Source organism: Hibiscus syriacus, unplaced genomic scaffold, assembly GCF_006381635.1.
Source record: "Hibiscus syriacus cultivar Baekdansim isolate YM2019G1 unplaced genomic scaffold, ASM638163v2 tig00109919_pilon, whole genome shotgun sequence".
Taxonomy (NCBI): Eukaryota; Viridiplantae; Streptophyta; class Magnoliopsida; order Malvales; family Malvaceae; genus Hibiscus; species Hibiscus syriacus.
Genome location: NW_024062527.1, coordinates 303,772 through 375,860, shown reverse-complemented (window position 1 = coordinate 375,860; position 72,089 = coordinate 303,772). Strand labels below are relative to the sequence as shown.

Sequence of the window (72,089 nt, the reverse complement as noted above, 5' to 3'; positions counted from 1 at the left end):
AATAATCGATGTTATTCTTTAAAAACTAAACTCACCTTCTACTGCATTTAAGATGGAGAGATTGAATGGAGAAAAGATTCGAAATCTGTTCTCGTAGAGGAGATTTGATCGAGTAGAAATTGAAAGGGGAAATGTGATTAGGGTTTTAGTTTGATTTGCAGTTGGGGATACTTGGGTTTGGGGGAAATATCGTTTGAAGCGTATATGTATGCTAAACGCGCGTATAATTTTTTTAAAACCTGGACATTTATTTTTGGTTTATTAGCATAATGTTAGACATACTTATCGAGTAACATGTCTGGCCTGGTGGCAAGGGCCATCCCATTTCACGCCTTTGCCCCAGGTTCAAACCCCATCCACCGCGTTATGAGCCTTTCATCCCTTCTACGTATCACTTTCTTACTGGTTCACATTTTTTATTTATATTTTATTAAAAAATCAGACGTGTAAATTTCACGTCAGCAAAAAAATAATGACATGGAAATGCCACATCACCATCGATGGCCACATGTGCATGCCACGTCAGATGGACCCATTGACCGTCAGTTGACTGACGGATTCCATCCAACGGGGGGACTTATGCCTCATAAACAAACATTGTGGGTAGAACTGCTCCAAAAAAATGATTTGGGCACAAATGCATATAGTGCCAAACGTTAGGGGCATTTGTTTGCACTAAATAAAAATAATAAGATTTGTCCTTACTTAATTATTGATAACAGATTCAAACATCGGTGATAATAATTTAAAAGATGATGGTGAGTGTTGACATCTTTTTTATTGTTATTATTATTGTTTCATTTTATTTACAAGTCAAATTACAACAAGCTTAGCAGCAAACCAGGCCCAAACAAAGACGAACCGGTCCAAGGACCCAAAACCTAAACCTAACTCTAAACCTATAATGAAACCTAATCCTAGCTTTTGTTACCACAATCTGATGCCACCATCGCCACTGTCAAAGTTGCCCTTGACCTGAGTAAAGTTGGAAAACACAGAGAAAATGATGGTTGGCTAAATCAAAACCTCTATATAATATGTAAAAACATAAAATGAGGAGGATTCGAACAGAAAAGAACTAAAACAAAAACATTCGAAAAAGAAGAAAAAATTAGATAGATCTCGAACAATCAAAAAAAAAAAGAAAAAAACTTATATGTCATTCGAACAACCCGAAAAAAAACAAAGATGGAGGACTTATCCTCTTCTTCGGTCGCCGAAGAAGCCCGAACTTTACCGAAAACCCAAGCTATCTGAAGGTAAATCTTTATATCTAAGCGTTTTGGTGAGTTTTCAGCAGTTGAGGGGTTGATTTTCGGGTTTAGGGGAGAAAGAGAGTCGTTTAGGGCTTCTTAACTCAAACATCAATCATCGTAGATAACCGATGAAGGTGGTGACGCTCAGTGGTCGGAGGAATAAGGCTTGTGGTTTCATAAAAAAAGAAATAAAATGAGATGATGAAGAGATGATAGAAAAAGGCAAGCTAAAAAAATATAGGTGAGAATGTGAGGGAGACGGTTGGGGAATGACCAAATGAGGGTTAAGTTAATATTTTTTTTATAATGTGGTATTTAAAGATTGCCCAAAATAATGTAGTTTTAGAGTTAAGGCAACAGGTTTAGGTTTTAGGGGTTAATTGTGTAAGGACTTCGCCTACTCTAAGATTAATCCATTTTAGTTCTCAAATTGTAGCATTTTGAGTTTTTAATTTTGTCCTTTAGTTTTTCACACATTTTATTTTAGTACATGATGCTTGTTTATTTATCTTCACATTGTATGTACATTTGATATGTAATTTTGAGAACTTTCGTTTTAGTCTTGCTTACATTTATGTGTTTAATGTCATCAACAGTCCCTATATTCTTTTATCTCTGCATATTGATATTTGTTTTTTTTCATGCTTGCTAATAAATCCCTTATGTTACTATTTTTTTCTTTGGTCCTTATATTTTTATTTATCTTTATTTAGCCCTTATATTTTCATATGTGTATATATTTTATAGTTTTAAGTAATATTTTAATATATGGTTATAAAAATTTAATATTAAATATATGATATAATATTATATGTAGACTATATATTTTATTAAGGATGACATTCTTATTTTATTATTATATATATATATATATATATATATATATATATATATATATATGATATTTGTATGTATCTTTTCAATGTTTTTGACATTTATAACATCTTTGATTGTTTTACTATCTATGAAAGACCTCCAAAAACCCGGGGTGCCATTCTCAGGGTTATTCAAATAAAATAATTTTAACATTATTATATGTTGTATATTAAGTTAATTAGATACATATTTTATTCTTTTTAACATAAATATTATTTTTATTGGATATATTATTTTTAAAATATATATATATATTTACATAATTATTTTAATGTACAAACATTCTTTTTATTTATTTCATATATTTATTTATTTATTTATTTATCTTCGTTTAGTTATGTTATTTACTTATACTTGTTTAGTTTGACTATATTTTATTGATATTTCATTTATCTTTTATATGTCATTTATTATGATTATTACATTCATAAACCACACATTTGTTTTCTCGTTTTCTAAAATAATCAAAGGCAATGTTTGTCTTACGTCGTGGGTTAACAAAATTACGTCCAACATAACTAGATTTCAATTTATTTTAATTCACGTAGTAAGGGGACATCCTTCTCAAATAAAACTGAGTGAATTAAATCATCTTTATCGAATCAAGTATTTTATAAATAAATTCACTCTTTTCAAAATTCATTGAAATAAAAAGGATCGTAATTCAAACTTAAAATTCAACTTTTTAAAATTTCACTACTTAGACGACATATAATTGAGGGTACCAATTTTGGGCACTGTGGGGGTGTTCACCCTTCCCCATACGTAATCGACTCCCGAATGCTTAAAATTGAATTTTTAGTAATACACATACCAAATTTGTCTTTTAAATGAATTTTTTAATTCGTTAAAAAGGTATTTTTTGGTATTCAACCTACCTAACCCAAAGGTCGATGGCGACTCCAAATTTCAAAATTAAACCAAAATCCAAAATTTTCAAATAGAGTCATAATTATTTTAATATTAATTATTAAAAAAAATGGTTATGACAACTTGGCGATTCTGTTGGGGACAATTAAAGAGTCAAGCCTTATTTTATTATATATTGTTCGAGTGGTTGGAATTTTATAAATATGAACCTTAACTTGAATTATGATCCTTTTAATTTCAATTTTCATACTCATGCATCATTTTTACTCTTGTAAATAATTGTATTGATGTTTGATTTCATTGTTTTCAAACTTGTTAAAATTTTTGAAAATAAGTCTTGATTTTTATTTATGTTAAAAGGTTTGTGAGTTGATCCTCACACACATTTTCATGTCATAAGCTATGTACCCGAGCTTTGTTCTGTTAAGTGGTAGTGAGTCGCTAGTTCCTTTGTGAGTAGCCCTCCGTGCAAGCTAATGAATCACTCTTGGAGTACATGCCCTTATTATCTCCATGAGAAGCCCTCTGTGCAGACATAAGGAATATGCTTCCTCAAATTAAACTCGATTCACGTAAGTTTGTAATGGATGAGGATTTAAGGTTTGGCATCCCAAGGGGGAACCGACAACAAGGACAATTTGAGTACCCTTATTCCCTAGAACCGAAACCATGCATATAGTGATGCTACCGTAGGTAGAGCCATGTCGAAATTATGTCTGATAGTAGTCACCCTAATAGGTGTACACAAAGGAGGAATGACTATGCATATTTAATCTTTGCTACATAGAATAATTTTCTTTCCGAACGAGAGCGTGTGAACTAGATACCATGCAGTTAGGATTATTTTGTGAAATAAAGCATATCGGGTAGAATGCATACTAGGGTAGGATCGCTATTTGTATGCTCTGGTAGATACCATGATGGGGTAGATGTTATATTCATCTCCAAATAACATTTTTATCTCTATCGATTATTTTACATGTACTAATTCAATTTTCTCATTTCTTTTCGTCATTTTTAACCATTTTTGCATTGCATAATCATCATAGCATACCATGAAGGTGTTGATCAACAAATGACTCTCTAATTGGAAAATTTTCATAAATAGAGGAAAAGTGTATCAATCAAATAGTCGCATACACAAACATGCACTGTTAGACAATGGAAGCTTAGATAAAAAAATAAGTTATCTTGAAGGTCATGCATCAAATTTGATTGATAGAAAAACATCCAAGAATTTAGAGATAATCACTTGATCATCCACCTTCAGTCATCAAGGCCCAAAGCACAACTCTGATATTGCAGGGGAATAAAGAGCATAATTGAATGAAGCTTTTACATAAGTCTAGGAAGTTATAGAGCACTTGAGGGACTGAGTCACCAAGGACGAAGCCCCAAGGTAAAGCACTGACCTACTTTTAATCAAGCGTACAAGCAAAAACATGTATGTGAAAATGGATTATCTTGAATAATGAAGACTTATGACTCTAATGAAACTTGTTCAAAGATATTTATTTTTAAGATCAATACTTTTTTTTACATTGCATTCGCAATTGCATCTATGCATTTTATATACGCATTAAGCATTTTTTCATACATTATTCTTGAAAACACAGGAATAACTTGTGGAAAATTCGGTGATAGAAACTCTAAAAGAATTGAAGCCCTCCCAGTCGTTCCTAATAAGAGGTATAAACCATGAATGAGATATTAGCACGTGTTACGAGAATCAAGGAACTCCAATAACAACTTATCAAGCCTCAACAAGAGATGATCATTGAAGCGAAGAAGTTTCATGATAAGGCAAGAGATCAAATGTCCAAATTGATGAACATGTTGACTATAGTGATATGTGACGAGAGGTCATTAGAGGATCCTATTTTGTAAGAAGAGGCAAAGGATTTGAATGAGGATTTGAGCGATGGTGGTAAAAGTTAAAGTGGTATTAGCTGGTGAAAATAAGACTATTGAGGTGCGAAATAGCTTAAGTTAGTGTCAAAAACCAGATGCATTCTTAAAAGACATTGATAAAGTGATTATGAGTGATAAGACAACAAATGATGAGAATTTTCTTATGAGAGATGAGTCTCACTCAAAAAAGGAGGAATAGAGGAAGTTCAAATGCTAGTTAAGAAAATTTAAAAGAATAAAAGGATGAAACCACCACTCGTCCCCATCCCTTGGTCATACTCAAATTTGTTTCCTTTTCTCTTCAAGACTCGTCTTTTAGCACATATTCCATCGAGAGTAGATAATTATGGCCAGTCAAGTGAGCAAAATGTTGATGATCCGTGTGAATTTCACTATGGTTTTGCAAGCCATTCCATAGAGCATTGTTAGGCCTTAAGAATAAAGATTCAAAGTCTTATCACGGAAGGGTTGTTGTGCTTTGAAAATGGAAGACCTAAACTCCTTAGAAACTCGAAACTTACCAATGAGCCTAAGGAGATAGAGAACCAATGACAAACACATGCATTCAAATACTTTGATAAGCCACAAACTGTTATTCAAGATCCAAAACTTCGAGATCAATCTTTAAAATCTCCTTTATTCAAATCTCCCCTTTACCAGGTTCTCTGATGGATAATAAGGAAAATATGAAATCTGAAAAGTCTTTATTTGATCTTTCTTCGTTACTGTGCAGTAAGGCATATTCTAAGTTATTTGAAGCTTAGTTGATTGTGTTCTTCCATATTAAACCTTTGAGGCTCTCATATCCAATGTGGTATAATACAGAAGCTTTTTGTGAGTATCGTGCTGGAGCTCGGGGCACTCTATTGAAAGGTGTAATAAATTTAAACAACAAGTAAAAGGCCTTCTATAACATGGAGTTATAAAGCTTGATTCCAACAATCTATCCATTTTAGTTAAAGAGTTGGAAAAAATACCAAGTTGAAGCTGAAATAATCAATTCAAATGAAGAGCAAACAAAGAAAGAAATAAAAAAGGAAAAAAAAGAATAGGGATGAAGTCGAAAGTAGAATTAATAAAGCAAGGTCAACATATTCGAATTTCAAGATGTCTCAAATGATGAAAGGAGATGAAACAAAAATGATAGAAGGTATTCACAAGAAGATTGAAGTAGAGGTAACCCAAGATTGGTCGTAAAAGATGTCTTGGACAAATGTGCCACTTAAAGTTTTCCAAGTTCCTATTTCAAACTTGTTGCCTCATTTAATAAAAGGTCAAAACCTCTCCCCAAGGCCTTTAAAAGTAATGACTAACTCATCTACTAATGGTTATGACCCATATGGTATTTATGATTTTCACATAGGGCATGGAGGCATACGATTGAAAAATGAATATCGTTGATGGAGAAAATAAAGAAGCCCATCGATAATGGAGTTTTGACACAAAGATTGATCAAGAAATGGAGAGCAAGAGAGACATTAAAGGAAAATATCTCATTTATAATTAAATCAAGCACTTAGATGTCTGCTGAATAATGAGGCATTCCGATGTGAATCTAGATGAAACTGTTGCATCAACCACGAAGCTTTGTTGCACTTGCATGAAAAGTCATATTATATTGTCTGAATTTGTTTTTCTTTCTTTTTTCTCTGTTTAAGAGTTTCTAAGTCATCAGACTTTTTCGAACATGTTAAATAAAATGTTACCTTCTAAGGTTATGAGCAATGAGCAAATTATAATCTTGAAATTCTTTAAATGTCAATTGAATTAAATGCTCTCTTAAGAATCAAAGTTATGGCCTCTTGGCAAGTGGCAAGATTGATCTCTCATAAAACAAAGACCCTTGAAACACCCCAACATTATACCCTTCTCTTGCAGGGGCTGAGATAGCCTTCTCCTATCATGAAAAGATGATCAAAAGGGCTTGTCATTCAAGTATGTATAAGAGCGAACAAAATGGGGCATATTGCATATGAGGTTGTAAAGTTGATTAGTTTCTACTTTTATTGAGGACGTTCAGTGATGATTCTAATATTCACAAATGAAATAGTGGAGTAGATGAATCTAGTTTAGGTAAGTTGTTTTGGAATTGAACTCTAAAGATGATATTCTCTAACCTTCAACAACACTCAAACTATAACAGGTTCTTCTCGATGAGCTTAAGAAATTGAATTTGTATACCCAAGAGGTTGATCTAATTATATATAATTATATATATACAATAAAGTTGGGTTATTCCGCTAAAACAATTGGTTATAGAGTTAACTCAAAAACCTTGGCTTTATGAATATATTGCATTCAAACCATGACATTGATCAGATACCTGACAATTCAGTTTTGCTCTACTATGGTTGTCAAGTCAAAGACTTTGTGATTAGATGAATCCTTAGCTAGCCAAATAAAGGCAAAGAAAAACTATACATATACATACAATAGAGCTGAGCCGAACAAAGGAAAATTAAATTTAATTAAATAAAGAGTTTCGATGAAAATAAACTAAGGGAATTGAGGAACATATGTTATAGTCAATTTCACACAAGCACTAAAAAATTATTTTTAGATGATATTTCTGCACTACTCTGCTAGAGGAGTCTATGAAACTTGAACAAATGGAAGATTTTAGAAAATTGAAATAAAAGTGTTCTAAAAGGTCTAGCAATGAGTATACTAGTTGCATCATTTTGTCCGCGTCTAATTAAAATGTCAAGCAGCGAAAAAGGGTGTTCACATGGACAGATACAAAGAATGCAGCTCAATGACAGAAACCATAGAATTTAGGAAGCCAACCCGCCAACTCTTAACACTTGTCAAAGAGTCATAACTTTAAAAGATTAAAAAAGTAGTTAATTATTTGATATCTGATGAACTATTATTTTATAATTTGTCTCAATTGTGAACCTAAAGTAAGGGGAGACATTTTTCAAAAACTTCATCAAACTTTTTTCAAAATTCTTCACCAATCATTATTTAAAAAATTTCGTTATTTAAAATTTTTTCATAAAGCATTTTTAAAACTTTTTAATAAAGCTTTTTCACCTTTTGAAAAACAAAAAGAGGAAAAAAACATCTTTAAACAATATAACCTTTCTGGAATCGATCTTGGCAATTGATAAATGTCTTTCAAACATAAAAGCTCAATATCAGAACTGGGCAAGAAAATTCAAAAATTTGGGCCAAAATTTGTTGGGGGAAGAAGAACCAGTTGACACAAGTCAAGAATTATAAGGGATACCCCATATATGATCTCAATCAATCGAATCATTTGAGCTTCGTAAAAGACTTGGTTCTCTGATCAAGTAAAAAATGAGAAATTAAAGACAACAGTAAGCAAGTTGGTTACCTCGACTAAGCACCAAATAGTACAGGGACTTGGCCACCAATGCCAAATAGTATAGGGACTTGGCCACTCATGTTAAATAGTATCAGAACCAAGGCCATCAAAGTAGACAATAGAGGAAATTTCATCTAGTAGGATTTAAGATTGTTCACCAAAAAGTGATGAAGTCTTAGTTCCCAAATTGAATCAAGAAAACATGCATCAGCACATACATACATAACTTTACATTTTTTCATCAAGCATTCATCATTGCATACAACAATAAACTTGAAACTCCTTCTCATGAGGATGCTTTTATAATTTCTCTTAAAATTTTATCTTACATAAGACCATTTTCAACCGCACATGACGAAAATTTTGAAATCTCATCATATGATTTCAAATTGACATTCTTGAAAACATTCAAAATAGTTGTATTCATACATTCACATTTTTTTACAAGTCTTTCAAGTTAGAAATGATCAATGGCAACTAGAACTCCTCAACGCGAAAGATCACTGTCATCATAAACAATCAGATCTCTTTAACACGAAATAGCAGTGTCATTTTAAAAATCAAAATATCTACGGACAATCAGATTTTCCTCAATGGGAATGAGAAATATTGTCTTCGTATGCACATTTATTTAAATGTGGTTAGTCGTCCTCATCACAAAGGAATGACATAGTCAACCAAACAACGATTTAGTATATCAATCATCTTTCAATCATGACTAGACCTACTCAATACGAAGGAGCAATGCCATTGTCAGATTTGACATCGTGCAAATCACCCAGAAGTGACCAAATCTCCTCATCGTATAGGAAGTATCATTTACAAAATCAAGTTACTTCCGGATAGTTAGACTTTCTCAACTCGAAAGAATAGTGTTGTCTTTAGATGTAATCACCCAAATACGGTTAGACGTCGTCAACATGAAGGAACAATGTCATCCACTAACTAGACCTCCTCTACATGAAAGAGAAATGTCATCTTAAGCGATCAGATTCTATTCAACGTGAACAAGCAGTGTCATTTCCAACATCAAATTATCTCCAAGCAATCAGATTTCCACAACAAGAAGAAAAAGTGTTATCTTCAGATGCACAGTTACCCAAATACGACTAGACGTCCTCAAGATGAAGGAACAATGCCGTCCACTGACTAGACCTCATCAACATGAATGAGCAATGTCAACACCAGATTCGACATTAAGCAAATCACCCCAAAGGAAGCCAGATTTTTTTCAATGTGAAAGAGCATTGTCATTTCCAACATTAAATTATCTCTAGGCAATCATATTTCCTTAACAAGAAGGAGTAATATTGTCTTCAGATGCATTGTCATTCAAATGCGGCTAATCGTCCTCATCATGAAGGAACAATACCGTCAAGAAACATCTATTGTATTCTTTGAGATTGCTTCTCTTGAAGCAAAATTTCATGTTGCTTATCACAGTTTTCCTTGAAACACAAACTTAAACAAATTTTGCCTCACTCAAGGTAGTTTTATCTTAAAAGCAAAAATTTGATCTCACATGAGATAATTTCTTATGAAACTAATTTTGTCTTGCTCGAGATAATTTCCTTTGGAACCCAAAGCATCGACATCGTTTCTCTTGAAACAAGTTTTGTCTTGTTTGAAATTTCTTTCTCTTGAAAGGACATCTTCTTACATCATAAATTTCAATTATTTTGAAATTCTTTCCTTTGGAACAAAACTTTGTAAAATCTCTCTTGAGATAAATATCATTTTCAGTCTCGCTTGAGACAATAACAATATTTCAAAACAAAATATGCAACCAAACGAAATATGTTGTTTGGTCCTCTTTGCCCTATTCGTGTCTTCACACTAATGGGCAAAGAGGGACAACTATTGACATCATTTTTCATCCCATTATCATCATCATCATCATCATTATTATAATTATTATTATTATTATTATTATTATTATTATTATTATTATTATTATTATTATTATTATTATTATTATTATTATTATTGTTGTTGTTGTTGTTGTTGTTGTTGTTGTTGTTTTATTTTATTTAGAATACAAATTAAACTAAGCCCAATAGTAAATCGGGCCCAAACAAAGACCAACAGGCCCAAGGACCCAAAACCTAAACCTAACCCTAAACCTCAAATAAAACCTAACCCTAACTTCTATCGTCGTCGCCTGACATCGTCCCTGCCACAGTCAGATCCGTCCTTGACCTGAGTAAAGCCGGGAAACATAGAGAAAATTATGGTTGGTTCAATCAAAACCTCTATATAATACGTAAAAACAAAAAAGAGGAGGATTCGAACGAAAAAAACAAAACCAAAAAATATTTGAAAAATAAAAAAAGAGAGGGAGCTCGAACGAACAAAAAATAAGAAGAGGAAATCAGTTTGGAAAAAAAGAACAAAAACGTAGAAGCCATTCAAACAACCCAAAATAAAAAAAAACAATAAAGAGGGAGAAGGATTATCCTCTTCGCGGGGTCACCGGAGAAGCTCGAACGTCACTAGAAACCCAAGCTATCCGAAGGTAAATAAATATTAGATCTAAGAATTTTGGTGAGTTTAAGGATTGAGGGGTTGATTTTCAAGTTTTGGGGAGAAATAGGTTGTTTAAGGCTTCTTACTCAAGCGTCGCCACCGTAGACGACTAATGAAGGTTGGCGTGCTCGGCGGTCGAAAGAACGAGACTTGTGGTTTCATAAAAAAAGAAACAAAATTAGAGAGGAAGAGAATAGAGAAAAGGCCGAAAAAAAAGTAGAGGTAAGGCAACCAAGTTTGGGTTTTAGAGATTATTGTGTAAGGGCTTCGCCTACTCTAAGATTAATCCATTTAGTTCTAAAATCGTGGCATTTTGAGTTTTTAATTTTGTCCTTTAATTTTTTACACATTTATTTTAGTACATGATGCTTGTCTATTTATCTCTACATTGTTTGTACATTTGACATGCAATTTTGAGAACTTTCGTTTTTAGTCTTGCTTATATTTATGTGTTTAATGTCATCACCAGTCCCTATATTCTTTGATCTTCGCATGTTGATATTTGTTTTTTTTTCATGCTTGCTAATAAATTCCTTATGTTACTATTTTTTTTGTTTTGGTCCTACATTTTTATTTACCTTTATTTAGCCCTTATATTTTTATATGTGTATTTTATAGTTTTAAGTAATATTTTAATATTGGTTATAAAATTTAATATTAAATATGATAATATTACATGTAGACTATATATTTTATTAAGGATGACTTTCTTATTTTATTTTATTATATATATAAATATATATATAAATGTTTTAGACATTTATAATATCTTTGATTGTTTGACTAAGTTATGGAAGACCTCTAAAAATCTAGAGTGCCCTTCTAAGGTTGTTCGAATAAATAATTTTACATTATTATTTGTTTTTATTAAGTTATTAGATACATATTTTATTCTTTTGAACTAAAATATTCTTTTTATTGGATATACTTTTTTAAATGTATATATATAAATATATATATATAAATATATATATATAAATATATATATATACATAATATTTTAATGTACAAACATTCCTTTTATTTATTTCATGTATTTATTTATTTATCTTCATTTATTATTTATTTATTTATCCTTGTTTAGTTTTATTATATTTTATCGATATTTCATTTATCTTTTATATCTCATTTATTACTGTTACATTCATAAATCACACATTTGTTTTCTCGTTTCTTAAAATATCAAAGACATGTTTGTCTTAACGTCGTGGGTTATCGAAATTACGTCCAACATGACTGGATTTCAATTTTCGTTAATTCAATTAGTAAGAAGATATCCTTATCAAATAAACTGAGTGAATTAAATCACCTTTATCGAGTCAAATATTTTATAAATAATTCACTCTTTTCAAAATTCATTGAAATAAAAGGATTGTAATTCAAACTTAAAATTCAAATTTGTAAAATTCCACCACTTAGACGTCATAATCGAGGATACCAATTTTAGGCGCTGTGAGGGTGCTTACCTTACGTCATTTGTAATCGATTCCCGATCCTTAAAATTGAATTTATGGTATACCAGACCAAATTTATCCTTTAAATGATTTTTCTAATTCATTAAAAATACATTTTAGGTATTCGACCTACTTAACTCAAAGATTAATGACGACTCCAAATTTCAAAACTAAACCGAAATCCAAATTTTTAAATAAAGTCATAATTATTTTAATATTAATTATTTATAATAAAATGATTATGACAGTCAGGAAAGGGGTGAGAGCTGAAAAAAATAATAGACGAGTTGAGAAAATAATTTTTGAAAAAAGAAATCAAGAAGATTTTTTTACCGAATTTTTTTTCTTAAACGGTAATTATAATTACATTAATTGAATCATTTTATATCAATCGAACAAAAAAGTTGAGAAATAAATCAAGAAAACACAACCTTATAAGCATGACCAAGCGCACATCAAGAGAGAGAGGATTCATTCGACATCAAAGAGAGAAACATTCAGCAGAGTGGTAATAAAATTTCCTAAAAATTTGCTTAAAGTAACAATTTGAACAAACACAACACAATCAGTCATCGCAGTTAAACTCGTGTGTGCAATAGTTTTACCTTTGTTAACAAAAAGAAAGAATGTTATTGAAAATGTCACAGGTGGGGGGAGGGACATTTAATTCCTTCTTCACTTGCCCACCTTAAATCTTAAGTTTGTTCATTTCAGCATCCACCTTAGATTGCCATCCGAGCTCCTCAGATTCAGCCATGGGTGTTGCAGACACTGCTGCGCAGTTGGTCGCTTTTCTGGTGAAAATCAAGAAGCGGAGAAAGAACTCCATAATTCACGAGCATCAGTCTCGGCGAATTTGTATTTATTCATCAACACTCGATCGAGTGGCAAGTACTTCAGTCTTCGAATCCTCTTCAGATCCCCACGCCTGTCAAAATCCTTTGATCGAGCTCCTCCAACAGCAATCTGTGCTTACACAAGCAAAAAATGAACATTTGAATCACATCTTTAAATAGGAAAGGACGTTATATAGAAATTATTTTACCTTCCGTGGCATCTTTCCAAGAAGTTCCATCATGGAGCTAGGTGATCTGGAGTGGAAGCAACCGAAATTGTTATTCACAGTGGCCCTTTATCACTTTTCTATCTAAAAGGTCATTATTACTAAAACAAACAAACAAACAAATGATGATGAAATAGTAGGCATATATATATTCATAATAATATGCGAATCAGAAAAATAATCAAATCTGTAATTCTATTAGAACCAGGACACACTCATAATATATATCTATGTATGTATGTTTTTTATGATGCAGCCTGTGTTATACCCAGAATAGTTCCCCTTTTATAGCTCTTCTGGTATGACAACCAGAAGATAAAACTAAGATGATCCTAAGCAACATGTCATTAAAATAGAACACATTGTTTTCATTGTTGCACCGCTCTATTCCCATATCCAAACAAAGAAGCTGCAAAAATAGGACAAGGAAAGACATTTTCGAAACTGTGATGCATAGAACAGCCATACCTCGTCTTCACTAAAACCTTCTCCGGTATTAGGTGTTGGTAATGCTCAATTTGTAACAGTTTTTTAAAGGTTTTTAATTCTATGATTAATAGAATTAAATTGTGATTTGGAAGTGACTATTTTGCCCTCACTATTTAGCCTATAAATAGAGGGCAATTTCATTCACTTTGAGATATCCCAAGCAAACATTTGCTTTGAAACACTCCTATCTTTTGAGTGTTGTTTGAGTTGAGAGAAGAGCAATACAACCAAGTTCACTCCAGTTTTCGGGTGTACGAATCTTGGAGAGCCGTGTTAACCTCAGGGGGTTGTCCATTGTAGCGATTACACAATCGGGGCGAATTTGCTTCTAAGGCAGTGGATTACCACGACACGGTTATCATTCTGATTGATTATTTTATTTAATATTTTTCAGTCAGTGCTAACGCCTCGTTTTGCAGCAGTCTATTTTACTAACAATTTAGAAGCAAATTCTTTAACTGCTGTTAAAAGAATATTTGTCTTGATTGATCATCGTTACAAGGATCTTTAATCCGAGTTCAGGTTTGATCTATCATGTTAAATGTTACATGTCTAATCTTTTACGAGAAACTGGCAATCAAGGCATGTGGGATGAAGTGTTTGTTGAGTATGGATTAGTCATGGCAGTAAACGTAAAGATGTTCGAAGGTATTTGGGATGAAGGGTTCTTCCCATAAATATGCTAGGAAGTATGTTACATTTCCATAATGCATACGTTTTATTATAATAATGCATATGTTTTATTATAATAATGCATAATAATGATGTTTAAAACATATGCACGTTAGCAATTAAAGTCATTAAATATTGTTTTTAACAAATGATATTATTGGTAAGCATGAATATGTTATAATCATTATGACATTATTGATATGCTTTAATCATTGAACGATTGGTTTATTATTAAAGGTGTAAAATCATGTTTATATATATTAGATTGCCAATGTTACGCATGTACCATAATTGAATATTAGTGGTATATTCAATGCATTAAAGAATGAATGCACATAAGTTATAAAATTTATGATGGTAACTTATGTGAATAAATGTTTTTACGTTTTTATTGTCTGCATTTATAAATGCACAATAACATATTTATCATGTGGTTTGGGAGATTAAAGTTATAAATGACTTTAAATTGGATTTATATGAAAATCCTTTAAAGATGTTGATTAATTTTTGTAACATCATAATCAAGAAGAAATGATTTTTAGAATTCATGGTTGTTTAAACGTTTAAACCGTTTTTGAATATATACCTATATTTATTGCTATAGTTTAGAATATAGTAAAATAGGTATTTGGGAAAACGTTGATTTCAATGCTAAGATGCTTTAGATGCTATAATGATATGAGTTATAACCACCGTTAGCATAATGAGAATTTATATATTTATTAATATGCTATAACGGTTTCACTAATGTGATTTTTGTAACTCATTATGTTGTTATATTAAAAGGAGCATGTTAAAAGGTGTTGTTACATGAGTTAAAGGTGAGTAACATCTTTATTTACTAATACGTTTGGGTTGAAACATTCTATGCATTTATTATAGCTTTAAATATTGGATTTATATTACTTTGTAAATAAGTTTGAATTGAAACGTTGAATAATTTAATGGCCATTATTTGTGCAAATTATAGCTTTAATGGTGTTTATTTACAAAGTAATATACAGATTGAAGTATTAGCCGATGGTGGTTTCACCGTTCTCGTTTGGGTCTTGGTTCACGAGAATGTTGAAATTGGTTAATTTATTATTATTATTATAATAAATTTTGAATTGTTATTGAAATGCCCATTTGTTATATGCATGGTGAAAGAAACCTTTAATGTGCATTAAGGTTAATCAATTTAAATGCAATAAAGCTTTGCATTAATATTTACATGAAACTCATGTTTTCACATTTAGTGTTGTAGTTTCATGATTTTTTTAATCTTAAGCATGAATGTTAATATAATCATTATATTTAAATGGTTTAAGTTTCAATAGGAGGTTGAACAATTTATTAAATAGTTATATATATGTTTGTTAATAGCTATATAAATGTTGGTGTTTAGTAAATGTTCAATTTGAAACTTATATGCTATAATCAAGAAGTGACATGATTATAATGTGATTAACATTTTTGTGAGATAATGCATGTATGATTGGTTAATATGTGGAAAGATTAACTATTTATTTTCATGTGGGAGTAAGATTATTCGTTTCTGAATATTAAGTTGAAAATAATTTTATCATACTGAAAATTTCTTTTGAAATATTTATAAAGATAACAGGATGGTTGTAATTTTGGAGAATCATGAAGATGATGATGCAAAGAATGAAGTTGCATGCATGGTGAGAATGAACAAGTCTATTTGGAATTGTGATTCTACCTGTGAGGTCAGATTTTTAGACTTGTTGCCTGTTAATTCATGCCTTTTAAATACATGAATTAGATTGCATGAGCCTTTAAGATAGTCTTTAAAACTCAGTGGATACTATAAAATGAGATAAAACCGCTATTAAGACTAAGGTAGTACTACTAAGGCTAAGGCAGTAGTTTGAGCCCAAATTTATATGCTTAATAAGATACTATTGTGAGTAAAAGTATCAAGCATAATTCTTTAAAGAGATCTTATTTAAAGAAAGAGAAAATTCACAAATGATTTATTGGAAAGAAGTGTGATGAGTATGAAAGTGCATGTCTAGGATTGGTTCTATGAAGACTTGGTACTTAAGCGTGCCTAGTGCACCACCTCTCTTTCATAGAACCTACCTGGTGCATTGTTCATTACTATGCTCACTATTCCAATACTATGACAAGATAAAAACTCTTACAAACTTAGTGCAGAAGTTAAAAGAGTAGAGATTAATTTGGTTGAGCGGAATACCAAATTTAGTCATAGTAAATAAAATATATGATGATCTCTTTAAGGCTAATATGTTGAATATCATGAATGAGTATATGATATAATCTATTGCTACTAAAAGTGTGTGTAGCTATAAATCTCTTTAAGTGATTTTCCTAAGTAGAGGAAAGAAAAGAGATTATCTATTTCAGTTGTGCTAAAATCTCTTGTTTTAAACTTGAGATCATTTTTTCCTGATGTTAGGAAAAAATCGAAATTCATTTTGAATGAGGAAAAGTCATAAAGAATTTCATATTGGTTTATGCATTTTAATCTTAATGATTTGTAACTTCTCAAAACTTTGAGAATATAATTATGTGTAAACAAAACTTGAGTTTGTTAAAATATAGTTTTATGGCTAAAACTCATAACAAACTTTACTCTAGTATGATTGAGTATTTGTTTACACGTTTTATAAGACACTTAGGATATCCTAAAATGTTAGAAATGTGTGGGTGTCTTAAAATGTAGATTAAATGCATAAACTCAAATAGAAAATATTCTATCAACTTCTTCTAGTATTCCTGCTAGGCCTTCTCAAGAAATTGTTTTCGAGACTAGAAGAAGTAAAAGGCTATTTGGACCAAATTTTATCACTTCCTTTATTTCTGAGATAAATGATTTAGACTCTTTCTGATCATATAGCTTAAATATTATATAAGGATCCTAAAAAGGCTATAAGATCTATCGATACTAGTTCTAGAAAAGCGCTATTAATGATGAACTAGAATCGATAATGTCTAATCATACTTGGGAATTAGTTGACTTGCCTAGAGGATTTAAACCAATCTGTAGCAAATGAATCTTCCGGAAGAAAATGAGACCAGATGATTTGATCCAGTGGTGCAAGGCAAGGCTAGTTGTCAAAGGGTTCACTCAAAGTTTGTTTTAAACTACTTTGATTCTTACTCTCCCATTATGAACATCTCAACGATCCGTGCATTATTTGCACTAGCCTCCATTCATAAGTTGCAAGTACATCAAATGGATGTTAAGACTGCATTTTTGAATGGAGATCTAGATGAGGAGATCTATATGAGAACAATGGTACAAGAAATTTCATAAAACTATACTTAGTTTTGGTTTTGTTGTGAATGGTTCGGATGCTTGCGTGTATTCGATGATGTTTGATACTGATTGCGTCATCATAAGTTTTGTATGTTGATGACATGTTGATTTTCAGTTCTAACATTGAGTCCATTAACAAAACAAACGGTTTCTTGTCCACTAAATTTGAGATGATGGATCTGGGAGAAGTTGATGTAATCTTAGGAGTCAAACTTACTGGAAAGGAATTTTCTTTATGTCAAGCACACTATCTTGAGAAAGTGTTAAAGAAATTTGACAGTTTTGACGTCGTCCCTGTTCGAACTCTTGTGACACTAGCATATATCTCTTTAAGAATAAAGGAAGTAGCGTTTCCCAAAACATAATATGCTAAATTAATCAGAATTTTAATTCTTAAAGAACTATACTCGGCCTGATATTGCTTATGATGTGAGTAGACTAAGTAGATATACTCATAATCCGAGTGGTGAGCACTAGATTGCTCTTAAACGCTTACTGAAGTATCTTAAGGGTACTTTGGATTGGAAACTTGAATTTGTTGGCTTTCCTGCGATACTAGAAGGATATTGTGATGCCAACTGGGTTTCTGATAATGATGAGGTAAGCTCTACGAGCGGGTATGTTTTTACTTTGGGTGGAGCAGCATCTCATGTAAATCATCAAAGCAGACTTGTATTGCTCGTTCTACCATGAGACAGAGTTTATAGCTCTTGACCTAGCTGGGCAAGAAGCCGAGTGGCTCAGAAGATTGTTAGCAGATATTCCGTTGTGGGGAAGACCGACTCCTCCAGTTTCATTGTTGTGTGATTCACAAGCTGCAATATGTGTGGCTAAGAACCAAGCTTACAATGGTAAGAAAAGACACATTCGCATAATACATGAATCAGTTAGACACTTGATAAAGAATGGAGTGCTCTCTTTAGAGTATGTGAAGTCGGAAAGGAACCTAGCAGATCCGCTTACCAAAGGGTTAAGTCGGAAGCTGGTCCTAGATTCGTCGAGGGGGATGGGCCTAAAGCCCATTGGTTGAGGAATTCATGGTGGATACCCAACTTAGTTATCTAAGTTCCATGTGGTCAAACGAAACCATGGAAAGACTCATAGTGCACATTCTACTACCTATCCCTATGATGAATAATGTGCATGCCCAGGATGAGCTTAATTGCTCTTAATAAATTCATAGCCCAGGCTTTGGGTGGTCTTAGTGAGAAAGACTTGATGAATTTACCGATTTGGTTGAATATCTATTCTTAATAAGTTCATAACCCAGAGTTGAGTGGGTAGTTCTAATCGCGAAGGACTAGATGAACTTACCGCTTGAGAGGATGAGTTTTATTAAACTCTTAATGAATTCAAACCCAAGAGGTTCCTAGTGAGAAGGACATATTGAATGGGAGTTCCTAGTGAGAATGACATATTGAATTCACCGAATTATGAGGATGAATATTATTCTTAATGACTTCTTATCCCAGAGTTGGGTGGTTCATTAATAATGAACTTGAAGAAAGTCACCATACCCTTGTGAGGTTGAGCTATTATAAAAGCTCTTAATTATTTCATAGCTCAGTTTGAGTGGTTTATGTTGATATAAATTTGATGAAATAACCTACGTAAGTGAGAAGGATTAGCCACCTTCTATGAAAAACGTTGGGCCGTTTTTCTAGTACACTTATTAGAATCCTGAGGAAAGAGGGCTAAACATATATACGCTTTTGATATATTCTTTGTAGACACATCGAGAACTTTGGTGGATGAAGGGGTTAGTTGTGTGTTATGAGTTTACCCCAATCTTAGAAAGTTCCAGACTAGTTTCACTATCTAAGAGAAGGATTGCTCATCATCACTATGTACTAGTTCCATACGTTCACTAGTGCTTAAGCAACTAATCTCGCTATTGCTCTTCTCATGTTTTTACTTCATTGCTCTCATCTTTACGAAAGAATTCTTTCGCATTAGTGGGGAATGTTGGTAATGCTCAATTTGTAACAGTTTTTTAAAGGTTTTTAATTCTATGATTAATAGAATTAAATTGTGATTTGGAAGTGCTATTTTGCCCTCACTATTTAGCCTATAAATAGAGGGCAATTTCATTCACTTTGAGATATCCCAAGCAAACATTTGCTTTGAAACACTCCTATCTTTTGAGTGTTGTTTGAGTTGAGAGAAGAGCAATACAACCAAGTTCACTCCAGTTTTCGGGTGTACGAATTCTTGGAGAGCCGTGTTAACCTCAGGGGGTTGTTCGTCCATTGTAGCGATTACACACATCGGGCGAATTTGCTTCTAAGGCAGTGGATTACCACGACACGGTTATCATTCTGATTGATTATTTAATTTAATATTTTTCAGTCAGTGCTAACGCCTCGTTTTGCAGCAGTCTATTTTACTAACATTAGGAGCAAACATCATGTCACCAGTAGCAAGCTCAAAGGCTATGCAACCAAATGACCACATATCGACGGAAAAGGAATACCCAGATTGAAGTACGACCTCAGGAGCTCTATACTGCCTTGTTTGAATTTCTTCTGCAAATCGTTTGTCAGCCCAACATGCATTTCCAAAGTCCACAACCTTGCACCTCATATCAATCCCATCAAGACATCTTGCAGGTTTTAGAGCTTCTCCTCCCATTGAACCTCTTCTACTAGATATATTAGCGACTGCACGTTTTGCCCTCCGTTTCAATTTTTTCTCAATGATGTTTGCCGTAGATCCGCCATTTAGGGTGCCCCCCTCAGGCCTCGCTAGGATTGGAGTAAGACCAGATCTAATTGGATCCTTGGCTGGATCAATTGTGGAAAGGAGAAGAACATTTTCAGGTTTTAGGTCAGTGTGGATTATACCAAGCTCCCTATGCAAGTAATCCAGAGCTATCAGAATACATTTGCAGATCTCCCTAACTTTATTCAATTCAAGCCCTTTGTAACGGTTAAACCTGATTAATTGAAGTAAGCTATCACCAAGGAATTCGAGGACCATGCACAGATGTTGGCCGTTCGGGCCAGTGTGCTTAAAATGATCGATCAGGTGCACCACACTCTTGGAGTTTGAAGGGTCTCCATCAGCAATAGAACGAAGGACTTCAATCTCGTGAACTGCAGCTTCAGCAAACTGTTGTGCGCTCTTCTGAATCTTTAGAGCGGCATATTTCGGATTAAAATTGAAAATGGTTTAGATAATACAATGTCACCCTCTTCTTATGCAACAAGTTTTATCCTCAAACCTCAATCATAAGGATCAATTCTAAGAAAATATAACGAACATCTTTCATCAAGATGCAGCATAAAGATTTTGCCAACTCGTACATAAAACACTATTCAGATTCCAGACCAGGATTCTTTTTCTTAAGGCTCAATCACCCTGATTATTTTATATTTCATACGATCACATACATATAGTAAAGTATCTAAGGGTTGATCGCCGATCCCAAGAAACAGATAAAAATGTCGTAGAGGTTCAGATCATAAAAGCATGAATTCATATCATACAAATTGGTGATGAAAGGTATAGAAATGGGGGGACATACAGAGGATTGAGTATCGTAAGCGAGCCAAACGGTGGAGAACTGGCCCCATCCCTGATCCGCGCTATACGACACGTAGGAGTATAGCGCGAATCAGGGGCCGCGCTATACTAGTATCTGACACGTGGGGTAGCGTGGTACAAAGGGCGCGCTATATCTTTAATTACTCACCCGTCCACCCCAATCATCCCTATAAATACCCCGTCCTCAATCACTTTCATCACACCAAATTCTCTCAAATTCTCTATGTTTAAGGTATATTTTATAATATTTTTAATATTATGTATTTAATTTATTTAAGTAATTTACTTTATTTAATATTTTACTAATATAATTCTTTGTAGATATATAATGGAAGACAGTCTACTTCGCTTGGATGGAAATCATATATCTCGACACTTTGCTAATACGGTAACATTTTAACGTTTTAATTTAATTTAAATTATTAGAATATAGTTGATTTATTTAATGCATGATTATTATATTAAGAATTAATTTTTGTAATTATTTATTTTAGAGAAGGACGTGTATTATATCATTTATAGGAATCTTACGTTAGTGATACCTAGCCGTGTCTTCAGTATTAGTAGAGGCTGGATTTGGTAACATAGGTAGATATCAAGGTTACTGTAAGATAGAACCAGACCTTTCTGCCTAAGTAGAGCGGTGGAGGTCGGAGACCCACACATTCCATCTTCTGTGCGGAGAGTGCACGATCACGCTGAGGATGTTTCTATGCACCTGGGGCTTCCGGGGATGGAGATGTGATATCAGGGATAGCTTCCGATTCTTGGACTACTTTGTGTCGGGATAATCTAGGACGTGCCCCAGAAGTTTTATCAGAGGTAGGATACCGTTAAATTGGTTAGATGCCAATTTTCGGGAGTTGAGCGCAGAGCCTCTAAGGATAAGGTTAAGTGTATGCACGGGCATGCATATTGCAGTTGATAGGAGGGTTGCTAATGCTGGACAAATCGCACAACCTAGTTCACTGCATGTGGTTGTGACATCTTAGCGACTTTCATCTCGTCGGATCATTCAGTTGGGGCTCGGCAGTTTTGTCTTTGTTGTACAGGGAGATGTGTGGAGCCACTAACGGCGTAATGCTATCGGCGGGTGTCTCCTACTGCTGCAGTCTGGGGCATGGTATCGATTGCCCTTTTTATGTCCCGTTGTGAAGAACTCATTCGTATTTCCACCACTTTTGAGGTAATTATAAAACTGATTTTGTATATTAATATTTTATACAGTGTATAATAATTTTTTCCTTGAATAGGTGGTCGACTGATAGGAAAATCATCATGAGCTATATGATGATTTAAAAAATTAGGGTGCTAATGATCAGAAGACTAGCACACAGTATGTTTTAATGTTTAAAAATCGATTTTAGATTATAGTTATATAATTAGATTTTATTTTGATGAAAATTTATATTATTGTTTATTTTGAACGGGTGCCATATTCTACTGATGATGTGAGGGCGGTGATCCCACCTGAGTTGAGTGGTCCATCAGATGTTTGGATGGCGATGGTCCCTCTGATCTGTTATGCGACCGTCGAGTGGCACTCCACTGATCGCGTGCTCCGAAAATTTGGTTGTTTTCAACCAATTCCGGAAGCACCTCTCAATATGGATGAGTTGCATAATTAGATAGACGCGGCAAGACAGATACAGATTGGCTGGTGAGGCATCAAGAGTGGGTCGTGTTGTGGGATGATCGCATCGGCGCCCTTCACGTAGAGAGCCCATTTTTACTGATTTCTTAATGTATGCTAAGGATTATTATGAGTGGTTCAACAGTAACGGGAAACCGTTTCTACTTCCCGAGGATGCACGAGGGCAGACATTTCCACGACGTCGATAGAGACGTTCACCGACACAGCACCATTGACCCGACTCATGGACGGAGAGCAGGTGCTTCCAGTTCATCCTTAGCTGCACCAGCAGGACCTTCACAACAGCCACCACAACTATTTATGATGCCACAGCCATATATGATGTCGCCATCGCCTTTCCATTACCAGATGTCACCGCCGCCTTCACTTGATTTTATGACCCCGTCGTCGCCACCGTCACAGATGACCCCTCCTAGAGGTATTATGGGTCTATGTTTGCAGATCCGACTTGGGTTCATATGCTAGATATTTGGCGGGTCAGCCTCATCACCCATGGCCACAGCAGACCCTCCTGTACAGTTTTCACACTCAGCGATGTCTGGGTTTTCCCAGTTTTCGCAGGCCGGTGGGATAGTCAGTTATACACCCAGGGTCCTTATTCTATGGAGGTGCTTCATCTCATCAGCTCCTCATCACCTAATGTACCTGCTCAGGACGACGACGATGATGATGACAGCGAGCGAGGAGTCAGAACCAGTGATACGAAGAAATCCTCCTCGAGACCGACAGCCAACGCCGTGCGGAACACATTCGCGACGCATGCATCGATAGATTTTTTTATTATTGTATTTACTTTATTTTGTTTAATTATAGTTTTTATTATTTCTCATTTAATACTTACTTTATTTTGTTAAATTTGTTGGGCTTTTTTTTAATATATTTCAGTTAATTTTGTTTATTACCATTTAATATCAGTTATTGTAATTGGTTATCATTTACTATTTAATTCTTATTGTAAGTTTGTTGTATTTAAATACCAAATTGTTATTAGTTTGATAAAATTTAATGATTGGATGCAAATTAAAATACAAGAATTATTATTTGATAAACAATACATCATTTCCTCATCAATTGTTACTTGATGACAACAAAAGTGAACATGTTTTTCTAGTGTGTCATGGGTTTCTACAATGGTCACATCTTTTGTCTTGTCTATCTTCTCGAATATCCATATCGCAATGAAATTCGATGGATTTTGGAAGACCACGCTCCCTCAATAAACTAGGATTTGGTACAATCGGAAGCCAATCTTGAACCTCGTCAGAGTCTTTGTCATTACCTATGGGGGGAAACTCAAATTCGTATACCTTAAAAACTTCAGATAGTAGGTATACGAGATCCACAAAATGGTTATAGTCTTGACGTGTATGCGAGCAAGCTGCTATCACATGATAGCATGGATACTTCAGAGCTTGAAAAACCCACAGTCGCACGTTCTGTCCCTTAGATTTACTCTAACGACACAACTTCAATCTCTTGAAGAGGTTGCGGCAACTCTGTGACACGAAACATTTCATGACTTCTAGAGAAGCTTGTTACAGACATTCCATTTGATGCAATAATTTTTTTCTGTAGATCTGCAACTAATCTAGAGTGATAGACATGACCGCCTTGCATCCAGGTTTGAGCTTGTCCCCCGAGCTTCGCAAAAAGCGCCCCCAAACAAAAATATGTAGTTTTTACCAAAGCCGCTACAGGTAAGTGACGTGCACCCTTTAAGGTTGAATTGATTGCCTCAGCCAAGTTGGTCGTCATGTGTCCATATCGATATCCACCATCATATGCGTTCGTCCACATTTCTTTATCGATGAGGCTGATGTAATCGTATCCTTCCTCGTTCTTCGCCCACAAATCTTGAAGCATTGATTCAAACGTTTGAGGAAGTAGTTCGTAACCTGATCAAAAAATGTATAGCTTACTAACTTATTTTCTTTGCAAAATTAAAATGATCAAAAAATGTATAACTTACTAACTTGCTTTCACTTACCCATGCGCACAATTAATTGACTCATCATTCTTCTGTACCTTCCATGATAGTTCGCAGCAATGTGTCGGAGACAATACCTATGTTGGACAAAGGGTGGTTGCCACATTAGACCCAAAGACTCCATTCCTGCTTCGATCCCAGCTCCGCGATCTGAAATGACACAAATGTTTTCCCTCGTGATAATATGTACACGTAAATTTTGGAGAAAAAAGCCCAAGAATCTGCATCTTCTCAATCGACAAGAGAAAAAGCAACTGGAAGAATGTTGCGATTGCCATCTTGGACAACTGCCAATAATAAAACTTGCTTGTATTTTCCATACAAGAAAGTCCGTCGATCTAGACCACAGGCTTGCAGTATTTGGCAGCATTAACGCACTGTGGGTAACTCTAAAAAACCTGGTAGAATTGGCTTCGATCGTGAAGAACTCGATCATTATGGTATGCATAGGAAGTTTTGAATTCCACAATTGTCACAGGATTCAACGTCCGCACCAGCCTAAACCAACCTGGAAGTTCGTTGTAAGATGCATCACATTCGCCATGAAGTTTGACAATGACATTTTGTTTTACCAACCAAGCTTTTTATAGGAGACAGTGTACCCATACTGCGATTGTATAGTTAAATCAACACTGCAACATCTATATGAGAGCTTGCTTTTACCATGGGCATGATGGCTTGGCATATCATTTCAGAGTCCAAGTTGGGATGACCTTGGTTGACCCCTCCAGCACAACATGTGTGAGGACCGTTGTATACTGTTAGTTCCCATATGTTGTTTTTCCTCTTTATTTTCGATACGCGAACCATCCGATTGCATCCGTTTTCGCGTCGGGCACAGTAGCATACATATTTTTCGGTCGTCGATCGGTTGACTCTGGACTAAACAGAATTACGGATATTATAATTTTTGATAGCCATCATCGCTTCTTCTTTTCTTGAAAACTCCATGCCTAAAGATAACTCACCTTTATTTATTGATGAGTAATATCCATAGTCACCGAAATAAGGCATATCCGCAAATTCTGGCTCGTACATTGCACCATAATCAGCTTCATACATGTGTGCAGGAGGGTCAGTTTGTGTCACATTTCCTAGAACTTCATCTACATCATCATCATCATCGGAGTTGAATTGCGGTGATTCTGGGTGAATGAATAGTCCGGTCTCAGCACCATCCGCACCAGGCTCACGAAGCGGTTCTTCTGGTGGAGATGATGGTTCCTCCATGAGCTCCACATTTAGGTCGAAGAACCTACTACTTGCATGTCTTCCCCTTGAACTAGAAGGCATATCGACATTGAGATCGAAAAAGCTCGCAGTCGAATGCCTCCCCCTGGAGCTTGAAGTCATCGTGTCAAATGGAAACTGCACAGATTATTGCGTCGATGATATCTCCATAATAAGGTCAAAGAAATTTGCAGATGAATGTCTTCCCCTTGAACTGGATCAGCCAGCCAGCCCATAGTGGGCTGTCAACTTGATCAACTTGTTCAGTCAGCCCATAGTGGGAGCTTAATGATTGACCTCGAACAGTACGCACTTGAACAAAATGTGCATACATCTCAATAGCGGCGTCTGAATAATTACTTTGAGCTTCAACCATCATTTGAACATCATCATTGTTCGAAAGTTCGAACGCTGTATAAGTTAATGGCAACAATGATGTTGGAAATCTGTAATGCAACGACGATATTCTTCTACTACTTCCATCATGAATCTTCCTCGAAATCTTCGTTATCAGCTCCTCAAGAGTTATGTTTATCTTGAATGATATTTTAACACGCTCATTTGATACGAAAACAACTCCGATTTCTTCTTCTCGAATTTCACCATCATAATAACAATAGTTGAAAGTCGGGCCATTCTTTAAGTTTAAAAGTGCGGCAATATTATATCTGCAAAAAAAAAATAACTAAAACAAACCTGATTAAATAATATGAACGAAAATATAACACAATAAATTTTTTTACACATCAACATAAATAATTTAAATAATATAATTTTATATTATTACCTGCACCGCAAAACTATTTCGACGTATGCTCCCGCTTTTCAATTTTACAAAGATAAAAATTAATTGAAAATAATTAGTATAATATTTTTTCAAATTATATAATAAACAATAAGTATAATTAAAAAATTATAACAAAATTACCTTATAACGAAAAATCGCACGAACTTCTAAATCAAATATGAGAAGATTGCCGTAATTATTACTCGTTGACGAAATTGTTGTATTAATTTATAAGTTGAGAGGAGAGATGCGAGGAGATGTGAGAAACTTAACCGGCGGAGGAGAATATTTATAACTATATAAGGCGTGGTACCTGCACCGCGCTATATGTAATTATTCAGATAAAGGATATAGAGCGGACCAGGGACCGCCTTAAATATAATTCACTCCTACGTGGCGTATAGCGCGGATCAAGGGACGCGCTATACACACGTGTAACCCATGTTAGCGTATAGTGCGGTACAGGGGGCGCGCTATACCCCACGTGGTGCCAAATCAGCATATAGTACGGTTCAGGGGGCGTGCTTTACTGCTACAGGTGTTAGATCGAGAAATATAATCTGACCGGTATTAGATCGGTATATATACCGATCACCAGTGATTTTTCGGGAAATACACCCCTTGTTGGCTTTGGTATGTTTAACTAACAAACTTATTTTATTTTGTTAAAGGAGGAAAGGAGCGTGGCCATGTTACCATGCATGCATCTCTGGGTGTACTATCTACTGGTATGTAGTATGAAGAGGAGATCTTGGGCTTGGGCTTTGACCAATTCGCTATTGGTTTTCATCGTCAGGAATTTTGTTTCTTTTGTTCAAGCCCATAGGAAACAGAAAAATAAAATAAAAATTTGATTTCTTCTTTAAATAAAAGTTTACCACTGTCAGTTTGCCGCTTAAGCCCCAATTATTGGCTTCTACGGATGACGATGCTGTCATCCCCAGCATCTTTGTGGACCATTTGATTGAGACAATATTGTCTTTCTTTGCGGACAGGAATGTTCCACCAAATCAAACTCAACAACCCCAATTTTTTCTCCATTCTTTTTTGAATAAGACTCGATATTTATAAATTATTGTGCTTCCTGCTAGTGCTTTCTACTTTGTTCTTCCTGTTAAATTATTTTGTTTTCATTTTTTTGGCGTGCGTAATGTACATTAGTGACGTATATAATTATTTTATTGAAATGTGGCATCTATATGATATTATTTAAAATATTATATTTATAATATGTATCGATGGTTAATTAACTAATAACTTTTATCAAACATAACTTATTTTAGTACAATAAAATTTTTGGGTCGCTAAAATATAAAAAAAATGACTATATGTATAAATATTATGGGCTAATTTTATTATATGGCAAAAAAATTATTCATATCTATTATTGAAGTATCAATACTTTCAATCAGGTACATATACTCGAGATTTAATAGTAATACTTTCACTCTTGACCAGTAAAATTCTTTATAAGAAATTGAAAATAAAGCATAGATATCGATACCTAAGCATTGTTTTTCACTTAAAAAAAGGCTGACTTCCAAAGCATAGAACCACCTGACAATCTGATTCTATCAGTAATGGAGTGCAGCTACACCACCCTGCCTCAGAGAAAACTTCAGAGCTATTAACATAGCAAACAACTCCGAACCCTGATCAACTAAAGAACCAGAGAATAAAGCTTTAACCTCGCCATTCGAGGTTCTTAAGACACCATCGCAGCCTGCTAGGCGCCTCGGTTTGAAGCTTCATCTATATTAAATATTTAAATTTCACAGCACCATTCCGAGGAGCAAGCCAATAATCGGAAACAAGATTTTCAGAAAGAACGGACAGGCATGAAATCGGGTCAATCCACCAGTTCTCTTCACATAACTTGATATTTGCATTAATAGCTTTGATCCAAATAAACGCTTTCATTTTCGAATAGAAAATAAGATCGCTAAGAGGGGAGTCTTTACCTTTAATTATTTTTTCATTTCTAGCAAGCCAAAGACTCCACAAAGCTGCCGCTATGGAGATTAACCAAATCGATTTTAACTGCCCCGACCAAGAAGTCCTTAGGCAAAGGTCTAAGAAATCATCCATAGAAATGCAAGGAGACTAAGCTAGGGGTGTTTAACGAGCACGAGATGCTCAAACTTGACTCGGTCAAAACTCGATAAATGTTGACTCGACTCGAACTTAACTCTAGACCTTAACGATTTGAGTGATAATTTCGCGAACTGTTCGTTAATTTTTTAAAATATTTTTTTAATAATTTTTTTAAAATTATTTCATCTAAAAAATAAATCTAAATACTAACTATTAATTTATTAATAAAAAATAATAAATGATAAATTAACTAATCTATAAATTCTATAATAAATAATAAATATAATATTTTACAATAAACAAAATAAACCCAACCCTAATATCCTAAATTCCTAATTCAGTCTTCTGTCTTCACAGCCCCCCTCCCTCGCGCCTCTTCAGTCTTCACAAACCATTTCTTGTCTCTCTTTTCTCAAATTTCAAATTCGAAAATTTCAATCCATTAAATATCAATTTCATTCCTAGTTGGAAGCCATGACGGGTAAGTTTACATTTCTCGTCATTTTCTTATTTTATTTAAATAGTTTAGTTTAATTTTTAATAATATTTTATTTTTCTTCTTTTAACAATGTTTTTTGTCCAAGCTTGATTCCTCCTCTGTTCTTATGCTTGATGATGGTGGTAACGGAGTTTTTTGTTTAGGCTTGCTAAAAACCCAATGACGATACATTATACTGAAACTTTAAAGAAATAAAAAAATCTACTGTCTACAGCACTTGTAAAATAATATCTTAGTTACGTTAATTTTTGTAAAATAATATGTTCAATTGATTTTAAAACATCAGCTAATTAAGATTCTCAATGCTGTCTTTGATTTTGTGAATTCAATTGCAACAATCGGCACTTTCAGTATGTTTTATTTTGGATACTGCAAACCGAAAATGATTATTTTAAGACTGTGTTTTAGTGCTATAATAGGCTAACGTCCAGTAATTGAGTTCTTGATAGGTGTTAATATGTTCAAGGTTAGTTTGTTGTTAAATTTTTAGATTATAACTATAGCAGGTTGCTGCTGGAAATTATATCAATAAATTGATGAATTTAATGTGAGCAGATGCTTTTAGTGCCCATGATCAGAATCCCGTGGTTGAGGAATTTGATGTGAATATTGATGATGAGATGGAGATTAACGATGATGAGGTAGATGATGATGATAAGGTGGAAAATTGAATCAAGAAATACCTCTAAATAACCCTCAAGAAACCACTCGGAAAGATAATTATGATGTTTCTCTAAATGGCCCTTTTAAGAGAGCAAAATAATATGAAGTTTAGAAAGACTTGGGAAAACCTGAAATGATAAACAATCAGGGGAAGGTAGGATGTTTACATTGCAAGGAACAATTAAAAGTACTTAGTTATGGTAGTACTATTCATTATAAGTGACACTTGAATAAATGTCCACAAAAACGGATGAAGTTGCGACAGCAAACTTTAATTAACTTCCTTCCATCGGATTCAAGTGCTGTATCACCTGATTCTTCATTGACAACCAATTTGTGACTTTCAAGTCCTCAAAAGATTGAGGGTCTGTTTGTTTGGGGAAAAATATTTACCGTTTTCCCTTGTTTGGTTCATGTAAAAGTGGTTGGTCATGGGAAAATATTTTCCCGGTCAAAGGAAAATGGCCCCTTTATCTCGTAAAACAACTTACAGTCTGTAAAAGGGTAAGTCATTTTCCAGCTTCACCTTCAAAGTTGATACCCAAAATTGTCTGATCAAACACCACCATTGACTGCTCACCGGTGACATTTATTGAGGCCAACGGTCATCTTCTCAGGTAAACAAAAATATTTATTACTCCTTTTGTAATTTCAAATTTTTCTGCTTCCTTGTTTTTGTCCCAACTGATTTTGTTGTCTAGCTTCTCGTCCCTCACGTTTCACAGCCTTCTAATACTCTCAGTTGATGTCTTTGGAGCCCTCTCCATCCCTTAGCAGAAAGCTTTCCCGATTGAGTCAGAAGCTACTTTTTCCTCATTCGATTTCCTTTATACGAAATTTTCATGATTTGTTCTGTGTTTGTTTCGGAGAATTTGAGTTTCACTGGTTTGTTTGCTTAGATTTCTGAACTGGGTCAGATTAAATAAACATACTCTATTGGACATAAATAGCAGGATAGGAGATCGTCTTGGAAAGGTGATTAGTGTTTTAGGGATTTAGAAGTCTCAATTTGGGGTTAAATGGCGAGAGGTATCTCACCATGCATCTTCTGTCAAATCGCTCGAAGTTCCAACTCCACTCCCTCCTTCATTCAGTTCGTTCCTTTTCTTTTTCCTCTTTATTATGCCCTTTTGGTTACCAATTTAATTCCACGTTTGTCTTCTTTTCAATCAGCATTCAACCAGAAATACTTTATAAGTTCTAAATCAGCTAGACTGTTTTCAGGATGACAAGGTCGTTGCATTTCAAGATATCAAGCCTGTTGCTTTCAGGTTTCTATGAACTGATTGAAATGTGGTAACTTTCATGATAATTTTGAATAACTGGAAAATTATTGATTCGAGTTTTGTAGGCATTACTTGGTGATACCAGTGGAGCACATTCCAACTGTCAACGATCTTCAAAGAGGAAATGAACATTACACATTGGGTAAAGTTCCCTTTGTAGACTTTTTATTTACCCTTTTCTTCTTTCATTTTTCATTATTTGACTTAGCTAAGTTTTATTTGTTTATGCTGTTATTCTTCAGTAAGTCATATGTTAAATGTGAGGGGAACACTGTTACACAGAGATGCACCTCAGCCAAATGAATATAGGTATTGCTTCCCATAAAGTAAACAACTTTGCTAAATGGGTATCCTTTTATGTCCTAACTTATATAGAATTGATCTATGTTGAGTAGACCTTATTGCTTTTCATCACTTTACTTGACCGCAATGTTTGATTTATAGTTGTATTACTGTTTGTGTAAAAGCTCTTAGAAATGGACATATTTTGTATGAACTGTCCTTGTTCCATGCATTAGGACTTGGATTTCAATTACTCCTTCAAAGCCGTGTAAATGCTTTCTATTCTGGTTTTCATTTGCGTTTGATAATTTTTGCAATCAAAAAAATGTTGAATGAAAATAAAGTTGTAACAACTAATTTCGAAATAAAAAAAATTGGGAACTAAAGTGTAAATATATATATCTAAATTATTGGGATTATTTAGGGATTTTTCCTATTTTAAGTGATTATAATAGAAATATAAAAAATTTAGTGGACTATATGTAATTCGACCTTGGGTTAGTGATCAGGATGTAAATAGACTCCCAAATTTTGAGGACTTAAGCTAATTAACCCCTAAACTAGTGACTAAAACGAAAAAAGATGCTAAAATTGAGGGGATCATTTGGCGATTAACCCTTAAAATAAATTAACAAAATAAGAAACTTCCAGAAACAAAGAACCTTACGCGTAATTTACCCAAAAAAGAAAAAATAAAATGAAACCATTATCCGTTTATTCTGCTTCACTCTCAACCTAACCTAAAAAAAAACCTAATATGCTCTCATCTTCCTCTTTTCCTCACACAACAGTCGCTCAAAGGCCCCCATAGTCGAACCTCGTTGGTCACTGCCATGGTGACCGTTCCTCATCTTGATCGGCTCCATTCACGATCAACGAAGGTCCTATTCAAAATTGCATGGATTTTCTTTTACACTGTTTTTTTTTTTATTTGAATGCTCTCCCCTCTCTAACAATGAGTTTTGTATGAGTTATATATTAACCCATTTACATATTTAAAACAAAAATGATGATTTTTGTTTGTTTGCTTGTGAGTTGTAACCGGGACGTGGAGGGACAACTAGTGGTGCTGGGCTGCTGGCAGCTACTGTGTGGAGTAAGAAACCAACTGTTGTTGTTGCTAACTGCTGGAACGTGGAGCTGCTGGGGGATGCTAATTGGAGCGGGGAACCAGCTGTTGTTGAAACTGCTGGTAGCTGCTGAAGTTGAAACGTGGAGGGTTTGTTGTTAGGTAAAAATGGTGATTACAGTTGCCCCTCTTTGCTCGTTGCTGTGGAACATGAATGGAGCAAAGACATAAATCACAATTTTTAGCTTGAATTGTTCAAACTTCTGAGTTATAAGCTCTTCTCATTATGAATTTTTCGCTCACTTCGGACGAGTTCTTCTTATTATGAACTTTTCTACTGGGAATGCTGATATATCTCCTTCTATGATGGATTTGACAAAAGGTTGAACAAATTCTTCTCATTGTGAACTTCTTCTTCTTTTTCAGATGAGTTATTCTCATTATGAACTCATTCTGAAAATGTTGATATTCGAAATAGGGGTTGTTAATTTGGCTTCATATGTGATGAATTAAGGCAAGTTTGAATAAATTCTTCTCATTATGAAATTCTTCTTATTCTTCAGATGAGTTCTTCTCATTATGAACTCTTCTGGAAATGTTGATGCTGATCTATCTTCTTTTGTGATAGCGTCGAGCAAAAGGTTGAACAAGTTTTTCTCATTATGAACTTCTTCTCATTTTTCAGATGAATTTTTCTCATTATGAACTCTTCTGGAAATGTTGATCCATCGAGTGATGAATTCGAGTAAAAGGTTGAACAAGTTCTTCTCATTATGAACTTCTTCTTCCTTCTTCAGATGAGTTCTTCTCATTATGAACTCTACCTGGCAATGCTGATTCACCGAGTGATGAATTCGAGCGAAAGGTTGAACAAGTTCTTCTTATTATGAACTTCTTCTTCCTTCTTCATATGAGTTCTTCTCATTATGAACTCTACCTGGCAATGTTGATCCATTGAGTGATGGATTCGAATATTTGTTAAAATCTTTGAAATTCCTGTCAAATATCCAACATGGATAAAATGAATGAAAATGCCCCTATATTTGAAAATGCCTAAATATAATGCATGAATGTTGAGTGTATTTTTTTACTTCAAAGTGGCAAACTTGGTCTTCCTTCATTTGGTCAAAATGTCATTTCAAGCTGACATTTCTGATTTGGAAGAGCAATCTTTGCTTCATTTGCATTAAAGTCGCAGAAGAAATGTTTCATCTATAGAATTCTTGCTTAATCATAATTATGACCTTGATGCCCTATTTTGTCTTGGATAAAACCAACTTTCTTTGCTTGGGCTTGTGTAAAAATCTAATAAAGCTTTCATCTTTGAAAAGATAATCCATCATATTTGGAAAGAGAATCTATAATTTTTGAAGAGAGAATCTATCATCTTTGAGGAATGTAGATGTAGATATGCTAAACTCAGCAGAGATTAATTAAGAGATCAGCGTCAGTTATGATTTGACTCTTGAAACACATTACAAGGAAGATTTATCCTAATTCCTTTCATGTCTCCACATCTAATCAGATCTCGAACAAGGCAACTTGGACCATATCATGTCAAGATGCTTAACAATAACCTGTCGTTCAACATTAGTCGGCTCCACTAGTTTCTTGTTGTTAAAATTTTTGCTTCCCTTATGTGGAAAGAAATCTTCATCATATCTCACTTCAAAGCTTGGTGTTGATGAAGACAAACTTCATCTTGGATCTATAAATGAAAATGCCATATGATTGCAACATTGGTTCAACACCATAATTACTGGTTCGTAAAACACTTGACAACACATTCATCATTTCCTGTGGATTATGCTCAGATGCTCGTAAAACATTTGACAACACATTCATCTAACTGTGACTTCTACACAGATTTCTGGTCAGGGAAGCTCTTTCATAGTGTTCAAAACTTTTGTATGATGTCACAAAACTGTTTGAGAACAAAACTCAATGGGAATATAAGTGAAATGTTGGCGTGTTTCATGACCAAAAAGTTGGTCAAATTCAAAAAATATGCTAGTGCCGAATTGAATAAGAGATGCCAACTGATCTTGATATCATCTTGAGCAAGGGTAAGTGTGATATCGATCACGTTTTCTTCTATAATGAGTGTTGTAGGAAGTAGAAACACATCCGCTTATAGGAGCCATGTACAAAAAGAGGTACATGGAATTCTTGCTGCTGTAGATGAAACGTACATGATAAACCAAAATAGATGAAAACTCAGTTCACCCTGGCCGGTAATGATAACCCCGGTAATAAGCTAAAACTGATGTGTAAAATGACTTCGCAACGTCAACAATATGGTTGAAACTAACTGCCAGAAATATCAAAGAAATATGTTCAATCATTACTGACACACAAAAGACCAAATTCAAAGCTGAGATCTTGAGAAACTGAACTCTGGATTGAATGGTTTGCCTGACGACCATCTTGATCCATGCAACCGTGATGTAGATTAACAAAGAACACGCTGTCATGTGACACATGGTTAAGAAGATTGAGTATTTGAAACCATTCTTGTTGAGTAAATATTTGTTCAACAACAGAACCCTAATATAACTGCCTGATAAATGAAACAATTATGTATAGTTAGCTCGACTGTCACTGTTTCACCATTTTCATTCTTTATACCTTTTTGCCTTATTGGAAATATTTGTTCAAAGCAATGATCTTCCATAAGATGATATGGATCTTCAGTATACCCCAACATTGGCTAATACAAACATTCAAAATATATCAACATTTCTGATTTTGATTAAAATGGGCTTTCAGCATGCCCCATCATTTACTTCTTGTTAATTTGAGCTTTCAAAATGCCCCACATGGATATGTCTGAAGTAACCTTTAAAATGCCCCCAACATTTGCTGATACAGATGTTAAAGTGTGATCAACATTACTTCTTGCTGAGATGAGCTTCCAAGAATGCCCAAATATTCATATTACTATGAGCCTTCAAAATGCCCCAATATTCTATTTCTGGTTGAAATAGGCTTTCAAGATGTCCCGCATGGATCTGTCTAAATTGGGCCTTCACAATGTCCCCAACCTTCTAAATTGTAAGGCTTACTTTCAATGTTTGTTTGATTTCAATATCATGATCCTTATGAGGTCCAATTTTGACTATGTACTGTTGTGGGTACTTGCAGATTTATCCGTGCCTCAAATCTATTTATCTTGAATGCTCTCATTCTGATGTCACTAAACAACAGTTGTCAAGTAACTTGAGGAATTCTCTTCATGTTGTCACAAACTTGAATTCTCTTCATGTTGTCACAAACTTAAGAAGTAATCAATCATTTTGACGAATATGTCTGAGATGAGTTGCCCATTTTTTGGATCTGGAGGGATCTAATCGGACAAAGTGGTATAAATCGCTTGGTAATTCATTCCAGGCCGACACAGTGAACCATGTTTTCAATGAAGGCTATTTATGGAATATACTTTTATGTGGGAGAGAAACCAATTTATGTGAACAATAATCTTATTTTGATGTAATAACAAGACTACATATACAGTGGTATAGACTCTTGAAAAGTCTGCACCCATACAACATGTTGATTCTGATAACTACTCATCTGATTATGAAGCGATCTTTTAGGATGATTTTACAAATATTGATAGTTCTTCTAATACCGAGGAAATCCTGAATTCTGATGAGGAGAATAAACTGTTATAGTTGACGAAAATAGGCTACTCAGAGGTTGAGGCTTTAATAGCCATGGAGAAATGTGGTCTGGATTCATCAATTGCAGAGTTGACAGATTTTATATGTGCTTATCAAATGGCTAAGGTTGTTGACGCACTTCTTCTGGTAGAAGATAGGAAGCCATTATGCAATGATCCCAATTACAAAAAAAGGCGAAACTCGAGCTATGATTTTTGGAAAAGGAAGAAGCAGAGGAAGCTTGAAAAGAAGTTTCTTAATGAAGACGATCATGTAGTTCATCTTCTAAATCCAATGATTGGTTTTGGGGTTCCTATCGAACCAGATCAGATAACTCAAAGAACACTTCCAGAAGATGTTATTGGGCCTCCTTTTTTCTACTACGAGAATGTGGCACTTGCTCCAGTTGGTGTTTGGACCGAAATGTCACGGTACTTATACTATGTAGAGCCAGAATTTGTAGTTTCGAAGTATTTTTGTGCTGCTGCACGGAAAAGGGGATATATTCATAATATGTCAATTGAGAACATATTTCTTTTTATTTCGCTTCCTCTATGCACAACACATGATGCTTTTCTATTGACAACAAAATGGTGGCCTTCCTGGGATCCAAGAACAAAGTTGAACAGTTTACAAATATGTACAGGAAGTGCCAAATTGACAGAAAGGATCCGTAAGACTCTTGAAGCTTATGACGATGAGCCATCTTCGAGTGTCCAGAAGTATGTTCTTGATGAGTGCCGAAAATGGAATATGGTATGGGTTGGAAGAAATAAAGTTGTTCCACTTGAACCTGAGGAGGTGGAAATGCTTCTAGGTTTCCCTAAAAACCATACACGAGGAGGAGAATCTGCTAGAGACATGTTCCCCGGTGGTATCAATGTCCTGTCTCTTTTCTATGGGATCAGTGATGCAGAGGTTGCCCTCTACTGTCTTGGCATACCTTTGAAAACAAACGCGCAAGAACTGAATGGTGATTGGTTGGAGCAATTAATGAGTAGATTTGGCGGATTCGACCTTGTTGGTGGCATCCAGTGTAACAACCTTACTGGAAGAAATAAACATCACCAGGATGAACTCGAGGATTTTTGTCAGTGCATTTTCTTGCAATGACTATTATAGTGACTGCTTCTTCTTCTGCTTCAAAATACACACCTCTTTATCCCACTTTTCTCGAACCATGGAAAGGTTTAGTGGATGGTAAAACTGGTTATCTTTACTTTTGGAATCTTGTAACCAAGGTTGCCCAATATGAAAGATCTATAAGTGTAGAATCTGTTCCAATGTCTTATTATGTTCTGTGCCATAAGTTCTCAAATTCAAGTTCAGTAATCTTTTGAAGGACATAATGGATATAATCCTGACAAAGAAAATGATCAGCATGGAAAAGGCAGCAATGATGCATCAAGACTTGAGCCAGCATCACGGTATAACCATAGCACATGTGGTGGACTTGTTCATTCCCATAATACACTTAATGAGACTTATAGCTCTGTGATGTAATCTTCTAGAGAACATGGATTGATGGTTGGGGAAAATAATTTGTCTGGTAATGCTTATAACCCTCAACATGAGATAAGCGATAATCTTTTTTGATTAATTGCTAACAATGTCACAGGAGAGCGTCAAAAGTTCAATTCTCTAGACTTTCTGGCTTCTTGGACCACTTGCTTTCAAGAAAGTGAAATGCTTCATCATTCTGGTCTCGTTTTTTTTACAATAGAGGTAGAATAAACAACAACTTGCTTTAAGGACTTTCCTCATTTGAGACTGTCCTGTTTGAAAATATTTTTCCTCCTTTCTTTATCGAAGAATGAAAGAATTTTGTAAAGTGTCACAGATTCACAATAGAATCAAATTATAAGCATGAATTCAAACAATATCAAAATAATCAACAACTCTTTAATGTTTGAGCAAAATTTGGTTTGGTTTCAGGATGGCTTTCCTATTTTCTATGGTTACATCTATTTAAGATGTCACTCATCTCTCGCTCTTTGTGAACTTTGTCACATGCCTCAATTTAAGGATTTGGTATTTTAATCGGATGTGTACAAAATGACACAATCTAACATAACAGTTACTAGACCTTCTAGGATACTTCCATTTCAATTCTCTGAAATCCTTGATAAAGCAATGTGAAAACATCGATCTAAAAATAAAATTTTTGAGTGCTTGTGTGAAGTTGACTATAACAGGTGTTTCGTAACTCCCTTAGTCCATTTTTATTTAGCGATTTTTTGCCATTTTGGCTAGGTGAATTCAACTTTATTGTATATAATATAATCACCTTTATCAGGCTAGTTGAAACTTATCTATAAAGCCGGGGGCGATTAACCAATTGCTCTAGAGGGACAGTTTTATTGCATATAATATAATAGGTTAGCTGAATATTATCCATAAAGCCAGGGCGATTAACCAATTGCTTTAGGGGGACAACTCAAGAATAACAAACTAGCTGAATATTATCCATAAAGCTGGGGCTACTAACCAATTGCTTTAGGGGGATAACTCAAGCTTTATTGTATATATAATAATATAACTCGGGTATCCAAATCCAATTTCTTAAGTTTGTTAAGAAGAACCTGTTATAGTCTAGGTGTTTTGGTGGAATTCAGAAAATCTCATTACCAAATGACTTTAGACTAGATTTGTCAAAGTTTCATCGTCGAACTTCATCAATAGAAAAAAAATCTAGTCAGCTTTGCAATGTTACATAAGATGCCCCACATTCTACACCTTTATATGTAAATACCAAGCCTTTTTATAATTTCTTTCAATAGGAGAAGACTATCTCATATTTGTGGAAAAGGTAGTAATTGAGTATATTTCTTCTGAGGTAAGGTCAAAGGTCCTTGTTTTTCTGGTTTTCAATCCTGATATTCAGTCAAAGATTATAACTCTAATCATGAAGAGCTTTTTAATCCAATTGATATTAAAAGAACTGCAAGATGGCAAAATTGATTCAATGCTCATAACCTTAAAAGCAACACAAATTTATTTATTGCATAAAAGGCGGAGAAAGGAACAAAAAACAAGTTTAAACATGATGTTGAAAATAGAAAGGTACTACAGTGATAAATAATAACTTCCACTTATTTATTTAATCTACCCCATCATTCCAGTAATGTTGGGTGTGTAATCGGCCAAAGATTTTTTTATCCTCATTTTCCCCCCATTTCTTGATCATCTTTTGTGTCGACTTCTTTAGGTAAGCCTCTAAATACACAACTCTTTGCTTCATTCTGAGCAGTCTCCATCATCATCATTTTCTTCTCTGGCTGGAAATTGAGCTCATTTTTAGATTCAGAACAACTTTTACTAAGGATGATAGCCTCACCCTGATTCTGAACACCTATTGCGGCTGTAATTGGAGTAATATTCACCAGCCTTTTTGTATCCAGACTCTTTTCACTGGTCCTCAGAAAATCTGATACAAGTGTTTGAGGTTTCTTCAGAGTTGCATCTACCCTATTCATTTTTAAACCTATGGGCCAGTCTCGAATTACCTCTCCTTTTACTTCTTTATCATTTATAATCAGAGAGGTATTGAAAATTGAACGTTTTATCTTTGGCTCAAATACTTTGTTTTTCTCTTCCTCTGCAGTATGTACTTTATTTGTTTTGACACTATCAACTCCACCTTGGGGATTGATTCCTGATTGTTTGACCAAAATAGACTGACTAACATCCACTTCTATGATTCTCTGAACCAAAAGGTCTTGAACCCTTTGTTTGAAGTTACCACAATTCTCGATGGAGTGCCCTCGTACTCCAGCATGATAGTCACATAAGACTTTCTCATTATACCATCTCGGGTAAGGAGGCAATAAAGGCTTAGCCTGACATGGGGCAATAAGTTGGGCTTTGAGTAACTCAGGATATAACTTGCTGCACGAAATTGAAGGAAACTTGGGTAAACTTTCTCTTGACATCACTGTCTCCTTACAATTGTTTACTTTGCTCTCTTGAAGACCTTGTGGTTGATGATCAAAATGTTTTCTTTGAATGTTTGACTCTTGAACATCATGAGACAGACAATAATTCAAACATTTCTCCTTTTTGACCAGTTCTGAGTTTTTTAGGAGCTTAGGTTTCCCATATTCAAAACATAGCAATCCTTCAGTTATAAGATCTTTGACCTTTAATTTCAGAGTTATACAATTTTCTGCAGAGTGACTGAAATCTCCAGAATGATAATTGCATAATTCTTTGACATTTTGCCAACTTGGATGCCAACAATAAGCTCTAGGAGGAATGGGTGTTATGAGACAATTTTCAAATAAAAAAGGTAACAAGTGTGAATATGAGATTGGAATTGGAATGAGCGATATCACTTTATTTTTGACTTTCTTAGCTTTCTTCAATGGCCTTTGAAACTCTTCTACATTTCGCTTCAACTTGATCTCTGCCGCCTTTTCTGGGAGCCTTATTGAATTTCCACATCTCTTGACAAGTTCTTGGTCATTTGTTTTTATTACATCAGCTACATCATTTATAATCCCATTCAAATCTTTCACAACAAGATCCTATAAGGGTTTTTTTCACAACAAGATCCTATAAGGGTTTCTCTCCATGGATCACAATATTCACCATATCGATTAGTCTTGTCATTTGCTCTTTTGACTCACATTGGAATTTTTTTGCTTGATCAATCATCTCCTGTTGAGTCTTGATAAGTTGCTATTGTAGTTTCTCGATTCTACTAACCCTTGATAAAATCTCATTCATGGCTATTATCATTCTTTAGGAAGACCAAGTTAGCTCCGCTTTGATTTCAAAAATTCTGTCATGGAATTCTCACGAATTATTCCACGTTGTCATGATTAAACGCATGTAAAATAGTTTGAAATAAAATGTAATTATGCAAAGATGCAAATGTAAAAATGAAAATATAAATACAAAAGTAAAAATGCAAAATGCAAATGCATGTATGAAAAGGTGTTACTCAAGAGTGATCATCTTAGAACATATTTCATTGAACACAAAAGTTTCTGTGCATCAAACAAAAACTTTTACATGTAGGGGACAACTTTCAATCCTAACTTCAACAAAACTTTACATATAGGGATAACTTTCCCATTTTCTTATCTAAAGCCAAGTTAGTTTATCAGCTTATGAGCCAAATTGCTTGTCTAGACTGCAACTTCTTCCGTATTGCTTGTCTGGATTGCAACTTCTTCCATGACATTCTCTTTTTCCTTCATCTTTTGTGTCACTTCTCAAAGTTGCTCGTTTTCCCTTGTAAGAGAACCTTTATGTTCAAGAAGTTCTTGGAAAAGATATTTATATATGTTGCAATTTTTTTTCAGCTTGGTGACCCATGTTATCCACTATTCTGGGGTGTTTCCTATGCCAGCATTTCGAAAGTCTTGACTAATGCTTTGGAAATCTTCATGCATGGTTTTCACTTCTGTGCTCAATTTCTTGTTTTGGTCCTTCAAATAACATGCTTGAGCTTAATAAAAACCTCCTTTATTCCGAATGCCCCGACTGATGTTCTTACAGTAGACTGCTTTTGGTATCAATCTGGCAGGATCTTTGTGTAATACTTTTGGTATTAATATAACAGGATCTCTGTGTGCATTGCTCGCTTCTATCCTCGGAGTTTCCTCAGGATGTCTTTCCTTGGTCGCGTCATATTTTGTTTGATCATAAAACTTTTTGCCTATTTATGAAGTCTTTCCAATTTGATGAATAGTCTTTCAAGTCAACACCTTTTGGTTATTCCATGATCATGCAATGCAAAAAGAAATCAATATAAACAAATTAGAGCAAAAATAACATGCATGAAAAAAATAAAATAAGAAAAAATAAAATGGTTAGTACCAATTAATGGAAAGAAAAAAATTCTATTTATTAAGGTATAAATCCTAACATCATGCATTCTAGTTCCATGCTTTGTTTGGAAAAATTTGGTTATTCCATGATCATGCAATGCAAAAAGAAATCAATATAAACAAATTAGAGCAAAAATAACATGCATGAAAAAAATAAAATAAGAAAAAATAAAATGGTTAGTACCAATTAATGGAAAGAAAAAAATTCTATTTATTAAGGTATAAATCCTAACATCATGCATTCTAGTTCCATGCTTTGTTTGGAAAAATTAACCTAACTGCATGATTTCTAGTTCCATGCTTTGTTTGGAAATAAAAAGCTAGAGCTTATTTCTCCTTTGTGTACACCTACGGACAGGGTGTTAGTATTGTCTTAGATTGAGAGAATTTCTAGGGTTTATTATATGCAGGGTTTCAGTTCTAGGAGTATAGGTACTCAAACTGTCCTTGTTGGTGCCCCCTTAGGCTGCTAAACCCTCAATCCTAGTCCATCACAGACTAAAGTGGATCGATTTCAATTCGAGGGGACACATTTCCCTATGCCTGACACAGAGAATAAATTCTCACGAAGACATAGAGCATATGAACCCCGAAAGTTATTTATTAGGTCTGACACAGAGAATAAATTCTCACAAAGACGTCGCTTTCACTCCCACTTAAAAAGGGACAAGCTTTGATTATAAAGCTTATGTTATGCAATGCATGTGTTGTGTGTGAGGAGAAATTTTTACACAGAAAATAAAATTAAATATACAAGAGTATAAAATAAATTGAAAGAAAAAAAGAATCATAAATTAAATAAAATTGGATTCTCAATTTCTAATTATAGAGACAATATATAATTGACTTAGGTTTGACCAGTCCCCAGCGGAGCCGCCAAACTGTCGTAACCAGTTTTCTCCCGGCTACGAATTTTTACTTGACGGAAAAATAATGTGGATAAATAATGATTTTGATTTTAAAAAATGTTTTGGGAGTCGCCATTGACCTTTTTGGGTTATGTAGGTCGAATACCTAAAAATCATCTTTTAAACGAGTTTTTAAGAAAACATCAGTTAAAAGATAAATTGGTATGCGTTTAACCAAAAATTCATTCTTTTTAATAGTAAAAAAAGATTTATGGTCGACTACGTTTGGGGAAAGATTAACACTACCACAACGCCCAAAATTGGTACATGTCGATTATAAATTGTCTCTAATAATAAAATTTAAGAATTCGAATATAAATTTAATTTTTGATTAGGTTATTTCAAAATTAATATGATATTTATAAGGAAAAAATATTAAATATATATATTTAGAGTTTTATAAATAGGACATTTATTTATTTAAAAATATCAGAAAAGAACATCTAGTTGCTTTAAGACTGTCTTTTTTTTTAATATTAATAAATAAATAAATATTAATAATAATATATTAATTTTTCTAAAAAAATGAAATAAATATATATTTTTATAAGCATGATATTTATTTATTTTTAAAGTACCAGAATAAGACGTCCAGTTATGTTAAGATCGCCTTTTCTTAGTATTTAAAAAATAAATAAACATTAAAAATGTAATAATTTTTCCTAACAAAAAAAATAATTTAAATAAAACTAAATTATAACTTTTATAATATTTAATTATTTAAAATACCAGAATAGACATCTAGTTATGTTAAGACTGCCCTTTTCTTTGATATTAAAAATAAATAAATATATATATTTATATGACTAAGATGAAAATAATAATTAAAGTAATAATTAAAATATATTAAAAGTAATAATAAAATTGTAAATAAATAATGATAAAAGAAATTGAAATTATAACATCATATTTCATAGATAAAATAATAACAGAATTAATTAATGACAAAAATAAAATAAAATAGAATAAAATGTAATAATTAAAGTATTGAAATTAAAATATTGAAAAATGTAAAGCAAAAATTAAAAAGATAAAAAATTAAAGTAGTGAAATTAAAAGACTAAAATAAAATATATCAGAATATAAGGCCCTAAATAAAATAGTTTAAAAGATTAAAAGATATAATTAAAATAACTAAAATTAAAAAAATAAAAAATATAACAACTAATTTCGAAATAAAAAAAATCGGTAACTAAAGTGTAAATATGTATCTAAATTATTGGATTATTTAGAGATTTTCCTATTTTAAGTGACTATAATATAAAGATAAAAAGTTTAGTAGACTATATGTAATTCGACATTGGATTAGTGATCAGGATGTAAATAGACTCTCAAACTTTGAGGACTTAAGCTAATTAACCCCTAAACTAGTGACTAAAACGAAAAAAGATACTAAAATTGAAGGGATCATTTCGAGATTAACCCTTAAAATAAATTAACAAAATAAGAAATTTCAGAAACAAAAAACCTTACGTGTAATTTACCCAAAAAAGAAAAAAATAAAATGAAACCCTTCCCCGTTTATTCTGCTTCACTATCAACTTAACCTAAAAGAAACCTAATATGCTCTCATCTTCCTCTTTTCCTCACACAGCAGCCGCTCAAAGGCCCCCATAGCCAAACCTCGCCGGTCACCGCCATGGTGACCGTTCCTCACCCCGATCGACTCCATTCACGATCGACGAAGGACCTATCCCTAGTGAACCGACGCTATTCGATTCCCTCTCTAAAGAAACAGTTCGATTCGAGGGCTAAGACTCCACTGCCCCGTGGCCAGAATAACCATCGACAACTCCCCCTAAACCGTCATCAACGAACGCTCAACCCCGGATCCGACTACAACCAAGGTAAACGTCTCACTTTCTCCGGTTTTAGTTCTAGCTTTTGGTTTCAAATAAAGAAAATATGGGTGTTAAACAAATGAAAGAAAAACAAGAAAATAAGAACCTGAAAATGCCTTGTATTCGAAATTGCAGGGATTTTCTTTTACACTGTTTTTTTTATTTGAATGCTCTACCCTCTCTAACAATGAGTTTTGTATGAGTTATATATTAACCCATTTACATATTTAAAGCAAAAATGATGATTGTTGTTTGTTTTGCTTGTGAGTTGTAACCGGGACGTGGAGGGACAACTGCTGGTGCTGGTATGCTGGCAGCTGCTGTGTGGAGCAAGAAACCATCTGTTGTTGCTGCTAGCTGCTGGAAAGTGGAGCTGCTGGCGGATGCTAATTGGAGCGGGGAACCAGCTGTTGTTGAAACTGCTGGCAGCTGCTGAAGCTGAAACGTGGAGGGGTTGTTGTTAGGTAAAAATGGTGATTACAAATGTCATATAAGTAAGTGAGTTCAGACTATTTGTTCAGCACCTAGAAAGATTATTTCTTTAAATTTATGTTTAGAAATTACTCCATTTATAAAAGGTCCGAGTCTGATTTTTCTAAATGAAACACATTACTATTTTGCTTGTAGCACGTGCTATCTGAATGGAGAAAGAGCTGAACTTCTATTAATTTATTAATCGATAGGCCATTCTGTTTCTTGCTGCGTTTTGTTTCGTTATTTATTTGGTTCTATTGGTTTTCTTCTAACACAGATTATTGGGAAAACACCAATGGTGTACTTGAACAATATTGTGAAAGGCTCTATCGCAAATATTGTTAGTGTTGGTGTTTGGAAGTGCACTGTTCTATTTTTATGTTGTTAATTGTACGATAGAAATATTGTGGTGGTAATTACCTAGATCATGAGCGAAATGTTGTATTTGATGGGCAGGTTGAGTCCGTTTTATGCTGTTATGTTAGCTTGGTTTTTGGTTGAGGGTGGGGTTTGTATTTCGTTTGGTTGTGTGTACTCTTTTCTTCCATTTAAAAGATTCAGAATATTTTTAATGAATTCATTCATTCATTCATTCAGTTTGTTTTACCTGACTAAAAATGCATTCATATTCTATTTAAGGTTATTGTGAAGTAAAACGGAGCATCTCAAACTTATATTTTAAGTTTTGAAGAATCATTGTTTAGTTTTGTGTTTTGTTCATACAATAACATTTTCAAGTTGAATTTTTAGTTTGGATTGCATCTTTCTTTATAAGTTATATTTCTTTATAAGTTATTCATTCAGTTTGGTTCTTGAATGCAAGATTAGGTGAAACTCAACTTATGACATGCTATCATGTGTAATCAAATTCAAAGAGGTATTTTCTAGACTTGCTTTGGATGATAAAAATTATGTTTATTGTTCTAGTGCTAGTGATTGGGAAAAGATTGAGAAATTGGTTGATATTTTGGTTGTGTTTTCTAATGCTACTAATATTATCTCGGGATCGAAATATCTAACCTCTAATTTATTCCTTAGTGAAGTTTATAAGATTAAAATGTTGTTGGATGATAAATTGAATTCTCCCGATGAATTTGTTAGTGGTATGATTTAGAATATAAAAGAAATATTTGATAAGTATTGGGGTGAATGTAATCTACTTATAGCTATGGGTTGTGTGTTGGATCCTCGTTTGAAAATGAAGGGTATTGAAGTGACTTTTCCGGATATGTTTCCTTTAGAAGTTGCTCGAGATAACATTATTAAAGTTCGAGAAACTTTATATGAACTTTATGATGAGTATGCTAGTTTGTATTATCTTCCTGCAATGAAAAAAAGTGGAGAAAATGGAATTGAAAGTGCCTCACATCTTAGTAGAGGAAAAAAACAGTCCTGATTTATTTGATCTAATAAATAAAGTGGCCAACAATGAAATTGTGGCTAATGTTGAAAAGAATAAAGTTGATTTGTATCTTGAGGATGGATGTGTAATGGACAAAGGTGACTACTTTAAACCTATAAGTTGGTGGAAGGATCAATCTTTGAAGTTTCATATTTTGTTAAGGTTGGCTATTGATGTTTTAGCAATTCCGATAACATGTGTAGTTTCTGAGGATGGATGTGTAATGGACAAAGGTGACTACTTTAAACATCAATATTTGATGTTTTAGAAATTTCGATAACAACTGTATTCCGATACTACTTTAAACCTATAGTTTTAATATGTTAGTTTGTTGAATTTGTGGATTGTTACTTTAGTTTAATAGTTTAGTATATTTGTGGATTGTTATTTTAGAATTTAGACTTTGAAAGTATTTTATACTCTTTTGATATTTTTTATTTAAATTTGTTAATTTATGTTAATATTAAGCTCATATATTATTATTAAATTTTATTTTTAGTTAAAAATAAGGTAAATTTTTTAGTAAGTTTAACGAGCAACGAGCCGACTTGAGCAGTGAATTATTTTAACGAGCACAAATTGAACACAATTTTAATGAGTTTAACGAGAATCGAGTCGAGCAATAAATTTTTTTAACAAGCACAAGTCAACACTATCCAACTCGCGATCTACTTGCTCGATATGCACCCTAGACCAAGCAATTGACCGCCGCTGGAAAAACGTAACCCAAAAACAATTGGCAAAGTGACAGCCCAAGAACAAATGGACAAAATCTCCGTGCTCCCCTTTACACCAGGGACAACAAAGCTCCAAATTATCCACTACAATTCCTCTTTTACTCAAGAACTCCAATGTAGGAATCCAAAGGAAGGACATGGTGATCAAGGCGAGTAAGGCGAGAGGATATGTTGGGAAAGACTGCGTTACGATTATCATATTCAACATCCCAGAGCTCCTTCATCATCATGGTCTTTGGCTAAGTTTTGATAAATATGGTGAGGTGGTTGATTTGTTCATCCCTAATAAAAGAAGCAAGGGAGGAAGCATGTTTGGTTTTGTTCGTTTCAAAAGATTGGAGGATGCGAGGAAAGCTATCTTTTATGCTGATAGATCTTGGATTCAAGGCAACATAGTTAGAGTTTTTATGGCGAGATTTCAACCTCGTGAAGCTTTTTGGAGAAAAAAGTGCTCTGTTCCAAAACTCGATGAGGCCAAGAGAAGAGTGGAGAATGCTATTGTGGCTCCCATTGTGGGTGTTACTGATGAGGATAAGCTATCTACCCTTAAAGTTAGTTTGGTCGGCTGGTGCGGAAAATTTATCAAAATGAAGGAGCTGGCTGCTATCATGTACAAAGAAGGCATATTGCGTCCGAGACTTATGAGACTAAGTGGATTAGCAATTTTAATCTCATTTGAAGATGAAGAGAGTATGCTTTTTACTCTAAACAATCAGTTTGAGGCGTTGCAAACATGCTTTGACAAAGTGGAAGTGTGGTCGGAAAATGTTCGGTGCAGCAGTCGTCGGGCATGGTTATCGTGTAAAGGGATCCCACCGTTTGTGTGGTGTCCTTCAACTTTCAGAAACATTGCAGGAAATTGGGGTGAGCTCATTTCCATAGAGGAAGGAACTTTGAATCCTGGTTCGTTTGATAGGGCTTTGCTTTAGGTTATTACGAACCGACAAGAACTTGTGGAAGAAAATGTAGAATTGATAGTTGGGGATAGATCTTTTACAGTATTTGTTTTTGAGTTTGAACCTTGTTTCAACCCAGAATCTTTCTGGGAAGATTCGCTGTTGTTGGATGAGGCAGTTGCTTACCCGGGTTCCGTGTTGGGTGAGCTCGACGGTGACTCGCCTGATAAGTCTCTTGAGTTGGAGACAGGTGCCGAGTTGCCTTCCCATGTTAATATTGATTCCATTCTCATGGAAGTTGTTCAATCAGAGAATCGAGAGCTCAAAGATGGTTTGAGTGTTGGTGATGGACCGTGCCCTTCAGTAGCTGCGAAAGCTTCTGTAGATCCCCGCTTCGAAGAGGAATGGGCATTGGAATCCGACTCCCAGGCAGATCGATATGGGGCAGCAGCGTGCGTTGCTTTGTGACAGAGGAGCACCTTCTCAAATGCGGTGGAGGGAGCACCATTGTCGCACTTGGATCCATTAGTGGACTTATGTTCTGGCTTTGTCGGGAATATTTTTGAGTTGGCGTTGTCGCCTTATGCTGTGCGCTTGAATAAGGTGGCTTATGAGGAATCATGTCAGACGAACAGCAATTTGATAGTGGAGGAGGAAATAAATAATTCGTTGGTGGGCTCTGAAATGGAATTGGCTGCTGGTCACGTGGATATTGTTTTAGATGGTCCTTTGTCGCCTTTGGATAGGTCGATGGTCAATGCTTTTGGAAAGGGTGCTGAATGCATAGTGGGTTCAAGTAGTGCTAGTGCACATGAATTAGGAAAATTGAATTCAAATTTGGGTTCAAGTATTGCTAGTGAACGTGATAAAGAAAATTCTTTTATTAAGATGAATTCTAATTTGGAGTTTGATGGGCGTCAACGGTCCTTTAGTTTTAATATGAAGATACAAAAATTTGGATCTATGTTAGATATTCAGGGCAAAGTCTTATCTAAAGTTGAGAGAAGAATAAGAGATCAGCGCTAAAGAAATTAAATTTGCATAAATCGGATCTATTGATATCTGAATTATCAGGTACTTCTATTTCAAATTCTGTTTTAAAGCAAAGGTGGGCTGAAGCTTTTGTGGAAGCGCATGAGTCAGTGTATTTAGATAAACAACTTGGTATTATGTATGATAGTCTTGTAACTGGGGTTCTCTAGGAGCTTTTGTCGTTTTGATATGTGTCGAGGGGTGCAAGAGTGTTGTAGGGGCTGTTAAGGTTGCGTTTCGGGTTCTGAGTTTTTTTAGTGAGTTTTTACAGTTTCGGTTTTTAGATGTTGGGTTCTTTGTGATTTTTTCGACTTGCAGAGTGGTGTCTTGATCAAGTTTCTTAGATTGGAGATATGGTTAATCTTTTATGGAGGTCGTGTGGCTACGTGTACTGCTGCTCCTCCATGTGTTTTTATCGTTGGTTTATATGTGTTGTATCCCAGGATTTAGTTCTTGGCTGTTTGTTCTTTCCACCTCATGGTTCACTCTTTTTCCTCCAATAGTTGTAGGGAGGTTTTTTAATGAGGTCCATGGCGTGGTGTACCTTGTATCCTATTAATACAAAGTACCCATTTTTCAAAAAAAAAAAAATCAGATAATTTACTAATCGAAAACTTCCCTGAAAATTCATGAATCCAAATTAATCAATCTGGGAACTCTTCCATGATTAGTTCCTTATTTATTAGCTCTTTAAGTTCTTCCAAGATAATTTGTTCCCTATCAAGCAACGAGCGAGCAAAAAAAGACGACCAATCACCAAGTCGAATATTCAGGACATTCAAGAGACTTGCAACCAGCTCACCTTTTCTCAAAAATAATCTATAAACCCGAGGGGACATGAAGCACAACAGTCTATCTGAACACCAAGCATCTTCCCACAAAAGGATTGACTTGTCTTCTAATTTCCACCTAAAAGAGGCTTTATTCATCATATGGTGAACATCCGAATCAAAATAATTCACCGGAATCCCTCTCCACACTATAGGTGCTTTTCTTGAATTTAAATAGGAGCCCCAATCCTACTCAGATTCACCATATTTGGCCACAATCATCTTTCTCCATAAGACTGCCTGTTCCGAATTAAACCTCCAAATCCACTTTGCTAAGAGAGCTTTGTTCTTCACATTTAGATTCAACACCCCTGCTCCACCGAACTTCTTCGGTTTGCAAATTACTCCCCAATTCACACGAGCAATTTTTCTAGATCCATTCGAAAAATCCCGAAGAGAGTTCTTTCTTATTTGATCTATCTTAGCAAGAACTGATTTTGGCACGACAAACGTAGACATGTAATTAAGGGGTAAAACAGACATGACAGAGCTAACAAGGACAACTCTACCTGCAAACGTCAAGGTTCTGCTTTTCCAACCTGTGAGCTTTTGTGCAAATCGGTCTATGATTGGAGCCCATGAGGCTAGTAACCTCGGATCAGCACCCAAAGGGATACCCAAATACTTAAAGGGAAGAGAACCTATATCACAGCCACATAACTTTGCAAGACCCTCCACTCGGTCAGTTCCCACATTAATTCCAATCAAACTGGATTTTTTAAAATTAATTTTAAGGCTGGAACACACTTCACAACACCGAAGAACACACTTCATGTTAGACATGGAGAAGACACCTGGTCTTAGAAATAAAATGGTATCATCCGCAAATTGAAGATGCAAGAACGATATCCCAGGAACTAAACAGTCAATCCCTTCTATCTTCTTCGAATTAACTGTTTTTGCAATCAGCAGGTGCATCGCTTCCGTAACCAGGATGAAGAGAAAGGGGACAGAGGATCCCCTTGTCTCAAGCCTTTCTTCATATTAAATTGCTTGGTTGGGGAGCCATTAAGTAGAATTGAGACCTTTGTAGTAGAAACACACTCCATAATCCATTTTACCCATAACTATTTGTAAAGATTCCATCTCACACAATCATAAGCTTTGGTAAAATCAAGCTTCAAAATAATCCCTCCATTCCTCCCACCTTCTTGCTGTAGAAAATGAATAGCTTCATTATCTATGAAGACCCCATCAAAGATCTGCCTACCCCTCACGAAAGCACTTCGAGTTTCACTAACCAATTTATCTATCACGAATCTGAGCCTGCGAGATAACACCTTCGCTATAATTTTCTAGATAGAGCTCACAGGACTTATTGGGCGGTACTCCGAGGTATCAATTGGATTTGTTGTTTTTGGGATGAGCGCGATAAATGAAGAATTGACATTCGGAGGAAGTTTCCTGCTAAGATGAAAGCTTTCAAAGACCTTAAGCAGATCAACTTTCATTTGCTCCCAACACTTTTTGAATAGGAAAGTGTTTAAGCTATCCGGGCCAGGTGATTTCGAATCATCACAACACCGTACATCTTCTTTAATTTCCTCGATAACAAAAGGTTTCTCCAACGCTTGAGCTTCACAACTTGATAGCTTTGCAAACTCCAGATGAAACGCTGCTTCCCATAGTCTTTCTTTACAAGAGAAGTGATTTGAAAAATGCCAAAAAAAAACTTCTGTTTTGACCTAGATGGATTTCCAGCACCTCTCTCGCCTAAATTATTCCCCAGAATCAAACCTTTCCTAGCTCGAAACTTTACCATCCGGTGAAAAAAAGTAGCTCTCAAAGAATCCTATAGCTGCAATTTACTTTTTTTTCAAAACTTCCAGTTGAGGATGATCCAATCAAGTGAAGTCACCTTTTTCTTCTAATTCATTAATATGATTTTCCAAAGCTTTGATTCTATTGTTCAAGTTACCATTTGAATTCAAATCTCACTTTTTCAACACTGATTTCACTCTTCTTAACTCAGACTGTAGATCTTCATTTCCTATTCCCAAGCCCTCTAACACCTCTAAGACCTTCTTCAAGCAATCTTTGTTTTTAAGGCTAGCATTGAACATCTTAAAAGTTCGAGGACCCCAATCAACTTCTGGGGCCGAACTCAACACTATCGGGATATGATCTGAAATCGAACGAGGAAGGCCTTTTACAAAGATGTCCGCCTTTGAATTAAACCAAGAGTCTTTTGCTAGGAATCTATCCAATATACTTCTCTTATTATTCGGACCTATCCAAGTGAATTTTCTGCCCTTCATTGGAACCTCCAATAAATTTATAATAAATTTATTAATCTAACATAAATTATTTCATCCTTTTATCATTATTAAAGTAAATTACTCAGTCTTTTTTATGAAAAAATCCAAAAATTATTTAAAAACAATAAAAATATTAAAATGTGTAAACATATAAAATATATATTAAAATTATTAAAAATGTAAAAGACAGAAAACATGATTTTTTTTCAAAATAAAAATATTTATTAAATAAAAATGATTTTTAATTAATTTATTTATTAAATTTTAAATTTTAAATAATTAGGTGACCTAATTGATAAATTTTCAAAAATGATGATAAAAATGAAAAATGATGATAGGTAAATGGTCAATGATATAGTTTACCATTTCATTATGGTTATTTTTATATATTATATGTATAATATTCATATCTGATTCTTATATCGAAAGGGTAGTTACTGTCCAGCTGAATGAACCAGAAGAGGAGTTTGAACAGAGGTAAAAGAATGCTAGAAGGTGGTTGTTATTCTCCTGCAGTGGTAACATGTTTTGTTAATAACCTACCACTTAAACTCCATTGGAAAGGATTAAGACAAGTTTTCGGAAGACAAAGTGATGTTGTAGATTCATTTATTGCGACAAAGGTAGACAGTCGAGGGAGAAAATTTGGTTTTGTGAGATTTTCGAATAAGAGAGATGCTAATAGGGCAATAGAAAGACTGAATGGTTTCAAGCTATATGGTTTCAGGATATTTGTCTGGTAAGGTTCAGGGGGAGAGGGCAATACTGGAGGGAAAAAAAATTCGTTGAAGATTGAATATGGGAAACAAAATTTACAGGAAAAGGTTACAACCAAGATTTAGATTAAAACCCAGAGTGAAAAGAAAAAAGTAAAAGTTTTCAGTAGAAAAGGCAGAGTTAAACAACTGTTGCGGAATACGGCTATCGGATAGAGCAAAATCACAACTGATAATTTGAGAAAATAAAAATGAAGATAAAGAAGACACAAATTTTACGTGAAAAACCTATAAATAATATAGGGTAAAAATCACGGGCAATGGTAGAATAATTTCACTATGAGAAAATAGGAATTACAACTTCTCTCGATCTAATAAGGAGAAAACAATAACAATTCTCTCTTGATAAAAAAGAGAAAATAACTCTAAAGAAAACTCTCTAAATTCTCTAGTATTGGGAGAAAGCTACAATGATTTTGGATGATTTTAAAGCTAAATGGGTTAGAGTATTTATAGTTGAAGCTGAAGGACTAATATTGCAAATACCCTAAAGTACATAGACTAAAATTGGTAATTTCTCCTTACCATATTTTCAACAAAAACTGCACCCAAAATTTACTTGACTTTCAACAATCTCCCACTTGAAGATTTGATTGGAACAATCATATCTTCACACTATTCTTTCTACTTTGTACCATCATGTTGCTTATGTTTCTAACATACCACAAGAGGATCAACACCAAGTAAATTTATCAGCATTGATTGCCTTCGTCATGAAATCTGTTATGTTGTTTTTGGTATGGATTTTCTGCATATCTAACCTCCCTTCTTCCACCTTTTCACAAATAAAATGGTATTGAACTCGTATGCGCTTTTTTCTTGAATGAAATGTTGGATTCCTTGCTAGATACAAGGCGCTTTGACTGTCACAAAACAGAGAGACATACTCTTGATTGTGCCCAAGCTCCTCCAATAGCATCTTCAACCATATTGCTTCTTTACTGCTTGTGTAACTGCTACATATTCTGCTTCTGTTGTGGATGTAGCCACAACTGACTGCAATTTTGAAACCCATCTTACAGCTCCACCAACAACTTTGAACACATATCCTGTTGTAGATTTAATTTTATCAAAATTCTCTGCATAGTCAGAATCAATATACCAATTGATAAGTAAGTTTGATCCTCCGTAACATAATACAATATTTGAGGTCCCTTTGATGTATCTCAGGATCCTCTTTACTGTATTCTAATGCTCTTTGCCTGGATTCGCCATGTACCGACTAACCACTCTCACTGCTTGTACAATGTCTGGCCTTGTGCATATCATAGCGAACATTAAACTTCCCACTGTCGATGCATACGGAACTCGAGACATCTCCATCCTCTCTTTTTCACTGCTAGGACTCATATTGGAGGATAATTTGAAAATAGGAAGAGAGGTAGAAATTGGCTTACAATCTTGCATGTTGAATCGTGACAAGATCTTCTTCAAGTAATTCTTTTGTGAAAGCCAAATCTTCCTATTACTTCTGTCTCGGTGAATTTGCATCCCTATAATATTGTTTGTTGATCCCAAGTCCTTCATTTCAAATTCCCTAGCCAATTTTGCCTTCAATTCTTCAATATGATCTTTGTTGGGTCCTGCAACCAACATGTTATCCACATACAACAACAATATAACAAAATCATTATCACCAAACCTCTTGAAATAAGCACAAGGGTCTGCATTAAGTCTGTTGTATCCAAGACACATAATGAAGGAATCAAATCTCTTATACCAACACATCGGTGCCTGCTTTAAACCATACATAGATTTGTTCAACCTGCAAACCAAGTTCTTCTTTTCTTTTTCTTCAAAACCTTCAGGCTGGAGCATGTAAGTATATTCTTCAAGATTTCCATGAAGAAAATTTGTTTTAACATCTAGCTGCTCTAGATGTAAGTTCAATGTAGCACACATTGCCAAGACTACTCGAACTATTGTTAGTCGAACCACATGAGAAAAGATTTCATTGAAATCAATACCTTCTCTTTGATCATATCCTTTGACCACCAGTCTTACATAATACCTCTCCACTTGATCGTTACCATTTTGCTTGATTTTAAAGACCCATTTGTTACCAATTGTTTTCCTTCCTTGTGGTAGTGGCACAATGTCCCATGTATTATTTTTATGAAGGGATTCAATTTCTTCTTGCATCGCCATCATCCACAGTGAAGCATCTGAGCTGTTTATTGCCTCCTAGAATGTTGATGGCAGTATACAATATTTCCTTCTATAACACAATCTGAGTGCTAATTGGAACGTCTTCTCACACGATTTGATTAACGAGTTGTTGGAGCTTCAGAACTCTCTGGTTCTGCTTCAGAAGAATCTCCTTGTTCAAACTCCTTTTCCACACGTATCTGTATAGTCTCTGACTTTTCAACGCTACTATCTTCTTCTTTTCTTTTTAGTTTATCTTCTACAAAGATAACATCCCTGCTGATGATCACTTTGCAGGCAATGAGATCCCACAAGTGATACCCCTTTACACCATCAGCATACCCCAAAAATTTGCATTTCTTGGATTTTGGATCCAACTTTAAAATTCTTGGGAGTTGTACATCACGTACATAATACTTCCAAATGCACGAGGTTTGAATAATTAGTTGGTTTACTAGTCCACATCTCTATTGGTGTCTTCAGCTCTATTGCAGTTGATGGAGCTCGATTCACCAAATAACAATCGATATTGACTACTTCTACCTAAAATGATTTTTCTAGGATTGCAGCCCTCAACATTGCTCTTGTTCTTTCTAACAAGGTTCTGTTCATCCGCTCTGCCACTCCATTTTGTTGAGGAGTGTTCGCCATTTTGAACTGTCTTTTGATACATTTTTCCTGCAAAAGTCATCAAATTCTTCACTTGTGTATTCTCCTCCATTATCTGTTCTGAAACACTTGATCTTATTTCCAGAATCAAGTTCCACCTGCGCTTTGAAGTTTTTGAAAGTTGAAAACACATCTGACTTCTTCTTAATATGGTACACCCAACATCTCTTGGATTAGTCATCAATAAATAAGACAAAGTATTTTGCTCCACTTAGGGATGTAACTAACGCTTGCCATAAACCAGAATGAACCAATTCTAGAACACTTTTGGCTCTAGAATTTGACGTGTTCAATTTCAACCGGTGCTGCTTACATGTTATGCAATGCTCACACAAAGTAAATGATGTATTTGTTAAGCCTAGAATGATTTTTCTCCACAAGGACTTTCATTTCTTGTTCTGACATGTGTCCAATTTTCTGATGCCATAGCATTACAGAATCTGAACTACATGAAGAAACAGAGGCTTCTGCTTGTAGCAAAGTCTCTCCCTTCGGCATGTACAAGTTTGATGCTATCTTTTCGTCTTTCATCACCACAAGTGCTCCACGGCACACCTTCATGATTCTTTTTTGTGTTTCAATCTTGCTTGCATTATTATCCAAAAATCCATAGGATAATAAATTTTTCTTCAGACCTTTCACGTGTCGCACATCTCGAACAACTTTAATTGTTCCATCATACATCTTCAATTTGATGGGTCCCACGCTAACGATCTCTAAGGCATGGTCATTGCAACTATACACAGATCCTCCTGAGATAGGTTCATAATGATGAAACCATTCTCTTCTTGAGGTCATGTGATATGTTGTTCATGAATCAATGAGTCATATATTTGCAAATCTCTTTCTACCTTCCACGGTGGTTGACGTTTCACAACATAGAGAATCTCCATCATCTGAAGTGTTTGCGGTATTGCCTTGTGGATTAGAGTTTTTACCTAGACTTCAACAATCATTCTTCAAGTGACCATTCTCTGTAACACCCATAACCTGTAAATATCAAAGAATACGAGCCATAGATGTCACATCAAACTGACTAATAGTTACTATTCACGGTTACTTATTTTTTTTAAACATTCATAGTTTCAACTTTTTATCAACTATTTTTATTTACTTGAATTTACATACGATTTAAAAACATACTATTTTGTTTACTATATAATTTTAGGCATATTAAAATACTGATAAGCTAATCTAGTCAAATTAAACAGTCCTAATTTACGATTACCAACCATTTAGTCAAAACTGATAAAGCAGACTGATAACATAAATATACATGCCACTACTAGTCAAAAGAAAATTCAACGATGTCTTACTGATACTAGTATTATAGATGATCTGCACATGATGCTTGGAAGGCTCCTCATAAAACGTTTGTATCTCAATCAGACCCTACGTATGAAAATCATCACACGCTAAGTATAACTTAGTGAGGCAGTAATACTAAGGTGAGAACAAATAAATAAGATATCGAAATATATATAAAATCATTAAAAATAAAGAAGACTAAATTTTCAAAATGTTCAAACAGGATATCTCATGCTGAACTTTATCAGAAACCTAAAAAGAATCATATGATGATTTTTATAAAATCATAATAAATCAGATTGAACAGAATAACCAGTCCATATTGTTTTGTAATCAGACACTTTTCAAAACTTTCTTATTTCATTTTTATAGCCCAAAGTATATTTTAAGATAATATAAGGTACATAAGTTAGACGAGTTTGCACAATACATATCTCATATCATCAGAGTCAGAACAGATAAGCACACACGGTGTTATCACATCGGAAATAACAATATGCACACAAAGTGAATTCAGATAAGAATATATATATACTAGTGTACACTCCGGTACACCACAATATATCAAAATCAGAATAGATAATCACACCACCTCATGGCATGCCAATTGTACCTTTGACTCTCCATATAACATACAGTGGGCTTTTTAGTTCATTTCATAATCATTTGATAAAAATCATATCAGAATTAGAAATATATTTAATTCACATTCATAAAATGTGACATGGGCAGTCCATACCCAAAATCAATCATAAAACTTATTAAAACTATTATGGATATAATTCCATAATCAAAACATAATTCATATCTTTGAAATAAACAAGGTGAGGTTGACTTATCGCAAGTTTTATCCATAATCATAATAATTAAATAAATAATCTGCAATCATCTTTGCCTCACTACAGAACTTGTATATAATAATCCTAGTCACGAGCTTTTTCCTTTCCTTTCGAATCGTTCAGATTGCTAGATTTATCGTAGTCTGACAATACCAAATTATAACATAAAAATTGTTCGAACTACATATTAGTATCGTACTGATATAAGCTGATTTTAATATTCGAAAATCTACAAAATAAAAATCGATATCAAACTAAATCATATTTCTATTATAATTTCCAACTTTTGAAATACTCTTCCAAATCCATGAATATTTATTTTCATTTTTAATCCTTCTTTTCTAAATTACACAAATAAGCCACAAATTGTGAATTCTTTTTAGAATTCACCTCAACCTTTCCATTTAATTCATAATGGTCCTTCACCATTATAATCATTGTACATTAATTACTAAAATTCCAGCACTTGAATAAAATACTCAAATCAATTCTTCAATATTCAAAATATTATAAATTCCAACCCAAACTTTCCTAAACTTTCGATTTTCAACACTTAACTTTATAAATTTGTAATTCAACCTCAACTCAATATTTAATTCAAAATTCAACATACTAATAAATTTTCTAGCGTTCAATAATTTACTAAGATAATACTTCTACATTTAAGAACTTGCAAACAAAGTTCACAAGGTTTTGGAACCTTTCGAATTCCACCATCTAACCAATAAAATGAATTATTTTAGAATTCTTCTTAATATTTCCAATTTATTCAAAATGGTATCTTTCCATTTAAATTCAATTCCAAGCATCCAAAAATATATTCAAACATTTAAACATTACTCTTCATCTTCTAACCCATTTCAACTTAAATTCTAAAATTTCCATATTCAGACAACTTGCACTACCTTTAAAGAATTAGTATTATGTATTGATATACACACTAGAATTTATTTTTTTTTCTTCCGTTGAAAACTATACTCGAATAAAAATCTATCCATATAAATAACCCCCTTCTAATTCATTCTGTAAAATTTATGGTGAATTTTCAAAGTTGATAGACAGAATCTGTTACCCCTTTTTCTGACATTTCATCGGTTAAAAATTCATATCTTTTTGTATACACCTTGAAATTGATCCCCATTTGTTTTAAACAAACCTAGATTGATATAAGAACACAATATATAAAAATCACCACCAAATAAGTTTTATAAAATTTCTGGTAAATTTTCAAACTCACTGCCAGATTCAAAAATCTAAACTGTTTTCATTAATTTGCATCCTTAGGTTCTTCATCAATTCCTACAACACTTCTAATATCAAGAACCAATCTTTAATCATAAAAATCACACTTCCCCTTCATCAATATCTTACCAACTTGAGCATGAAGCATGAAGATTTTTATGCCAAATGAAAGATAATTTCATGTAGGTTATTTTATCCTTAATATCCTAACTTAAAATTCTAGTAAAAATGGACCAAAAATCAAACTAAAAATTCTTACCATGAACACTTGAAACTTTCAACCCCCTTGGAGAGTTACTGCTGAAAATGCTCAACGTTTCTTGAAAATTCTGATGTTAATTAGCCATTACACATGGCTAAATATCATTATTATTGATTTTTTTATTCAATTTAATAGGAAATTCCATTTTTGACATTAATGAAACTCCATAACTACAACTTTGCCACTCTATAACATCATCCCATACCTTATCATATCCATAAAAAAATCTCAATTCTGATTTTATACATCTATCCTTGATATTTTTGAAAGTTGCAATTTAGTAATCCAAAATTTTGGCTTAACATGGAAAATCAACCTTAATTCCATTGATCAATGTTAAATTTCACTTTTCTAAAATATATAAATAATATTTTCAACCATTTTATAACATTTTTCAAATTTTTGTAAAATTATAATTCGATCCGAATATTCGATTTCAATACCGAACTTTACTGTTTTATAGCTTTTAACACAATTCTCGTAGCAAAAATATGATTCCCACTAAAATCTCTGTTTTAGTCCAAACTTTTCATTCACAAGCTAAAATATATAACTTTTAAAAATTATAATTTTGGTCCCTATACTTTTTAAAGTTTATACTTTAGCCACTAAACTTTCAAAACTTACATTTTGGTCACTTGTCAAAATTTGGGGTATTACATTCTCTCTACAATTGTAGCACTTTAAATTCTTTTTGCTTCTAGACTTTGATCTACCATGTTTTGACTGCTGCTTTGACCACGTTCTGTTGATCTCACTCTCATCGCCAAATTCGAAAATCTAAACTGTTTTCATTAATTTGCATCCTTAGGTTCTTCATCAATTCCTACAACACTTCTAATATCAAGAACCAATCTTTAATCATAAAAATCACACTTCCCCTTCATCAATATCTTACCAACTTGAGCATGAAGCATGAAGATTTTTATGCCAAATGAACGATAATTTCATGTAGGTTATTTTATCCTTAATATCCTAACTTACAATTCTAGTAAAAATGTACCAAAAATCAAACTAAAAATTCTTACCATGAACACTTGAAACTTTCAACCCCTTGGAGAGTTACTGCTGAAAATGCTCAACGTTTCTTGAAAATTCTGATGTTAATTAGCCATTACACATGGCTAAATATCATTATTATTGAATTTTTTTATTCAATTTAATAGAAAATTCCATTTTTGTCATTAATGAAACTCCATAACTACAACTTTTCCACTCTATGACATCATCCCTTACCTTATCATATCCATAAAAAAAATCTCAATTCTGATTTTATACATCTATCCTTGAAATTTTTGAAAGTTGCAATTTAGTAACAAAATTTTGGCTTAACATGGAAAATCAACCTTAATTCCATTGATCCATGTTAAATTTCACTTTTCTAAAATATATAAATAATATTTCGAACCATTTTATAACATTCTTCAAATTTTTGTAAAATTCCAATTCGATCCGAATATTCGATTTCATTACCGAACTTTACTGTTGTATAGCTTTTAACACAATTCTCGTACAAAAAATATGATTCCCACTAAAATCTCTGTTTTAATCCAAATTGTTCATTCACAGGCTAAAATATATAACTTTTAAAAATTATAATTTTGGTCCCTACACTTTTCAAAGTTTATACTTTAGCCACTAAACTTTCAAAATTTACATTTTAGTCACTGATCAAAATTTGGGGTATTACAATTCATCCCCCTTAAAGAAAATTAGTCCTTAAATTTCCTCTACGTATCTACATACCTAAATTAAATAGATAAGGAAATTTGTTTCTAAGTTGCTTTCTCAACTTTATGGTTCTGCCAAAGAACTTTTGCCTGTGGTATCGTTTTATTTCTTAGTTCTTTTACTCCATGTGCTAGAATCTTTACTGGATCCTCTTCATATGATAAATCCAGTTGAATCTCAATTTCCACTGTTATAATTTAATGTGAAGGATCTGATCGATACCTTCGAAGCATCGATACATGAAACGTCTTATCACCTACTTGATATTCAATCTCTTTTTCTTTTTAAATCAGCATAAGATTTTTTTCTATCGGCTGCTATCTTGAGATTATCTTGGATTATATTCACTTTGACTTCCACCTCCTTAATCAGATCTGGACCAATTACATATCAATCTTTTAATTCATACTAACTCAGTGGCGTTCGATATTTTTTTTCCATACAATGCTTCAAAAAGAGCCATTTTAATATTTGATTGATAGATGTTGTTATAATCAGACTCTGATAAAGGCAACTACTTTTCCCATGATCTTTTCAAATCAATAACACACGCCCTTAGCATGTTTTCAAGTATTTGAATAGTTTGCTCAGATTGACTATCTGTCTGAGGATGATAAGCCGTGCTGAAATGTAGTCTTGTTCCAAATGCTTTATGCAAAGACTTCCAAATTCTCGAAGTAAATCTCGGGTCTCTATCTGAAACTATCGAAATAGGCACTCCATGAAGTCATATTATTATATATATATATATATATATATAACTCAACATACTTGTCCATAGAATAATCCTCTCAAACTGGGATAAAGTGTGCCATTTTCGTCAATCTATCCACAATCACCCAGATTGAATCTTTATTACTAAATGTCAAAGATAAACCTATTACAAAATCCATGATAACTCGTTCCCATTTCCACTAAGGAATGGAGATAGGTTGCAACAACCCTGAAGGTACTTGATGTTTTGCTTTTTACCTGTTAACAAGTTTGACATTTAGAAACAAACTCAGTGATAGTCTTTTAATTCCTACCCACCAATATCGAATCTTCAAATCTTGATACATTTTATTCCTCCTGGATGCATAATCAAAAGACTATAATAAGCTTTGGTAAAAAGATTTTTCTTCAGTTCTTTGTCATCTGGTAAACAAATCTGATTCCAATAATACAAACATCCATTAGACTTAATATTAAAATCTGTCATTTTTTCCTTTCTTTGCTTGATCCATTATATCTAGACTCTTATCTTTATTCTGAAGATCCTTGATTAAATCTAATAGGGAAGGTCTTAATCTTAATTATGCAATTAATGCACCATCTTCTTCCACTGATAGTCGTGCATCTAACGCTTTCATAGTAGCAAATGTTTTTCGGCTAAGTGCATCAACTACCACATTAGCCTTCCCTGAATGATAATCAATGATCACATCATAATCTTTGAGAAGTTCAATCCATCTTCTTTTGCCTTAGATTTAATTCTTTTTGAGTGAGCAAATATTTTAAATTCTTATGATCTGTATAAATGTAGCATCGCTCACCATACAAGTAATGACGCCATATCTTCAAAGCAAACACTACAGTTGCTAACTCCAAATCATGCGTCAGATAATTCTATTCTTGTGCCTTTAACTGCCTTGAATCTTAGGCTACCACTTTACTTTCTTGCATTAGAACATATCCCAAAACATTATGAGACGCATCACTATAGATCACATAATCATTTTTTGACTCTGGCTGCACTAATATTGAGGTCTCTGTCAGAATCTTTTTAAGCATATCAAAGCTTTTTTGACACTTTTCGGTCTAGAAAAATGGTACATCATTTTGGAGTAACTTAGTAAGTGGACATACAATTACTAAAAAATTCTTCACAAATCTCCGATAATATCCAGCTAACCCAAGAAACTTCAGACTTTTGAAACATTTTGCGAAGGTTTCTACTCCACTATCGCTTGCACTTTCTTGAAATCTACTATAACTCCTTCTGCTGAAATCACATGGCCCATAAAAATTACCTCTGACAGCCAAAAATTCACATTTTGATAATTTAGCACATAACTTTTTATCTCGTAATATCTGAAGTACGATACAGAGATGTGTGTCGTGCTCTTCCTTAGTCTTAGAGTACACCAAAATATCATCAATGAACACAACAACAAATTGATACAAATACGGCTGAAACACCTGATTCATTAATTCCATAAATGCTACTGGAGCATTGCTCAGTCCAAATGGCATCAAAATAAACTCATAATGACCATATCGAGTTCTGAAATCCGCCTTTGGAAAATCTTTCTATTTTATCTTTAGCTAGTGATACCCTAATCGAAGATCGATTTTAAAAGATACTTAAGCACCTTTTAGCTGATCAAACAGATCATCGATCCTCAGAAGAGGGTATTTATTCTTTACCGTCACTTTATTCAGTTTGCAAGAATCTATACATAATCGCATCGATCCATATTTCTTTTTAACAAAAAGTACTGATGCACTCTACGGAGATACACTTGGTCTAATAAAACCTCGATCAAGTAGCTCATGAAGTTGCTCATTTATTTCTCTGAGTTTCGTTGGAGCCATCCTGTATGGAGCCATTGAAATAGGTGCAGTTCCCAGAAATTATCAATTTTAAACTCCACTTCTCGATCAGGAGGTAATCCAGGTAATTCATTAGGAAATACATTTGGAAAATTTTAGAACTGTCGGAATATCCTCCAATCAAATTTTCAAATGTATGGGTATCAATCACATTTGCTAAGAAAGTTGTACAACCTTTTTCCATCATTTTCGTTATCGTCACTGTTTATATCACATTGAGCAAAGATCTCATTTTTTTCTCCAATTAATATTATCTCGGCACCCTTTTCATCCTTTATAAATAATCGCTTCATGAGACAATCAATCCCAACAATAATGCTGAGATAACCAATCTATGCCTAAAATAATCTCAAACTCATCAAACAGTAACTCCAAAAGATTCTTCGGTAATAAAACCCCTTGAATCTTAATCGAACAATTTCTACTAATCTGTGTAACTCTAGCACTATGACCCAATTGATTTACATCTATCATATTACTATTGATGGGTTCTAACGGGATATTCTTATTTTTAACTAATTTCAAACTAGAATAGGAATGCGTAGAACCCAGATCAATCAAAACAAACGCAGACTCAACATAAAGATAGAAAATACCACTTTCAAATTTATTTTGGTACCGATAACTGAAACCTCAACCTTTTTTTAGACTAAAATGAGGATGACACTCCTGATCTTTTAGCTTGTCATCTCCCCTCTATAATATAACTCTCATTTTACACCATTTTCAAATCTTTTGCTTTATTCACCATTTCCTGAAAAGTGATCAAATTTACTGTCAACAACAGTTCCCTAAGTCTAAGGTGGAGGCCTCAAATAAATTTCTGACATATGTCTCTTTCAGTGAGAACCATCTCCGAGGCATATCAAGCAAGTTTATTAAACTCACATTTATACTCGTATACAGATTTACCACCCTTAATCAAATTAAAAAATCCTGCTTCATCTGGGTAATAAACAACTCACTGATACATTTCTTCTAAAATACTTCTAGGAAAAACCATCAAATGATCTGATCTAGAGGAATACATGTCATCATGTTCATCCACCATATATGAGCCTGGCCTTGTAACATTGAAACTATTCCATCCAATCTTTCATCATCAAAACAGTGAAGACTGTCAAATATTTTTTTTGCATCTTTCAACCACATATCTACCACTATTAGGCCTTCGTTTGCTTCACCTTTAAATTATGCAACTCCTAAAATTTTGATTCTTTCAGAATCGATATTCTCGGAACTAGAGGAGGAAATAGAGGCATAGGAATGGAAGGTGCTGCAGCTAGCTGATATTGATCCATGATAGCCCCTAGAACTTGTAAAACATTTTTAAATTTGGAGCCAAAACTCCTTAATGTGTCTGTGTTCCCTATTGTTGAGGTACATGCTCTACCTCGTTACTATTCCCTCTTGTTCGGTGGATTGTCTTATGCCTTCCGAACTGGCATATAAATACCATCACAAATTTACGTTAGTAAGGAGCAACATCATAAATAAAATCATCATACCATACCAGGTCAATAATTTCGACATCCTAGTGGCATGTACATATTTCTGACATAACATAGGCTCGGTTTAGGTCGAAAATCTACTAAACCTATAGCTCTGATACCAATAAATGTAATACCCATAACCCGTAAACATCAAAGAATACGAGCCATAAATGTCACATCAAACTGACTAGCAATTACTATTCATAGTTACTTAATTTTTTTAACATTCCTAGTTTTAACTTTTATATCAATTACTTTTATCTACTTGAATTTCCATACCATTTAAAAACATACTATTTTATTTATTATATAATTTTAGGCACATTAAAATACTGATAAGCTAATCTAGTCAAATTAAACAGTCCTAATTTACTATTATTAACCATTGAGTCAAAACTGATAAAGCAGACTGATAACATAAATATACATGCCACTACTAGTCAAAAGAAAATTCAACGATGTCTTACTCATATTGGTATTATAGATGATCTGCACATGATGCTTGAAAGGCTCCTCATAAAACGTCTGTATCTCAATCAGACCCTACGCATGAAAAATCATCACACGCTAAGTATAACTTAGTGAGGCAGTAATACTAAATGTGAGAACAAATAAATAAAATATCGAAATATATATAAAATCATTAAAAATAAAGCAGACTAAACTTTCAAAATGTTCAAACTGGGTATCTCATGCTGAACTTTATCAGAAACCTGAAAAGAATCATATGATGATTTTCACAAAATCATAATAAATCAAATCAAACAGAATAATCAGTCCATATTCTTTTGTAATCAGACACTTTTCAAAACTTTCTTATTTCATTTTTATAGCCCAAAGTATATTTTAAGAGAATATAAGGTACGTGAGTTAGACGAGTGTGCGCAATACAGATCTCAGATCATCATAGTCGGAACAGATAAGTACACACAATGCTATCACATCGGAAATAACAATATGAACACAAAGTGCATTCAGATCAGAATATATATATATATATATACTATTGTACACTCCGGTGCACCACAATATATCAAAATCAGAACAGATAATAACTCCACCTCATGGCATGCCAATTGTACCTTTGACTCTCCATATAACATACATTGGGCTTTTTAGTTCATTTCGTAATCATTTGATAAAAATCATATCAGAATCAGAAATATATTTAATTCACATTCGTAAAATGTGACATGGGCAGTTCATACCCAAAATCAATAATAAAACTTATTAAAAATATTATGGATATAATTCCATAATCAAAACATAATTCATATCTTTGAAATAAACAAGATGAGGTTGACTTATCGCAAGTCATCCTCAATCATGATAATTAAATAAATAAATTGCACTCACATTTGCCTCACTATAGAACTTGTATAAAATAATCCTAGTCATGAGCTTTTTCCTTTCCTTTCGAATCATTTGGATTGCTAGCTTTATCGTAGTCTGACAATACCAAATTATTACATAAAAAATGTTCGAACTACATATTGGTATCGTACTAATATAAGTGATTTTAATATTCGAAAATCTACAAAATAAAAATCGATATCAAACTAAATCATATTTATATTATAATTTCAACTTTTGAAATAATCTTCCAAATCTATGAATATTTATTTTCATCTTTAACCTTCATCTTTTCTAAATTACACAAATAAGCCACAAATTGTGAATTCTTTTTAGATCTCACCTCAATATTTCTATTTAATTCATAATGGTCCTTCACCATTATGATCATTGTACATTAATTACTAAAATTCCAACACTTGAATAAAATACTCAAATCAATTCTTCAATATTCAAAACATTATAAATTTCAACCCAAACTTTCCTAAACTTTCGATTTTCAACACTTAACTTTATAAATTTGTAATTCAACCTCAACTCAATATTTAATTCAAAATTCAACATACTAAAACTTTTTCCAGCATTCAATAATTTACTCAAACAATACTTCTACATTTAGGAACTTGCAAACTAGTTCACAAGGTTTTGGAACCTTTCAAATTCCACCATCTAACCAATAAAATGAATTATTTTAGAATTCTTCTCAACATTTCCAATTTATTCAAAATGGTCTTTTGCCATTTAAATTCAATTCCAAGCATCCAAAAATATACTCAAACATTTAAACATTACTCTTCATCTTCTAATCCATTTCAACTTAAATTCTAAAATTTGCATATTAAGACAATTTGCACTACCTTTAAAGAACTCCTTCTAATTCATTCTGTACAATTTATGGTGATTTTTCAAAGTTGACAGACATAATATGTTTTGTACAGAATCTACTGCCCCCTTTTCTGACATTTCCTCGGTTAAAAATTCATATATTTTTGTATACACCTTGAAATTGATCCCCGTTTGTTTTAAACAAAACTAGATTGATATATGAACATACTATATAAAATCACTATGAAATAATTTTTATATAATTTCTGGTAAGTTTTTAAACTCATTGCCAAATTCGAAAATCTAAACTGTTTTCATTAATTTGCATCCTTAGGTTCATCATCAATTCCTACAACACTTCTAATATCAAGAATCAATCTTTAATCATAAAAATCACACTTCCCCTTCATCAATATCTTACCAACTTGAGCATGAAACATGAAGATTTTTATGCCAAATGAAAGAGAATTTCATATAGGTTATTTCATCCTTAATAACCTAACTTAAAATTATAGTAAAAATGGATCAAAAATCAAACTAAAAATTCTTACCATGAACACTTGAAACTTTTGGCCCCCTTGGAGAGTTGCTGCTGAAAATGCTCAACGTTTCTTGAAAATTCTGATGTTAATTAGCCATTACACATGGCTAAATATCATTATTATTGATTTTTTATTCATAATAGGAAATTCCATTTTTGACATTAATGAAACTAAACTACAACTTTGCCACTCTATAAATCATCCCATACCTTATCATTCCATTCAATTTAATCTAGGAAATTCTAGTAATCCAAAATTTTGGCTTAACATGGAAAATCAACCTTAATTCCATTGATCAATGTTAAATTTCACTTTTCTAAAATATATAAATAATATTTTCAACCATTTTATAACATTTTTCAAATTTTTGTAAAATTATAATTCGATCCGAATATTCGATTTCAATACCGAACTTTACTGTTTTATAGCTTTTAACACAATTCTCGTAGCAAAAATATGATTCCCACTAAAATCTCTGTTTTAGTCCAAACTTTTCATTCACAAGCTAAAATATATAACTTTTAAAAATTATAATTTTGGTCCCTATACTTTTTAAAGTTTATACTTTAGCCACTAAACTTTCAAAACTTACATTTTGGTCACTTGTCAAAATTTGGGGTATTACATTCTCTCTACAATTGTAGCACTTTAAATTCTTTTTGCTTCTAGACTTTGATCTACCATGTTTTGACTGCTGCTTTGACCACGTTCTGTTGATCTCCCTCTCATCGTTGTCAACGCTTCTGCTTGTTGCAGTTTTACTTGTATGTCTTCCTTGTTCTTGAGTCGATTTTCTTCTTGTAGAACATCAGCTACAACGTCATCGAAGACTAGACTGGTGACATTATTGTTTGTCAAGTTGATGATGAGTTGATCATATGAATCAAATAAACTTTGAAGTAGAAGTTCACCACATTCTTGTTTTCCTATTGTACATCTTAAGGATGTAAGCTGAGAAAATAAAGTGTTCAGTTTGTTTAAGTGCTCCGTCACTGAAGTAGATTCTGGCATCCGGAGAGTGTATAATTTCCTCTTACAAAAAATTTTATTATGCAACGATGTGGCCTCGTACAGTTTGGTGAGATGATCTCATATCTCCTTAGCTTTCTTCTTCTCCTTGATGCTTGACAATACTTCATCTGATAATGCTAGATGAAAGTTTGCCATAGCGTTCCCATCCATTTTGATTCATTTGTTGCAATTTGTGAAATCTATCGGCCTTTCACTGATAGCTGCTAGACAATCATCTTTCCTTAGGATGGCATTCATCTTTAATTTCCAAAATGAGAAATTCCTCCCATTGAACTTTTCAATATCAAATTTTGTTGCCATAGCTTCTATTACGAATAGCTCTCACTATCGTGTAGTTTATGGAACTTCAAAGAATGGGTAATACCTTCTTATTGGATAGAGTAAAATCGTAACTGATAAATTGAGAAAATAAAAATGAAGAAAAAGAAGACATAAATTTTACGTGGAAAACCCCTAAATAATATAGGGTAAAAACCAAGGGCAACTGTAGAAGAATTTCACTATGAGAAAATAGGAATTACAACTTTTCTAGATATAACAAGGTGAAAACAATAACAATTCTCTCTTGATAAAAAGGAGAAAACAGCCCTCAAGAAAACTCTCTAAATTCTCTAGTATTGGGAGAAAACTAGAATGATTTGGGATGGTTTTGAAGCTAAATGGGTTAGGGTATTTATAGTTGAAGCTGAAGGACTAATCTTATAAATACCCTAAAATACAGAGATTAAATTTGGTAATTTCCCCTTACTATATTTTCAACAAAAGCTGCATCCAAAATTTGACTAACGCCATTCGATGCATTAATGCACCGAAAGGCACCGAACTTGACTTTCAACAGCAACGGACAAAGTAAAAAAAATAATCTCATGCAATCGTAGTACATCTCTTGAGGACCAGCTGAAAAGTGTGAAAGAATTCGTGGAGGTGGAGTCTCTATGGAAACTTACTAAATGCTTAATTGGGACGATGACAACAGATTGTAACTCTGACGAGGTAAAGTCTAGACTACATAGATGGGGTTTGGACGAGATTGTCGTAAAATAAATGGGGGAATGAATTCCTTAATAGAAATAGAAGATGAGGAACTTAGAGAATTACTTGAAACATAACATTGGTCTCTGCTGAAAGAAGTTTTTGTGGATGTTAAATATTGGATAGAGTTTTTTAGGGTTTTGGAAAAACGAATCTGGGTAGAAGTAGTGGGGATCTCTAGAGGCACTGGGAGATAATAAAGATTACTCTTAGGATTATTGATAGCTACCAACAAGGTTGGTAGAATAGAGGAGGTAATTGGAGTAGAGGTCGGCTCGAAAAATTACTTGGTGCGGGTTCAAGAAGAAAAATACATAAAAACGGTTGTTATTAATCAAAGAGAAATTCCAGTGAGAAATGCATACCACAATGGTAAAACTTTGATGGATGAAGATCAATCGACAACCTCCCTAATATATTCACAGATAGAGTCGTCAAGGGGTATAGGGGACAAAAATCTCTAGCTTGAAGATGAGTTTAATGCTAAGTACTCAATAATTTCATTCCATGATTACTCTGCTGTACAACATAGAGTGTAGATGTCTTGGTTTAAATGAGTTGGTGGGTGAAAAATCAGAGTCACAGGAAAATAATCCAGACCAAGCTGTAGCCTCGAAGAACGAAGCGGTAAAAATTATCAAGGAAAAGTGCTAAAAAAGCTCTTGGACCGTCTAGGCCTGTCTCTTGGTCTAACCTCGTGGACGTCCCCTTATGGCAGACCCACTTCTGGACCCATGTTCATCCTATTGAAAGTCATCATTCTTTCGGTGCATTAATGCACCGAATAGTATTAGTCAAAAAAGGGTTGTTTTTGTTAAAATTTTGGTAAGGGGAAATTACCAAATTTAGTCATTATACTTTAAGATATTTATAAGATTAGTCCTTAAGCTTCAACTATAAATACTCTAACCTATTTAGCTTCAAAATCATCCCAAATCATTTCTTTCTCCCAATACTAAAGAATTTAGAGAGTTTTCTTGTGAGTTGTGAGTATTTTTTTAAACACCTGTAAATTTTCTCCATTTAGTAAACGATCTGCAACAGTCTGGAGACGTAGGCATAATTGGCCGAACTCCCTTATCAATAATCTGGTTATAGGGAAATTACTCATTTTTTAATTTCCCAACAATTGGTATCAAGAGCTTTTGGTGGTGAATTTTGTCAGTTTTTTTGTGAGGTTACTATTCACGTGAATAGTGAATTTCATGAATAGTAAAATTTGGTCGGCGATACGAGTTTGTCGACGGAGGTGTTCTAATACATGGTGGTTCACAGGAAATGTCAGAAACTATCCAAAATAAGCCAGATTCGAGTGAGAGCGATGACTGCAGATGAAGGGAAGGTGAAAATTGAGAAGTTTGATGGTGCGAACTTTGACTTTTGGAAGATACAGATTGAAGATTTTCTGTACCAGAAAAAGCTATATCAGTCTCTCTCAGAAAAGTAACCAGAGGGCATGAAGGATGAAGACTGGGCTCTTCTCGACAGACAAGCCCTCGAAGTTATTCGACTTACGTTATCCTGCAATGTT

The 72,089-nt window shown here is 33.8% G+C and overlaps 2 protein-coding genes across 2 annotated transcripts; one reads left to right on the top strand and one right to left on the bottom strand.

Annotated features, from left to right (window-relative positions):
- Nucleotides 1-12,912: 12,912 nt before the first annotated feature.
- Nucleotides 12,913-28,861, bottom strand: LOC120210201 (SRSF protein kinase 2-like). The gene is made up of 6 exons (XM_039208981.1): nucleotides 28,723-28,861; nucleotides 28,499-28,593; nucleotides 20,129-20,869; nucleotides 13,556-13,696; nucleotides 13,120-13,190; nucleotides 12,913-13,018 (listed from the first exon to the last, which is right to left on the bottom strand). Exons 1-6 carry the CDS (start codon nucleotides 28,859-28,861, stop codon nucleotides 12,913-12,915), a joined length of 1,293 nt encoding a protein of 430 aa, XP_039064912.1.
- Nucleotides 28,862-30,825: 1,964 nt separating this feature from the next.
- LOC120210193 (bifunctional adenosine 5'-phosphosulfate phosphorylase/adenylylsulfatase HINT4-like) lies at nucleotides 30,826-32,047 on the top strand. The gene is made up of 4 exons (XM_039208977.1): nucleotides 30,826-31,294; nucleotides 31,422-31,468; nucleotides 31,549-31,625; nucleotides 31,726-32,047. The coding sequence occupies exons 1-4, from the start codon at nucleotides 31,217-31,219 to the stop codon at nucleotides 31,806-31,808; spliced, it is 285 nt and encodes a 94-aa protein (XP_039064908.1). The 5' UTR covers nucleotides 30,826-31,216; the 3' UTR covers nucleotides 31,809-32,047.
- Nucleotides 32,048-72,089: the final 40,042 nt, after the last annotated feature.

Bases quoted from the DNA above. Each gene is read 5' to 3' on its own strand.
- LOC120210193 (XM_039208977.1), top strand. From the start codon at position 31,217: ATGGCGAGAGGTATCTCACCATGCATCTTCTGTCAAATCGCTCGAAGT. The intron at 31,295-31,421 runs GTTCCTTTTCTT...GACTGTTTTCAG, and splicing joins CTCCCTCCTTCATTCAGTTC to GATGACAAGGTCGTTGCATT. The intron at 31,469-31,548 runs GTTTCTATGAAC...CGAGTTTTGTAG, and splicing joins ATCAAGCCTGTTGCTTTCAG to GCATTACTTGGTGATACCAG.
- LOC120210201 (XM_039208981.1), bottom strand. From the start codon at position 28,861: ATGAAAGCGTTTATTTGGATCAAAGCTATTAATGCAAATATCAAGTTA. The intron at 13,697-20,128 runs GTTAGTAAAATA...CTATTTTTGCAG, and splicing joins ACATGATGTTTGCTCCTAAT to CTTCTTTGTTTGGATATGGG. The intron at 13,019-13,119 runs GTACTTGCCACT...GATTTTCACCAG, and splicing joins AAGAGGATTCGAAGACTGAA to AAAAGCGACCAACTGCGCAG.